This window comes from Labrus mixtus, chromosome 7 (genome assembly GCF_963584025.1).
Source record: "Labrus mixtus chromosome 7, fLabMix1.1, whole genome shotgun sequence".
NCBI lineage: Eukaryota > Metazoa > Chordata > Actinopteri > Labriformes > Labridae > Labrus > Labrus mixtus.
Window position 1 is genome coordinate 27,521,991 of NC_083618.1, and position 55,642 is coordinate 27,577,632.

At 40.9% G+C, this 55,642-nt stretch overlaps 2 protein-coding genes across 3 annotated transcripts in view; both read right to left on the bottom strand.

The window, feature by feature from the left end:
* Positions 1 to 717, bottom strand: part of fbxo2 (F-box protein 2) — a 3,734-nt gene extending 3,017 nt beyond the window's left edge. Inside the window, exon 1 of one of the 2 annotated variants that reach the window (XM_061041460.1) lies at positions 579 to 717. The gene's annotated coding sequence lies outside the window, so the exon portion shown is untranslated. Of the gene's footprint in view, positions 54 to 578 lie in introns of those variants that run through there. The other variant, XM_061041459.1, reaches the window with a different exon arrangement.
* A 2,374-nt stretch (positions 718 to 3,091) lies between these two features.
* LOC132977078 (integrin alpha-5-like) lies at positions 3,092 to 47,414 on the bottom strand. The gene is made up of 30 exons (XM_061041461.1): positions 46,785 to 47,414; positions 41,176 to 41,300; positions 38,673 to 38,773; positions 37,351 to 37,474; positions 36,866 to 36,927; positions 36,645 to 36,690; positions 36,313 to 36,438; positions 34,630 to 34,674; positions 34,335 to 34,378; positions 34,089 to 34,145; positions 32,116 to 32,168; positions 30,985 to 31,193; positions 30,047 to 30,238; positions 29,906 to 29,951; positions 29,711 to 29,824; positions 27,578 to 27,633; positions 26,869 to 27,026; positions 24,959 to 25,096; positions 19,143 to 19,210; positions 11,430 to 11,580; positions 10,343 to 10,435; positions 9,774 to 9,853; positions 9,562 to 9,642; positions 9,334 to 9,439; positions 8,319 to 8,477; positions 8,053 to 8,163; positions 6,669 to 6,782; positions 5,325 to 5,426; positions 5,081 to 5,203; positions 3,092 to 3,853 (listed from the first exon to the last, which is right to left on the bottom strand). The coding sequence occupies exons 1-30, from the start codon at positions 46,982 to 46,984 to the stop codon at positions 3,770 to 3,772; spliced, it is 3,168 nt and encodes a 1,055-aa protein (XP_060897444.1). The 5' UTR covers positions 46,985 to 47,414; the 3' UTR covers positions 3,092 to 3,769.
* Positions 47,415 to 55,642: the final 8,228 nt, after the last annotated feature.

Genomic DNA, 55,642 nt, shown 5'->3' on the forward strand with positions numbered 1-55,642 from the left:
AAAATAAAGTGCCCAATACGAGGCTGGACCCGGTGTCCCAAAGCAGGCCAGGTCCTCCACAGATTCCAAACCCCCAAACAGTAATACCCTCTGTGCTGACTCACTGCACAACAGACGGGGCAAAGCCATCCCTCTTAACATGCTGAATAGAAGGTATCACAGAGGATCAGTCGGTCATCAAACCTACATCAGTCAGCAGGAAAACAACCTGCGCTAGAATGTTTGAGGTTGGATCATATAGGAATAGCTACTGAAGTGTTTTTTTTTATCTTTACAACACAAACGATAACTGTTAGAAAGTGAAAAGAAAAGTGTCATTTCATGCTCTGTTGGAGCGCAGTGCATTGAAGTGTCTCTTATCTGAGGCGCAGAGAACAGACAAGGCTTTGTGTTCACCGAATTCCACTTGTGTGTGTTTTTGTCCTGCATTTTCTCTGCCTACTGGAGCTTTAAACAGCTGAGTCATCTGCCTCTGCAGAGGAACTAAAGATGCAGTGCGAGCACATTTAGGTCAGGCTGTACTGTAAATTACATGCTGCACTCTGTCTTATTATAACGCATAAAAATATGTTACTCACAGCCAGAGGAAGGCAGGTGGGAACTTCTCTTTCGTCTGTGTGCTTCTCTGAGTAACACTTGAGCTCCACTGCAGGATAGCGCCCTCATGACAGAGTGGGTTTTATAACCAGGACACACACACACACGCACACGCAGGGAGAGGGGAGGGAGGAGGAAGAGGAGGAGAGAAACCAAACACCCTGTCTGCAGGAAGGAGCATCAAACACAGCAGAAACACTCGCGCACACACTCAGCACAAACGTCAGTCAGCGCTCAAACATGAAAACCAACAGTGTAATAAAAAAGTTGTTTATTTTCTGTAAAGGTCAGATGTTAATTTGCACAAGAAACATGTTAATGTTTGATAAATGTGTGCATTTTTCCAACCTCAGTGTTAGTCACTCACTGGCACAGTTATTATATCACCTCATACACTTGAATTTTGCATAATCAGCATTTAAAAATGAACATTTAAGCCGATGCAGGACAATTATTTAAATGTTCACTAATTGTCATGATTTGGTTTTGTATTTTGTAGATTTTGTGAGTTTCTGGTATTTTCCTCGTGTTGCTTGTTTCCCTTGTGTGTTAATGTTTCCTTGTGTTGATGGGTTCCTAGGTTTGTCTTCAGTGTTTCCTGTTTTATTTTTGTAGTTTCTTTGTTCTAGTGGTTATGTTACTTTCTTGAGTTCTCTGTGTATCTTTGTGTTTCCTGATTTATGCTGTAGTTTTAGTCCTGAGTGTTTCTTGTCTTGTTTATTCCTGCCTCTGTGTGTTTAGTCTCATTAGTCTCACCTGTGTCTGATTACCCCCGGTGTCTATTTAGTCTCTGTGTTTCTTCCCCCTCTGTGTCAGTTCATTGTTGTATGTGAGTCTATGTTGGATGTTGGATGTTGGATGTCTTCTGCTCTAATGTTTTGACTTCTAGTTTTTTGTTTGAAGTAAGTTTTTTTTTGCCTTCTGCCTTTTTGTTAAATTAAATCTTTTTGGGTGTTCTGCACTTGGGTCCACCTCCCATGTTTTTCCAGAACTGTGACACTAACAAGGTCCTGATATGAATCCTTACTACAAGCTTGAAGCATCTATATAAATTGGAACAAAATGGGTGATGATTTTTGATGAAGAAGAACATCAAATTAAGAATATTGTGAAACTCACAGTTTAGTGTATTTTGGTGTAATCTGAAAAAAAAGGAAAAAAGAAATGTTATTTTAATTCTTAAATCATTTTTTAACACTTCAGATTGGCCAGGTGATAACTTGACTTAATGGTGTTTGTGTCTTTTACTCCACAAAGTCAAACTTGTTCTGTCACTTGATCGATCTAAAAGGAAATTTGTCATTTTACGACATCAAACATGTAGAGAGCATTTAGCATGTGAGCTTTAGAGGCACAATGTAAGATAAGATAACACTTCATTGTCCCTTTGCACAGACAATTCGTCTCGCATTGCAAGCTCTGAAATCCTCGCATCCCAAACAAATCCCATCACACAGAACGTAAAGACAGCACAGGTTACATTTTAAATCACAGATCAGGAGTGACATGAATATATAGATCATGTATTTATGTCACTCCTGATCTGTGACTCAACTGCCTATGCTAAAATAAGCTTATCTATATTAGAAAGGTATTAGCCCTATCTATTTACTCAACATGTATACATATGCATCAGGGAGAACAGTTACTATAACATTTAAACAATACACTATAATGTAAAAAAAATCATATTCACTGTATTCGTTTACATGTTTAGCAGTGATTGATTTGGTTGTCCATAAGTGCCCTAACTTGACCATTGGGTTATACTCCTTAAATTGGTTGACACCTTAAACTACCAACATTTGTGATGATGCTTTGAAGGTCTCATAAGACAGGTTTAATGTAGTCGTAGTTTTATATATCACCAGCAGGGGGCAGCACTGACCCACAAACAAATCTAACTGATTGAGGTCTATGTTTTCATGAAGGTCATTACACTTTAATTCTCCATCTATTTTATTTATTTTTGGTCTTTTTGTGCCTTTAATGGAGAGATGGGACAGTAGATAGAGTTGGAAATCAGGGAGAGAGAGTGGGGAATGACATGCGGTGAAGGAGCCACAGGCTGGATTTGAACCTGGGCCACCTGCTCAGAGGACTGTAGTCTCCATACATGGGGCCCGCGCACTAACCACTGCGCCACCAGCTCCCCTAATTTTCCATCTTCATGACCATATTGTGACTCGTGTGCCTATGCATAGGTCCAGTTGACCTTTAACATGGATGTTTTGCATAGCTTATATTGTATATTGATCCTGATGTTGTATCACATGACCTGTCAGGTGACCTCGGGGGGGTTGTATATATGTGGAGGGGGGTTTTTCCAGTAAATTCAATTTAATTGGAGCAGCTTCTGGTGTGCGGACTCAGTATACTTTTTCTATCCTTGGATGTTTTTTTTTGTCCAGCACCCAGTACTTAAACCTTCTCGGATTTACGTGCCTTTTTTTTCGGTGTACTCATAAATAGCACATAAAAAAACCATTCTGGGTGGATATACAAAATGAGGCTTTATTCTGGACACCAACGGGTCATAACACAATAATACATTACATACATTACAACATACACAGAACACCTCCCAATATGGGAGAGGAATAATTCAAGTTAAACATTGCAGTTTGATCAGGATTGTCCTGCAGACAGTACGGTATAACATTCAACAATGGAGAGCAAAAACACTGTGCCATAAATAAAAAGTGGTGTATAAATCATACAAAAGCAGGAATCTCAAAAATATCAAATGATGGGATTGCAAACTGTTGAATTACACCTTTAGGGAATGTAGAAATACTGTTGTATTAGTGCCTTTTGTTGGAGGTTGTGTTCTTGTTCCTGCGTTGGCTGCGATGCTTCAGTTCTTCCAGTTCAGATCATGTGTGAGTTGAAAAGTTTTCCACGGCGACGAGCTTCTAAGGAGCAAATCTGCCTCATGTCTGTTGCTCTATTTGAACAACTTCATGTTCAAAAAGCAGTGCATATTCAACTTGTAGTCCCTCCTGCTTTGGCGTTTTAGTGCAGCACCAGACATTATGTATTCCAGTGATGCAGCACCCGTTACTGTGTCCATTCATAAATGGGTAGCCTGCTCATCATTAGCCAGTTTCCTTATTTGTTTGGGGATAATTCCAGTTCTTTGGAACAGCTGCAGGGAGGCTCAGTCCCGGGTCTACGCCTCAGAGGACGCTTGGGGTTTGAGCTGGGCCTTCTCCATGGTCGTACCGTACGGATCTGATCGTTTAAAAAAGCCCATCTGGAGGGAGACAAGGAGAGGGAGAATGATTGGAAACAACTCAGACAGACATTTATCAAGACTGTGGGGAGGGATATGAATACAAATATGTGTTTCCTATGACCTTTGTTGCTTTTACACTCAAACATAGGAGCGAGACATGCACATAGAAAGACACACAAAGCAAAAAAAACTTAAATAACAAAACATGGCCAGACGGTTATTTTCAGCTGTTTTGTGTCTCTTTTTAGTGCATTTGTGTATCTCTGTAGTTGTTTTGTGTCTCTTTGTTCAGATTCAGATTCAGATTTTTTATTGTCCCACAAGGGGAAATTTGCGTTGCAGCAGGAGCACACAGATGACAAGAAACACAAGGACAACATCACCATAAAAACATGGACCAAAACAATTTTTTTTTAAAAATCAGACAACACAGCAAAATATAAAACCAAATAAAAACAGCGCAATAAAATCAGTCGAGAGCCCGTACCAGAATGGAAATTCAAGTTATTAAAGTGCAAAGTGGAGGTGTGCAAATGTGCAATTCAAGTGCAAAAAGAGCAACGAATAGCTAATTGTTGTTTAACTTATTAATTGCACTTGGTAAAAATGAGACCTGGAGTCTTTTTTGTTGGTGTTGTTTGTCTCTTTGAAGTTGTAAATGATAAATGGACTTGAGTTTGTAGAGTTTACACACCTTCCTATGTTGAGAGACCATCAGAAGTAACTAATCCCATTCATACAGGGTTAAGTGTCTTGCCCAAGGACACATCGGAAATGTTGCTGCTGGAGCAGGGGATCAAACCCCCGACCTTCCGGTTGAGAGACAGCAACTCTACCAACCGAGCCACAGACTCCCCTTTGAGTGTCTCTGTGTAGTTGTGTTGCTTCTCATTGCAGGTGATGTGTCTCTATAGTTGTTTTGTGTCTTTGCATTCCAGTCTCCTTTCATTAGATTTACATTGTTGTGGTGTTAAGTGTCTTTTAGCTTTCAAGCATCTTTCTACTTTGGACGAGACATTTCCCACGCAGGCTTATTGCCAGGAAGGCTCCTGCAGTAATCCATCAAAGCCTTTAAGATGAACTCTCTATATGATCATTGGCAGGATGTAGCTGTCCCATAGCAGCTACAGAGATGTAAAAAAACAAAAGTGATCTGGTCTCTGATATAACATATTTAAAGTCTTTGTAAGCTGTGTAAACGCTCGCACTGTTATAGTTATGTGGTAATGGTGTTAGCAGTGTTACCTTGTATAGTAGATATATAAGCAAGGAGAGTAATAACAACCCAGCGAGAACAGCCAGGATGATGATCCACACTGGAACATAAAACAAACTGTCCGGCTTGTTCCACATTACAGCAGTCACCACCTGAAGAACAGGAAACCACAGCGTTCAATATTCACCTCCATCATTGACACACACATGTACAATAATAATACTGGGGTTCATGAGGTCAGGATGGTGTAAAAATGGATCAGATTAAATTGACCTTTTTGGACCCAGATGGCTTGAACTTGGGTGGAATAGAATAAGGCATCCTGTCGACGTTGTACTGAACAGAACACTCCAGAACGTACTGCTTATAGGCCCTCTGTGGACGAGAAGAAGAGAGTAAGATTAGGAAACATTTTATTTAATAGCTGCAAAATGTACTTGATATTTTGGGGCACTTTTCAGGTTCTTAAAAGAAATCCTATTATGTCCAGATGTTTACCAAATCACCTCTAATTGTGACGCAGCATCTGGACTTTGTGACATTACTGGACTGTGCTGAAAACAAACAAACGTAAAATCTCAAATTTTGAATGAAAAGGAGCAGAAAGAAGACGTATCTTATAATATCTGCCCCTTTTTCACAAAGCATTAATTAAAACAAAACAAAACACTTCATTCAGAATTTGAACCCGGGCCGCCCGTTTAGAGGACCACAGCTTCTGAAAATGGAGCGCCTTCACCAACCACTAGGCCACCTGCGCCCCCTCAAACTCTTAATTAATCAAAAAGGCATTTGAGAAGAAGTTTGTTTTAAGATGAGTCTTTAAAACTGTCTGGATGTGAGGTAGAGCATTCCAAAGTTTTGGACCTTCATTAGAGAAAGCTGTATCACCATAACACCTTTTGTCCCTGATCTTGACGAGGACAGAAAAGCCTTTGCTCAGACGATCTTAGCTCTATGACCGGCTGATATTGGGACAGGAGCTCTGAACGGTTAAACACCTTGTACACAAACATCTCTTAAATGTTAAAATGAAAAACATGGAAGCAGATTCTATAGGATGTCGATGCTTTTAGCTTGACGGCTTAAACTACTGACTCACAGATTTTGGACTCTTTGTCCCCCGTTGTGTCTCTGTCTGTAACGTTGTGTTTGTGCTGATGACTGTTTTGGCCATGTCTCCCTTGGAAAAGAGGTCAAAGAGGTCTTAGATCTCAAAGGGACTAACCCTGTTAAATAAAGATGTGACGTGATCTCTTCTTTTTGACCGTGTTAAAACTCTGGCTGCTGCACTCACCAAAATAAAGTGAGTTACAGTAATTGAATCAAGTGGATATAAAAACATGGATAATTAAATGACTTTTTTTCTTGTATTATAACTGGCAAGACGTATTTGAAAATGAGTGTGCAGCGTAGTGCATAGTGTCTCTGTGTGTGTGAGAAGCGTAAAGTGTGTGTTGGTTTGGTGAGTTGCCCAGCAGAGGGCAGTATATCAACACAGATTGTTTGACGTTCGCTTCCTCTGGCGTGTTCTCCTCTTCGATTTGAGTTTCCTGTAACTGACGGATAAGAAACATCCCAAACATGCGCCGTTGCAGTGTTTTCATGCAGTCTCACCTCGATGAAGGTTTCAGCCCACAGTCTGGAGCGTACGGTCAGAATAACACTGGCTCCTCTCTCCAGCAGCCCGACGTCACACTGCAGCTGCCAGCACTCCACCGAGGAGCACGTCTACAGAGGGACAGAGCCTCAGTCAAACACACAAAAACACACAGAAACACACAAAACACAGCCTCATGTCGCATTCAGTAAGAATGTGTTCATCTACTGACGGTGTCTTATTGAATTATTAAAACAAAACGACTTACAGCGGCTCATATACGACTTTTTCTCTTCTATATTTTAAACAATTATAACGTTAGTTAGTACACACTCTCTACATGGAAGCCCTACACTGGTTGGCTGTCTTATATAGTTACATGTATCTTATTTAAACAAACGCTGGCGCGGGATTTGTTCTGAAAAATGGTGAAGTCCATTGTTAGAAAGTGAAGTAGTTATGTAACCCATGGAGTGAAATAGTCAATGAAAAGATCTGGAATCAGGTCCAGATTTCTCTCTATTAACAATCAAAACAGTTTCAGAGAAATGAAAAACTAAGTAACATGTTTTGCGTTTTAATTTTGCATAAATTCAATTGGGACTTTAAATCAAAGTCTGACAGAGTTTGGCTCCAAGCAGATTGCAAAAAAAATTGATGTTTGTTTCTTTTTTGATATTTAGCAAAAGTCAGCAAAAAACAGTAAGAAATAACATTTTCGTTTTAATCAGCTAATCAAATCAACTCGTGTTTTCTGCTCTAATTGAAGCTGCTTAGAATAACTTTGTACTGCAAGCATCGTCGGCTCTTTGGAGACATATTCAACATGTGGTTGTTTCTTCAGTTACAGTCAGTGACGCCTCAGCCACAGCCCAGTGAACCACAATCACAATCCAATTATTTTTCTGACACAATTACAGCAAGCGGCAGGAGACGATGAACAGAGCTCATTATGTCATTTCCATTTCCTCTGTTGTAATCTCACTTCATGTTTTTAATCTTTTCAAGTTCAGCGCTAACCCCTCCTACAATCTCATTGGCCACATGAGCCTGATGAAGACGAGGAAATCAATACACGAGAGTCATTGACTTCATTTGAGAGCCTCTGTCGTGGCGGGTTTAGAGGGAAGAGCTCTCGAGAGATGCGTCATCACGATTCCCCTCCGTTTGCCGTGTCAAGCAGCACACAGAGGGAGAAACACAAACACCTCCTGTGGTTTATTCTGGGACACACGGAGTCAGCTGATCTATTCTGATAAGGAGCAAAAATGATCTCACTAAGTAAAAAAGAAAAAAATTAAAATTGACAGTGTCCAATAATAGACATGGAGCATTATTAAAACTGCTGAGCTGAAACCACATAATCTTTTATTCATTTCCTTCTGTCCGTGTGTTTCTCACCAGGTTTCCTTGTTCAGTCAGGACGTCACTGTACACCTCCCTCCTCCGGATGTGATGATCACTGTTGGATTTCAGTAACCTTGGACCTTCTGCTGCTGCTGGAGCCTGGAGCTGCAAAAGACATTGACAGAGTCATTTACAAACACAATCAGATTTTCAAAGCCAGAAATAGACCAAGGTAATGAGCTCGCCATGCCAACAAAGCTGTGTGTGTGTGTGTTTGTGTGTGTGTGTGTGTGTGTGTGTGTGTGTGTGTGTGTCCTCACCTTGAGTCTCAGTGCATTTAAGGTGTGTTTGGAGGAGCAGCTCAGCGGGCCCTCGGTGACCACCTCCACCGGGTAGAGCAGCTCGTGGCCAGGAGCCCTCAGAGGACAGCTCACCTTTAACGTGGAGTGGCTGACCAAACTAGGACCGTTATTCACCAACTGAAACAGGAGAGAGAAACTTTGAAGTTAGATCATGTTTCTGCAAACACCTGCTGAAGACGATCTTTATGGAGGAAAGCCACAGCACAGCAGTTTATACGCAAGTATATGAAAATATATCAAATGTACTTCTTTACATCATATATAACTGAAATGAAAGAGGAGTGTGGAAAATACACTTTCTTTGTCCCTTAAAAAGGAAGACACTTTACTGGAACCGACTTTTTGACTTTCAAACTAAAATATTTATTCTAAAATATCTAAAAAAAAAAAAAAAAAATTTAAGTATGACTCATGCAAAATCACATGAATTAAACAATGTATTAGATTATCTGAGATACCCAACTGATTATGTTGAGAAATGTTATTTTCTCATTATTTGAAATAGAAAGGGGGATGTACATGTGTTCATTTATATTTCTTTCATACTCGCCTTGTACCCAGTCACAATTACATTTTTTAAAGTCACTTTTCATGACGGTGGCCATCAGACTAGCCTGGGAGATAAAGTGCGAGACATGGCTGACTGTCACAGGACCTTTCCAACCCCACTGACGACCCTTATCTTCACACAGTCCATTAATACAGCAACGCTCGGGATCAGAAAGGGGGCGTTTGGCCTGCTAATTTGGGAGCACCGGCATGCTGAAACTCTGGTGGCATGCCATCGGCCACAGCAGGTATCACATTGTACGATGCCATGCACACCATGCTCGCCGTCACATTTATAAGCAAAAAGAAACACACCTCATTTTTTTCATTTCAATCATCACTAAAAACAAACAGCGATTTCAGATCAGACTGTACAGAGGCATCTGATACTGTCGGAGAGGGTCTGTAAGAAAACCTTGCACACCTCGTAGACATGCAGAATCTCGGGGCCGACGTCCTGCTCCTCCCTCAGACTCTGACTCACAGTCCAGTTTGGAGGAGGGAAGAGGACTTTGTCTGGCCGTGAAACACTGCAACAGAAGAAAAAAACACAGCGTTTGGCATTTTACCTTGGCAGGCACTAACATGATAAGATTCATTATCTCAAAGTGATGCGATGACGTAGTGGAAGAGTCGGCCAATGAACCCTCACCCCTGCAGAATGACATCAGCCATAGCAGCCACCTCCAGCTCCAACAGAACCACCTCGCTCTCCGAGTTATTCGCATTTTTACTACAAGAGACACAGCAGAGAGACGAAACATCAACTCAATTTATCAGAGAGAAATAAGACTAATACCTACAAATATTAAACTGGATTTGAAGATACAAAATGAAACAGAACAAAAGGTTGAAGAGAGCTACCTTCTTATCTGGAACTCAAACTGCACAGTGTTCTGGGTGTCCTTCAGTCTTGGCACAGTGAACCGAAGGCCGGCCCATAACTAGAAGATGACCCAGAGGAAATATGAAAAAAAAAACAGGAGGAACATCGAAACTAATAGGATGACAAATGAAAAGAGGTGTCTTGTATTCGATAGAGAATTACTTAATTCTACATTTTCACAATGCATTCAATACTTTTCTAATTTCCCATAAACATATTTTTGTCCAAATGAGTGGACAGTTTTAGCTGCCTCCACCCGAAAGAAACTTAAAAAAGATGAAATAATCCTTAACATAGCCTTGATCTCTTCGTCTGGTCTTACATATTCCCCATGCTTTGGAAGCAGGGTGATTGGATTTCTACATGAAAGTTTGATCTATGTGTTTTTTTTTTTTTAATGTTTTATGAGTTTAATGAAAAAAAACGTTTTTTTTAAGTTTGTGAGTGAAAAACACTTTGCAAAGCTTTGTCTCGGCTTTGTTACTGCTCCGAGACAAAATAATGAAAAAAGGGCTGAAGTCATTTTGTAGGCTTTGTTGGCTCTTACACTGGTCCCAGACTTCATGGGGTTTCCCAGATCACACAGGAGATAGCGGGTCTGGTTCTCTGCCTCATAGCTGCACGTCAGCTGAGTCAAGCTCTGGAGAGGACATGAAAGCGCAAAAACATTCGACACTGTCAACTCTCAATTAGACGAAAACATTACGAGACACAAAAACAGCAACTTAAACACTTTGCATGGTTTTATAGGAGACTTCATTATACAGAATGGTGGGCAGAAAGCTTTCATGACTATTTTGATGATGTGCTTTCTGCCCAAAAAAATGTTCTCTTTTCTTGTGTTTTTTTTTGACTTAGTGCTTCTGTCAGATAATTAAATGCCAACTCAGCAGCCGAGACATAAGGCCTGCCTGTCGGCGGCGGTGAGGATGAGGAGCCGCGGGCGGCTGGAGCTGGGGCGGACTGGTAGTGTCGGTGCTCTCACTGTTTGCCTATGGACAAGATACCAATTCCTTCTGGAAGAAATCTCGGAATCTGTTGTGTAAACGGCCTTATGTGTTGAAGTAAATATGTCCGTAAACCTGACCTTAGTGGGAGTGGCCCACGGTGCTGTGCATTCTGGGATTTGGTGTCTTTCATCCACATGAGCCAAAAAGTCACTTTCTGCCTTTTCTCGGCCAAGAAGGCAACAACTTCAAAATGTATTTCACATTTCTACTACATATATGACCCAATGTCAATACAGATTCATGTTTCAACGGGTGAAGTATCCCTTTAATTTTTCGATACACATGAGCAGAAACGTGGTCAAACTAGAGTAAATATTAGAGATGCTTTTAAAAAATGGAGATGCAAAGCTGGCTAAACACTGGAGCTCCTGTGTCCACTGTATTGACAGGTTGCGTGCACCTCGACTCTAGGGAGGTGGGGGGAGGGGGTGACAGCCCTCTCCAATGTTTTGAATTTAGACTGCAGTACCCATTTTAAACACTAGGGTGTCAGAGTTACATATTGCTCCTTTAAAGTTGAAAAACAGTAATAATAAAGATTTCAGTTATAAAGCAACATTAATAAAAACCTGTATTCATGCACACATCAGAAAGGGAGAGAGGTGTAGTTTCAGTTTGTCTCACCACATTGTTGCGTGCTATCCCGCTGTAGTCGGCCTGCGGGGGGAGCACCACATAGAGCTCGGCCTCATACGCCCCTCCCTCGCCCTCGTTCCTGGCGTTGAAGGTGAGGCTCAAAGAGTTTTCATCCCCCAGGTAAACCTCATGTCTGTCACTGTGAGGGGAGAACCACAACAACAACAACAGTGTTTACAACGTGTCAGAATACATTTCTGTTACCTTTTTAAATATGATGTGGATAACGACAGAACCCATAACGGAGTCTGTGAAGATTATTTCATTGAAAAATGAACAGATAACGGTGCAGCATTTTCGTTGAATTTACAACTTGGTTAGCCACTGAAAATATATTTTAAAGATGAATAAAATGAATCTTGAGACCTTTCCTACATAGCACCTTCTTCATATTCCAACCATTTAAAGTGTGTTACACTGCATGCTATCAATGCTATTTCTACAATTTGGATACACATTTGCACTTAAAGGCTTTATATGCGATTTTTCACACTTAAATATAATAGAAATCAAGTATATCCTCTGAAAATAACTCTGTGAGTCATGACTGTCTACAATGGGTGTAACACCCGAGTCCCACTGTCTGTGATGTTTTCAGAGTTTTCAGAGTCCTATCTTCAGTTTGTTTACATCGCCTGGACGGCCGGCCATCGCATCCCCTTGTGTATAAAAGTTGTTTAATTGAGGGACTAGAGAAAAGAAGAATAACATACTGTACTCACTGCTTAACTGTGTTTCTAGATCACGCTCATTTCAGGTAAATTTACATGCAGTGTGACGATACGAGCATAATAAAGGTCGCTAGCATTAGCATGCTAACACAACAATGCACCGCGAGTTGTTTTGGTTTCATGCTGGTGCTCAAGGGCGACATCTGCTGGATCAAAAAATCAAATATAAAGCCTTTAAAGCTCAGCTCCTGGAAGCAATCTGGGGTTCAGTATGTTGTTTAAGAACACCTTGACATGTTGACTGTAGGACATAGGGAATGAAACTAATGATGCAGATGCTTTGGTTCATTATCGGTTTCAGCCGATGTCGGCCCTGTTGATAAACTTCGGCACGTCAGCAAAAAGTGTGGAATGAATCAGTCCTAATTAATAATCAGCAGTGTTGTAGTCAAGACCACACTAACCGAGACCAAGACATACTCAGAGACCAGAGTGCTCCGAGACCGAGACAAGACCGAGACATTTAGGGATCCAGACTGAGTCCAGACCAAGACCGAGGCAGGGGGCGACGGAGACAAGACCATAAACATCACTGAAAAATCATCATTTTGAGTGCAGCGGTCGTGTCACTCACTTTTTTTTTTTATTATTGGGCGGAGGAAGTCACCTGTTGAACAAACCTTGATCTGTTTTCATAGTCAAACATGAGAGAACATTTTGGCCTTGCGGGAGTCTAACACCAGAAGAAGTCATAAAAAAACCATCAGTATCAGAATCTGAAATCGGCTACAGTTTTATTTTTAACATCAAATCAAATACAAATCAACTTTATTTATATAGATTTGATTTGAACATCGGTATCAGCCCTCATTTCCCCCTAAATGTGTTACTCCTAAAGTTGACTACCTGTGCTATATCTTGCTGTTGGATGATCCAAATAAGCCCTCATTCAGTTACCTACTGCAAGTCATCAGTTGTTGATATAGTATTGTTATATTGAATAGTGCAGCTTTAAAGCTATTTGCAGGGAAAGCTTTCAGACATTGAAACATGTGTGAAGGCCGAGTGAGTTTCTGCTTTAGTTTGATATTTTTATTTATGTGGTATTGCTTCCTGTTTTATTTTGTCTTTTCCTCTCTTGTGTTTGTTGTTACTGTTATATCCCCGAGATCTCTGTTGGTCTTTGGTGTTTCCTGTTTTATTTTGTAGTTCTTTCCCCCAGTGTTTCACATCTTGTTGCCCTTATGTGTTTCCCCCCACCCCCCCACTCAGTTTCACCCGTCTTGTTTGTCACACCTGGTTTTGATTACCCCGTGTCTACTTAGGCTCTGGGTTCACTCCCCTCTGTGTCAGTTCGTCATGTGTCCTCTTAACCTCCCGGTGTTTCCTCTGGACTTTTTTTATTTTTAGAATTTCTAACAAAACCTGCAAGATCTTAGTTCTCTCTTTTCCAGGCTGTGTGGAGACATCTCTAAAGAAAACCGCCAAAGTGAGAGACTTGGAAGGACGCAGCAAGGTTACCCTAAATTTAAAATCAATGAAACATTTAATAAATGCAACTTCAGGTTACACACCCGCAAATCTCCCTGTAACAGCAGGGCTATAGAGAAACTTTTCAGTCAAGCAAATATTCCATCATTGCCTCATACCTTTAAAAAATGAAACTTTCACTATTAGAACCCATAACAAAGGAGGAAGTAGCTGAAGTCACATCTGCTTTGGAGTCAGGAAAGTCCCTTAGGTCGGAAGGCTTTCCGTCTAAATTCTACAAAATTTAGACGGAAATTCTCCACAGCGCTCAGTTGGTAGAGTCGTCGCCTCTCAACCAGAAGGTCGAGGGCTCGATCCCCAGCTGGGCAACATGTCCGATACGTCCTTGGGCAAGACACCCAACCCTGCATTGCTCCCTCTGCTTCGGTGGTGGTGTATGAATGGGATTAGTTACTTCTGATGGATGATACTACATAGCGATCACTACCATCAGTGTGTGAATGTGTAGGTGTGACATGCAGTGTAAAAGCGCTTTGAGTAGTCGGAAGACTAGAAAAGCACTATATAAGCTCAAGTCCATTTACCATTTACCACAACACGCTCGCCACCTGACTTAAGTTCTGTCTGAGTCTCTGAGAACTGCATTTGAATTCTCTTCTGACTACTCCAAACTACTCCTTCTTGGAAAAGTTGCAGCTCTAAGTTTAGAAAACACTTAATTTATGTTGTCGGCTTTGCTGCAGAGGAGGTTTTTAACAAACTTTTTTTTTTGTTTATTGCTTTAGAGAAATATGCTGGAAAAAATCTGGGTAAAATAAAAACTGTTTTCATTTATTGAACATGTGCTTGAAGTGGATACAGAACATTTTAAGATTGAGACAGAGAATACTGACATATTATTTACTCTTGCTCTGATTAACACTGAAATATCCCGATCCCTGCACCGTTCATTTAACACCACCATCAGGTCAGGTCAAAAAGCTGTCCGCTACAGTGAGAGTAATCCTCCTCAGCTGTGATCTGTCTTTATTTAACAATGCTAACATGCCAAACTAAGAAGGGTAACATGATAAATAACCCTGCTAAACATCAGTATGTTAGCACTGTCACTTTACCTCACCAAGCTGCTAACATATCGTGACTCTTCTATAATTCTAATATTAATTTAACAGACACTTTTTATCCAAAGTGACGTACATCAGAGAGAAAGTACAACACAAGCAAGGATCTAGGTCAAGTCGTTTGAGCTTTCTCCAACGAAGATGTCCTAACCCGCTCTGTGTGACAGTGAAAAACTGGGCAACACTTTCCCTTGAAGCTGTGTCTGTAAAGTTTTGTATCAGCTGCAGTGTATATTCAAAAAGGTGGGAAATCACAGGGGACACCAAAAACAATCTCATCTCCTCTGTAGCATCAGCGTTCCTCTTGCTTCCACTTAGGAATCAGAGTTTCACCGAGTCTGAAATCATTCACTGTTCTTCTTCTCCCTTCATGCTATCTAGAGAGATTTGATGCTGTGACTCTACAGAGCGTCTCGTCGGCAAAATCACATCACCACACTGCTCAACTGTTAGCTCTGCGCTGCGCTAACCATCACACTCCTTATCCAATATATAGTGTAAATAGCTCTTACTTTACATTACAACATGCTAAACTCCCGTATTGCTTTTTCATGTGTTATATCCCTGAAGTAGTTTTTACACAGCCATTCTTTGTGTCTGTTGTAAAAAAACTGACAGAAAGCAGTAGTCCCCTAAAACCTGTTTGCTGGCACACTTTAGTTACCTCTGCTGCAGCGTTCATTTAAAGTGACTCTGTGCAGTGCATGACTAAAAAGCCATTGTAAAAAGTAATGAAAAGCAGGTACGGAAATACTTTTCAGACAATGCACCTCTGTTTAGGCAGTCCCCGATGGCCGTTTCCTACGCCATATCTGTCCTTGACTGACATGGGAAATGACCCAAATCTGATCACTGTGATTTGTTTCAGGAAACTCACCCCCCCCCCCCACCTTATCCAGCATGTTCACAGAGACGCCCCTTGTGTGCAACCCCCTTCATCGCGTTGATAAATCTTCCGACTCCCGACACCCTACAACCCGGGGCCCTCCCCCAGCAGCTCCACTAGTGGTGATAAATTCATGTTTCTATTGAGCAGGAAAGTAGAGAAAGGAGTCTGGTTGAGGGTCAAAATCAGGGGTTTCTTCTTTCATTCTCCGTTTCCTCCTCCCCTCCCCCGTCTTTAAGGGGGGGGGGGGGGGGTCTGGACGCAGTGACCCCACGCTAGGTAAAGGCGACCAACAGATGATTTTAATTAAGCTTCAAGCAACACTGAGCAGATGCTGAGGACGGACAGAAGTCTGCAGCGGGTAGATGAGATGTTAACTACCCTGTGTTTCTTTTTTTTGTGAGGAAATGTGACAGTGGATCATGAAGCTCACAAAAGAATAATGGAAGCGTGAGGCTACAACTCAAACACGAGCGGCGCCTTGACAGGCCTCTGGGTTGAGAATTTAAAACATCCCAGTGTTTGCAAATTCCTGGTTTGCGAGAGAAAAAGTGCAGCGTCTTGCACCATGTCAGTGAAAGGGACTTTCTGTTAAGAGAGGAAAAAGCTGAATCATTAAGGTGTAGTCCCATGATGACTACAAATGCAGATTCTTTTCGAGTTTTCACGGGAGACTTTTTTTGCTCTGGTTGTGACTCCGCAGCAGCTAAGAGAAATCACATGGTCACGTAATGAAAAACAGTCGTGAAAACACTGCTGGCTGGAAGAGTCTGAGAAAGAGAGAGTTGCCTTTGTGAATGGGCTGAGACGGAGCCAATATCATGGCTGGAGCCCAGTCGCAAACATGGATACATGACTCATTAACAATATGTGACAGCGCCAAGAGTCGTGGATGGTTTGCTGTATCTCTGTACTCCCAATGTAGTCGTGTTATGAGCCGTAAATCCTCTTCCCCCGAGCTTCTTCTCTTTGACTGTCTTCATCAAACTCACTGTCATCCATCACTGGTATGCTTAATAAATCTGCAGATATGCACAACAACAACACTGGTGCTTCATTCATTATGACTTTTGATCTCATTTGACTGAAAAAATAAAGAATTTGAAAAGTACTCTGCTTAATTGTATTGTTGGCAAAGACAGGGAAGTTTACAGTCAGTGTCCTGAAGCCTTAAAAATATACTTTTGAGTGCTTTTCCTCCCCACATCAAATATTTGAAAAAGCTGACTTTCTTCTGTTTTCAAACCAGCGTTTATTTGTTGTAGAAGCCTTAATGATCACTGGAATAACAAGAAACCAGCCAGAGATATCTTCATCTCTTCAGCCAAGAGCTAATGTGATGGCATGCACTTCATGATACTAGAGATGGGACCGCTCCGATCTTATATCAGTATCGGGTCCGATATTGACATCATTTATGGATCGGATATCGGACCGATGGTGTTGATCCACGTCACTGATTGAGAAAGATCTTTGGGCACTTTAAACATTGCAAACTCGCACAGACTCGCTTTTGAAGACGTTCAGACTGAACTGTAAGGAGTGTCCACAAATCGTCCCCGCGACGACGTTCAGACGAGATGGAACAGCTCCTTCTATGTGATAAAAAGCCAAATTCTTACACGTTGGTTTTTAAAACTTTAATTTGAAAACCTGACAGCTGTTGCTGCTTCCTGTTTGTACGTGAAGCCAGCTCAATGCAATGTCATGTCAGGTTTACTACAGCTTTGTGTAGCCTCACACATAATACCAACAACAACAATAACACTACTCGTTATGATAATAAAAACATATGAATCAGTATCGCTATCAGTACATGTGTATCGCAATCGGAAGAAAAGTGTATCGTGCATCTGATACGTGTGAACTTAATATAACAAACCAGTGACCAGCGAAAAAACAAACCATCAATCCACGGCACTTGATGATGATCTTAATCTTCAAGGGCATCTTTGACTGACTACAGACTAACAGCCTTTCAGCATTCACAGTCATTCTTCTATTATTCTTTAAAGTAATAATGGTGTAAGAGCGTTTAACCACGCAGAGATGTGTGGATACAGAATTTAATCTGAAAAGAAGGCAGCACAATGTGTCACAGATTTGTGTTTCTCTAAGTGAGCGAATGTATTGTTTCCCTAAGAGGATAAAGAAACACGTAGATTCACAAATCATGGAGCTCCCGTTAAAGGATTTCTTTAGCCTCTTTTTGTCTGTTCACTTTGGATCCAGTACCCACTTATAGATGTTTTTATCTTTTTGATTTTCTATTCTTGTTTACATATAAGTAGGCCTACTTCAAAGGTGGAGTGACCTGGTTGTCTAACGACTGAGGTATTTATAATAACATGAGGGTAAAATCCACCTATTTGATGATGGAAAGGACATTTATTGTGGTAAAAAAAAATATATAAACAACTTTAAAACATTTATGAATTTAAGTATTGTTAATCTTTATGTCATTATAATCACAATAAACCTTGTTTGTTTCGGTTTACTGCAGTGCTGTTCTGCACTTACCAATATGACAAACATAACGACACTTATATTATTATCATATTTAGCACATTTAAATATTGATTTGGATTGTAAGAGGCTAAATAAACCACAAAGAAGTATCACACATCACTACAGTTCCATTCAGCACTATGGACTGTTTTTAGCTGACTGAGTGCGTTTACATGGACCTGAGCGTCCCAGTTATGCGCCTATACTCCCAGTTTTGGTCATATTCAGGATATGGCCTTAGCATGCACACAGAGAAACCTTTTTTTTTCTTCATATCCCTGTCTAAATGATAAATATATCATGATATATAATATCCCTGTTTCTGCCAGCTTGCAGAATCTGGGGTAAGACATGCATGCAGGTAAAACAGTATCTTTTTTTTTCTCCGGGTAGAAAAATCTCACAGCCGTGGTAAGGGCTTATCCCAGTTTCTGAAATCTGGACAAAATGATGTTTGCATGCACAAACACAAAAACAGGGATACTCAAGTCGCATTGTTTGAATTGTTTGGGGTTGAGTGTCTTCAGATTTCATGTGTTGGTTCATTTGGAATTTCCCAGCAGGCTTCTGTTTTCATCCCCCTGTACATTAGCATTACTTGTAGTTATCTTTAACGTTGAACATCCATTAACTGGAGGGCTACAGACAACCTGAAAATGGACGCTAATGTTGGACCTTGTCTGCAGACGTTACGCTAGCACGTTAGCCGTACTAACTCAATGCTAATGTATTGTTCGAACTGCAAAGAGTGCTTGTGTTAGCGATGCTATAGCAGCGTGTTCTTGAGTTCATTACACACATAACCACTAACACACAATGCATCACTTCACATGCAGCTGAGGAAAGACCCACCAGACACACTGTGGATTTCATATGGCAAATATTAGAAGGTAGGTTAAATCTCTGTTGTGTTTCATCCGCCACAGAGGGAGAAAACTGCGGCAGATTAAGCTCTGCATGACTGCAGGGCTGAGGTTGTGTTTGTAGAATCAGGTATAGTAATTGAAAGGTGATTTCCTCTCACCCGTAAACAGCCAGCTTGAGGTCAGGGACGCAGATGTTGTCCTCCCCGCAATCGAGCTGAATCTGGGCCTGAGAAAAAGAGAGCGCATGGATAGAGATGAACAAGGGGGGGGGGGGGGGAGCGAGGGGATGGCTCGGATGAGTGGAAGACAGAGAAGCATCAAGTGAAACAAAAGGTCTGAGGTATGGAGGGAGAAAATAACCTCTGGAGGAAGTGGATGTTTACTCAGCAAGCCTGCTAGAGTCAGGATTTAATGAAAGGGATAAGAGGGGATACCGGACTATACGTTTATCCTTCCATGCACAAAACTGTAACAAAATGTGCAACAACCAGATGGTAAGGAGTTATATGGAAGCCCTTTTCTTTCATGTTTGCAGGATCAAAGTCGAGTGTGCTTTTAAATGTGGTCAAGAAGAAACGGAGGAAAAGATGGTGGAGGTTCAGGGGAATAAAAGGATGATGAATTCCGCCTAAACAAGTAAAACGTTTTTTTTGCGGGAAAGCCTCAATCAAACACAGTGACGACCTCAATAGTCTCAAGGACTTAATGTGCTCTTTAGTCTCTTTCTGACTGATGACTTTACAGAAACCGCAGTAAAAGATGGATGTGACTTCCATGGTATTGTCTTCTCCAGCGTGTCCCCTGAGCTTTTTCACTGCAGTCTCTCTCGTCTCCTTTTCTGTCTCTACCCTCTCTCTCTCTCATGTAGCTCCATATTGTCGTTTTTTTTTTTTTTGTTGCCATACCCTCATCTCTCCAACACATGGGAAACATTATGTTTCCAAAAGAATGCATACGGAGGGCTACACAGAGTGAAAGAGTCAGCCTGGCAATGGTTAACACTGTCTCAGTGGAGACCCTGGTTTTACATTCACACAGGACTCACGAGGTTATCAAGTCATTTAACACCAAACCGGCTGGAGCACACGTTCACGGTTACAGACTGAGATCAAGCGATAAGTCCCAACTCCCTTTCATCATGTTTTTCACATTCGTCTTTTCATCTTCCCCATGAGATAGAGAAAATCTGCTCTGTAAAAAAAAAAAAAAAAGATGATGCATGGGGCAGCGCTGGTAGCCTATAGTGGTTAGTGTGTGCACCCCATGTGACGGAGGCTGTGGTCGTCCAAGCAGGCGACCCGGGTTTGAAAACGACCTGCAGCTCCTTTCCCGCATGTCATTCACCACTCTCTCTCTCTCCCTGATTTCTGACTCTATCCACTGTCCTGTCTCTACAGTAAAGGCACAAACAACAACAACAACAAAAATGACGATGCATTAAAAGCCATTTTAAGAAAATGTATAAGAACAAAGTTATCAGACTGTATGAAATTGGCAGTTAGTGTGTTTTGTGTGTGTTTTCCTTCTTATTTCTGAGGAAGTGAAGACTCATTTGTTTTATGTTGGCATGGTATTCATTCATTGATTGTAATTGGACAGACCCAGATATTTATTGTTTTCTTTTTGAGTAAGGGGGCAGGCAAAACAAGATTTATTCTTCTCCCTGCTCCTTTCCGTACATGGGATCTGTTGTGTGTTTTGACATGTACGGAACAAATAAAAAAAATTAAAAATTAAATGAAATGTCAATGGTTTAAAATTCGGAACAATTCCTCCGTCTCAGCAGTGGGCTTGGTCTCTCTATACCCCTCCTGAACATGTAAATTCAAGAAGACTTCAAGACAATTATTAAAGTGATGAAACACTATATTTTCAATTTTTTATTTTATTTTATACACTCTTTTTAAAAATCTAGTTTCCCTTTAAATATTGATTGATCCAGTTGGAATCATCAGCACTGACGGTTCTGCACCAATGGAAAGATATCGGTCCCACATCTTGAGAAACAGTGTTGCCGAGTACGGAAGCCCGTAAGCGGACATGCATTTCATTAACTCATTTTTCTAAAATGATAAAAATAAAATTCCATCTGTTTTCTCAAGATCTCAACTGATTTTTCCTGTGTCTTCAGAGTTGTAAAAGCACAAACCAAAAAACAGAGAAATAGGCTTAATTTATAGAGTTGCCAATGACAGCATGGTGTGTCTTAGTCTGGCCTTTGACATCAGTGACCTTACCCTTACATTACCTTGTTTTATAGACCTGCAGAATTTAATCCCGTTCTCATGAGAAAACAAGTTTTGTTAAATGGAGAGATGATCAGATGTAATAATCAGTTATAATAGGAAAGCCAGATTTGTTATCTCAAGGTGATGTGAAAAATAAGTCAAAATCTGGAGAAAAACGACTGAAATTAAGACCGCATCACAGGAAACCAGCGTCGTTTTCTCTAGAATCTCTAGAAAACAACCAGAAAATGTATGTAAAATGTATTGATGTACGTCAACTTACGGCTTCCCCTAGCAAAGCCAAATGGGCCAAAAAGTAATTTTCCGCTGAATTGTCCGTCTGAAAAATGTCATTTTCTGATAAAAAATTATCTCTCAAATATTAACTTAAATGACTATGGAGCGAAGAACATAATCTTTACCCACATTTACTTTTTACAGTGACAGTAACGTCAAAAAGGATCAGGAGCTTCTTTTGTTATTCTTCACCTCGGAGAGTGTTAATCTACAGTAAGAATTATTGTCAAAGCTGCTGAGTAAAGCAGAATATCATCAGTCTACATTCAATAGAAATCAGGAGAACAATGGTGGAAACCGGCGTTAGATTCCCAGAAAGTCATAAATATGTTGCTGTTTGAATCTCAGCCAGCCACCTCCGTCTCAGCCAGAGAAACTCAAACTGTCATTTAGAAAGGCTATAACCGAGTGTTAGTACGTAATATGGCAATCAGTGAAAAACCATTAATGGTCTGAATAACGGGCTTTGACTGTAGAAAAAGCTTCAGAGGTCTTATTTTAACTGTGAGTGGTCAGAACTGTGGCGTGCTGCACTGCGACCACACCCTAAATATTGCACAACCGTTAAATGTTTCATCATGCCACAGATCTGCAAAATTTAATAGATGGACTTCAGCAAAACTTTGATTTTCAGCCTTTTTTAATGCATCCCGTGTTTTGTTATATGAGAAAAAAATAACTTGATTGACCACAAAAAAAGGTAAAACCACTACCTTTGAATGCAAACATTGGATGACCAATCTATGGTCCCAAATAAATACAGTAGATGTTAAAGAGGACATATTATCCTCCTTCTCCACCTTTTCAAACAGTCCCCCTGTGGTCTAAATGAAACATCTGTGCTGTGCTTTGGTCAAAATATAACATGAATCAAGCACCAGAGGAGGTTTGTGACCCTGTATAAACCAGCTCTCTCAGAACGCTCAGTTTTGGTGTGTGTGTCTCTTTAAATGCAATAAGCCCCACCCCCTGAGTTTTCCTGGTAGACATCACTCCTCTGTAGAGAGAATAAAAATGGTGGAGCTGCACAAAAGTTTTTCTCTAGGCTGGGGGTGGAGTCCATGGGTGGAGATACCAGGGGAGGGGAGGGGATTTTTTTTTTTTACCAGAATCCCACTGTGACATCACAAGGAGAGCAAATTTGAAACTGAGCATTTTTCTCTGTGTTGTAAGACTTAATAAACAGATCACAAACAAAGGACTGGATGGGTTTATTTCACATTTTGTGGGTCAGTAGACACTCAGGTTACCCAAATATATGTTCAAAAACACTGTAGAAGTGTATTTTTCATAATATGTCCTCTTTAAATCATCGACATGAAGACCCATATCACTCTACGCTAAGTAGTATCAGGATCCACATTCTGTAGTTTACCAATCAATGGACAAAAAACCTCAGCTTGGTTCCTCAGACATAAGACGGAAGAACTAGGCAAGAAAGTTCAAAACAACCAAGTGAATGATGAACACCCCTCCACACACTCACTTCACCTTATGTCACTCACATAAACATGAGCACGTTTCAGACTCTGCCCGGTGCCTGGTGGAGGAGAGCACTGGCAACATACATAAACAAACCACAGCCAGATGTCTGAGAGCCGAGTGTCGCCCCACCCTAACTGAGCTGTCAGGCGTCCCTCTGTGCTTTTGCAGAGCCATGACTCGCCAGTCCTCCATAAACCTTCCAACTCTTCGTACAGGAACGTAAAAACTCTGCCAGTGGAGACCAGAGTGCAGTCATCAGCTCTTGTTCTATCAGAGCTGATCTTCAACATCTAACCATATGGGGTTTGGGACTCCAGACAGGTTGTTTAATGTCAATTTAAAAAAAACTGGAGGCCTGAGTTGTCCATTTTTGTCATTCAAAAATATCCAAATTCTAAATATAATCAATGGTAGATGATCAGTGCTTTGGAGAGTTAAATTGGTAAAGTACACAGAACCTCTGTGTCAGTCAGTTGTTCATGATTTAGATTGTTTGGTGAAGTTATGTGAAAGTGTTTAAAAAGCCATCCATTAAACTCTCTCTCTCCACTCGGTGTTTGTTGTAGTGACTGAGTGTTTAGTTCATGAAGTGCAGGGCGTGTGGCCGTGTAAGTGCTGTGGTCTGGAGGTTTAGTCTGGTGGTTTAATATAAGGATGCGTTTTACAGCTCTATACAGAGAAAACCTACACTACTTATACTTCTGGAAGCTGAACGTCCATGAAACCAAAACAAAACGGTGCTTCAGGGGTTTCCAAGAAAGAGATTAATACTAAACACTATTACAATGAAATTAAGAGTTGGAAGGTTACATGCCGGGGCGGCTGTGGCTCAGTTAGTAGAGTCGGTCGACAAGACACTTAACGCCAAGTTGCATCTGCTGATCCGTCAGTAGTGTATAAATGTGTAAGAATTGGATTAGTTACTTCTGATGGTCACTTTACACAGCAGCCTCTACCATCAGTGTGTGAATGTGTAGGTGTGACCTGCGGTATAAAAACGCTTTTGAGAAGTCAGAAGACTAGAAAATAACTAAACAAGCTCAAGTCCATTTACTGTTTACCATTTAAAAAAGAAAAAAACATCAATATACTGAAATTGAATCCCTGCATGGTTTGTGTTTGTTTTAATCTACAGGTGTTATTTACCTGGGAAACCATAAAGTTTGCACTGGACATTAGCTGGAAATCACAACACTGCACCAAATGGTTAATTTTAGCTATTAATCTGGATTTAATTTTATTGGTTTGTCTATTTAAAGTTTTTAAAAAAATGCTAAGAAACCCCTAATTTATATATTCAATAGGGCTGGGAATCTTTGGGTGTCTCACGATTCAATTTCAATTCTTGGGGTCACGATTCGATTCAGAATCTGTTGTCCATTCAAAAAGATTCTGAATTCACAATTAAAAGTCTGTTTTTGAATTAGTACAAACTTCAGGATCTACTGCAGTCACCTGTGAGTGAAAGAGCTTTTTGGAAGTTATGAATCTATTTTAAATCTCTGAAGATCTCGATTTTTTTCCCCACCTCTAATATTCAATTAACATGTTCGGTCTGACCATGAACAAAAACCCATTCACATTCAGCTAAAACCCTTGAAACACAGAGAAATACAGCAAATCTTCACATTCGAGAAGCTGAAATCAGTTCTTTCTTTGCTTGGAATGTGCATTTAGTTATCAAAAGAAACCCAAAAATGATGAGGGAACTGAACATCTACAGTAGTTAGTACTCTGGGTTACTTAAAAGACAAGTGAAGGTTGTCTCGAGGTTGCCCTGTCACTATAGCAGTGTACTTCACTACAAGCTGAGTTAGAGGCTGAGCAACATGTGCAAAACATTAATGTAAAAGTTAAAAAAATGCAAAATAATGTCGGTGAAAGGACACCAACATGACATGAACATGCAGAATGACCCTGTGGCTGGGGATGAGTCATTCTGTATTGTGAGTTAGTGTACATACCTTCTGCTCTATGGGCTGTTCTGTCTGATAATTCAGGACTGGTCTGAGGCCATGCTGGTCCACGGGGGCATGAGGATCCAGACTGAAGTTCAGACTGATGTAAACAGGGGAGAGTTTATCCCTAAACTCCTCCTCGCCCTGCAACAAGACAAGAAGCAGCGATGTTTGAGTATTTAGTTAAATGACACACAACCACATGATGTGTACTCCGACCACTGAGCCCAGATATTCTTTAAAAAGCTCGCACTTCAGATTAGGGGTAAAGGCTGGTTACACATTTGTCGCTAATGTGGAGACTTCCAGTATTTCAGTGCTGGAAACTTCCCAAAATCAGAAGCAGATGTAGAAGAAGGACTGGGCCCGACTGCAGCATTCAGTGTGTTTGAAGTTTCTCTGAGACGTGACATGAATTCAGTTCTCTGAGCTGAGAGGATGTTTCCCCCTTTCAGAAAGAGTCACAGCTAGACATAGTGAGTAAACAGGTGTTGACTGACAGGTGAGTGAAGGGTTGACAGATTGCACTCAAACTGTCTCCTAATCCTTCCAGAGAGCATCTACACATATGACACAAGTGTTTTTGGCAGGCACTCACTTTGATCGGGTCACCACTGAGTGATGGGAAGATTGGTACTGTAGTAGTTTCACCCCCCGAATAGAACTTCAAACAGCGACTTCAAACCCTGCCTATTAGGAAATGACGTTAACCTCTGTCCTGGCAACAAGATAATTACGTTCACCTGGAACTGCAGGTGCAAAACAGTCGCTGATTAAATGTCTCAAATAAAAACAAGCAGGGCACCGGCCCCCAGGTGGGCTGGGGGGGGTAAAAGGGGGAAAACATTTGAAAGATATTAACGTAAAGGATTCAGATGGTTGGCCAAAGAAATAAAGTTATTGGAGAATATTTTTTAACTTTTTAAAGAAAATATAGAAAATACAGTTCATTTGTTGATGGAACTGGTATGTGCACTGTTTTTGTAGTGGCTGTTCAAAATCATCCAATGCTTGGGTGCCTTGTGGTTATTTTGCACGCCACGCGTACAGAAACTGTGGTTCTGGAAGCAGACACCGCGGGTTTGAATCCCACCTACCCTCTCTCTCTCTCTCTTTTAGCAATTTCCAACTATATCCACTGTCCTGTATCTTTAGTAAAGGCATAAAAAGCTCCCATGAGAATCTGAAAAAATACAAAATACATCACCCACCGCTTACCTGTGGGCGACATACTTTGTTCCTGTGTAGAATTCTGAACTAGTTCTTTTTGCTCAAGCTTATTATCATTAGTTAGCGTGTTAAACTTGCTTACCCGAAATGGTAACAAAGATCCAAAAGTGAGCATGATAGCATTGTCAGTGTAATCATTACAGCATGCTAATGTTAGCATTTAGCACAAAGCTCAAATGTGACTTTAAGTATAGACAGAGGCCTCATGCCCATACAAACTGGGGAGGCTGGACCCCCCTTAAGATTTTTTAAAATCAGACAGGATTTTTCTCACATCTTAGTATTACTTTTTATTTTATTTTATACATTATATGTAGAAATTATACATATTATTTAAAGTATGACAGAGATCTGATAAAAGAGCTATTAGGTATTTTGCATGATTTAACTGAGGTTAACTCAGATTTTCAGACTGATCGAGAAATAATCCCCATTCTGCCTTTGATTATAAATGTTTCAAAATGCAGAAAATGGCATCATTCTGACCATTTTTTTTATAATACGGACCCCTTGACCCGACTCTATCCCCCACCTGCCCAGAATTTTGGTCTGCATGACGCCCCTGAGTATAGGCACACAAAGCCACTACTGTCCTGTGTAATTATTGTCTATCTACCTGATGGACGAATAAAGTATGCCACGGTCTGCCTGGCATGGAGGTAAAAAAAAAAAAGTATGGGACTGACCCGCAGGTAGACCTTGGCCTCATGGCAGGAGTGTTCTCCAATAGCAAGGCTGAAGGTCTTCAGCAGGCTGCTCTGCTGGCTGTCCAGGAACAGAGTCCTTCTGATGGACTCTTTCTGATTCTGCTTCCCACTGTCCAACTGAACCTCCACCACAAAGTCTGGAAGACATACACACACACAGGACAGGATATCAGTGAGTACATGCACGCCATCTGTACATCCATGTTTACGGTATGTTTAAATTAACCATAGGGGTTTAAGTTAAAATGCATGTACAGGCACAGAAACACTGACATATTACATGCATGCCTAACCACATGCAAATATACACAAACAGTGGTTAACATGACGATGGGGAAGAGCCTTCATGTGTTACTGCACAGTATGTAAAAACACACCGAGGGCATTTCTGTGGCCCACATGACAGCAACTATGCAGGGAGCACAGACAACACACACCCACGCACTTTAAATAAACACACACACACTTTTCTAAACTGCTGGAGTCCACTAAGTTACCCTGTATTTACATGATTGTTCTTTTATCTTGATCTTAACTGCCAAATTGACCACAGTGAGGGTCCGGCATACTTGCGGCAACACAGAGAAAGCAAGGTAATAGGGACCATGTGTGTGTGTGTGTGTGTGTGTGTGTGTGTGTTCACGTGTGTGTAAGAGAGAGAGAGAAAGAGTGTGTGTGTTTGCCTCACCTAGATGAGAGGGGACGTGCTTCCCATTAGCCAGCAGGCAGAAACTGACGCTGACACTGGAGAATAAATACAGAGAAAAATATAAAGAAAAAAAATCTGTGTGCTGATCTGATACAGATGTGTTTACACTGATCTGAGGCGTGCTGCTCTATCTATATGTGCTTCAATCTTTACAGTCTTTTCTTCAAAACAAACCCCATGATGATGACATTTATTGTCTACTTTTACTGCGATAGCCGTTGAACGTATCGGCGTTCAGTAATGATCTCTGTTTGTTTTTTAGTGGAAGTGGCAGGGTTGGCCATTCCTGCACTGGGTGACTGACTGTCGACCTATTAGGGGTGTGATTTCCTCTTTCACAAGACGATCCGATTCAGATCTCGGCCCATGGGCTTCAAGGCAGATTCGCTAAAATATAGAACAATGTGGTCTGATTCCATTTGCGTCGATTCAACACTGTTTGTTCGATGCAAATGAACTATCCCAAGTAACTTTTATACCTTATGGAGCTGCGAAGAATCGAGGGAAAACAAAATACATTTTAAAATTACATGCCATGGGGGTTTATTGATTATTCACTTATTACTTATTCTGTCTGCTCTGATAGAAGAACAAAGATGTAGTGCTAAAATAATTATGAGAACAGCAAAAACAACAACAGCATTTTTTCCTCCTTTCAAAATTTCTCGGTAATTGTAAATACAAAGTCAACATGACGTTCAGGCATCGTTATTGCTACTCTTCTACATCTACCAGTTCTTCTTTGACTTGTTTGTTTCTAAACTGATTTCTAACTCGGTGAAATGCTGCCTGTTTGGTATCACGAAACTTCAATCAAATGTATTAACTAAGTCACAGAATCAATCTCTCTTAACAACATGGTCACTCTGTACAAATCAGAAATAAAACAGGCTTTAGATGCTGTTGAAACGAAAGTATTCGCCGAGTTGTGACTGAGAAAGTGTTTTATTCTGGGGTCTTCTTCTGCTGCTGTTTGCTTTTTTTATTTAGCATTTTAGCAAAACGTTAGCCCTGCCGTCTCGATGGTGAGATCTGTCTTGCTTTGTGGCATGGTGAGGAGTAAGATTGAGGATAAACGGGGAAACTCACTTTTCTGTGCCCGAACAGATTTTGAAAAACTTTGTGCACCATGTGCATCCAGTGAGCTGAATGTGGTTCAAATAAATACTGACAGACTTCTTTAATAAGTGACTGTGAGTTCATTTGGCTGCACATTAAAACAGGCACACCAGTGACTCTGCTATTCTGAGAAAGCAGCTGTTCATGAAATGTTTCCTCGCTAACCGCTGGTTGTTGCCAAGTCGTCCAGGTCTGAAATCCTAAGAATAACATCTTAAAAGGTTCAAATGCTTGAATTATCAGTGGACGTATCAAAGTAACATGTTTATGTGGTGGCGTAGACGCAGACGTAAAGGAAGGACACACCTCGGACTGTGTGGAGTGCTGCCGATGCCAAACTACATCTTGTTCATGTTGGGAAACTTACAACTGTTTTCCAACCTTTTCGATATGAATAACTGCACTCGTCTTTCCATATAACCACTCCATCTTTCTTCCACCTCCTCTTCCCTGTTCAGTTTGTCGTTTTTCTTGTTTCCACAGCAGCGAAAAAACACCAATAACCACAAAGACAAGACTTACTCCAATCAACCTACAGGGCAGAAACTAAAGCACCAGCCGGTTTGGCAACTCTGGCTCATCACTCTGAAAATGTTCCACATCTAAAACGTTGTTTCAAGTGAACATGTGGAAAGAGCTACACTGAAATTGAAAGCAAGATGAATATCCCCTTTCTTTTTTTCTCTGGATCCGTGAATACTGTGTGCGTAGTTGAGAGCAGCTTGGACAGGAAACTGGTAAACATGAAGTCATTTGACATTCTCGTGAGGCACAAGTTTGGAAAGCTCAAATTGAACGAAGATGTGCCTTACATAACATGCGCACGACTTTCCATGTTCCCGTCAATTTCAGAGAGCGCTTTAACCACTTTAATGCTCTACAAGATGTTTCCCCCTGCAGTGACAAATACTGTATGTCACATCATCAAATGGTGTATCATTGTTCCGTTAACACCAAATTAACTCTTTTTCAGAATCAAACAGATGGCCTCACCAGGACACAGCGACGGTTTCACTCCCTGTGAACAGCTCACAAGTCCTCTCCTCCTGGTTGAACATGGTGGGCTGCACTGTAAGAGATGCACTGGCGCTCACTATTGGCCGAGCCCTGATTAGAGATACAGACCATGAAGAGGAGTAATAGATGGAACACTCTACATTGTTGTTATAACAAAGTGCATTAACATACCTGTATAACACGGCTTTATCAACCCCAAAGGCACCAACAATCAGATCTGCAAAAACACAAGGTGAATAAGTGAAGATATCAAAGAAGAACAGGGGTTATTTCTTTAGTCAAAGCGAGGTGATTGAATACTTTCTGCAGTACCTGGGTAGCCATTTTGATCCAGGTCTCTGTTGCCGCGCAGAGCATATCCAAAACTGGCAGGGAAAGAGCTGGAAGCCCATTGGCCGGAGAGAGTTTGAGTGGGCGTGTCCATAAGACCTCCAGCATGACCGTTGTAAATGAGAACCAATCCGTGTTGGTCGTCTCCTCCGTAGGGACAGCCGATGGCCATGTCTGAATGAAGTCAGCAACGACACACCATTGGTGATTTCACACATACACAAAACCCCTGGAAATGTTCCTGACATTTTTGAGGGTGAGCTGCATGCGTGAAAGGCAAACTTCCGATTTTTTCCGGCACCAACGTAACCAGGATTTTTCTTGCCAGCCCCCTGCTAAAGTTTCCATTTGAAGTCAGGATGTTGTCGATGTGTGAACACATAGAACCGTCACTTCCTTTTTTTTTGTCACGGTATGACAGGGAAAGTCTAAGACCTAACCGAGGAAAAATGTAGGTGCAGTCTGTCCCGACATTTTCTAGAAATTTTCAGGAGTGCATGTGCGAAAAATGCTTACGTCAAGAATCAGATGTCTTCTCAAATGTGTATTTAAGAGCCATACATGTATGGCAGCGGTAATAAAGAACAAACACAAAACTCGCCATGTTTAAATATCCCATGGATTTAGAGAGATCATTTCAAATCTCTTTTTGTTTTACTTTGAGAAGCACTGCCCCACAGATGACCTCAGAGCTGCAGACCCCTGCTGGACGTCCTCCTTTGTTGCCCTTTGTTGCAATCTACTTCTTTATTGAATTTATTGGCGGGCTACACTGTGTCACGCTGCTATGATGTCATGCGTCTTACACTCTGTTAGTAAGGGTACGTTGGCTGTGGAAACACAAGAAAGATCAGGGTGTACCGTACCACGCTGTACTGAACCAAACCTTGGTGGAAACAGGGCTTAAGTAGCATTCCTACCATTGAATCCATCCTGGTTGAGATCGCCGAGAGGGGCCAGCGAAGAGCCGAAGCGACTGAAGGCGTGTTGACCCAGGAGGTGGGACTGGCTTGGCTCCAGCAGAAGAGGGCCTCTCTGAAGGTACACGTACACCTTACCCAGCTCCTCCAAACGCCCATTGGACCCTCGACGCATAAACATCGGAGCTCCCACCACCAGGTCATCCAAACTGGGGGGAGGCAAGCAACGGCAGGAGACAAGATAATGGGGATAAATATGAAAAAAAAAATGGATTTGTCCACTCTGAGCTACTGTAGACACACGAAAGACTCCACAGATAAGACAAAGCCGCCTCTGTAGATATAAACAGCTCATTCAAAGCAAAAACTAGAACTTAACTAAAAATCTGAACCATTCATTTTCTTTCAGTTCTTCCTCTAAAGACGTTTTAAGGTTTGAAAAATGATCTTATCCCGCACTGTTTGATATGTTGATTTGGTGTATTCTGCATAAGTTTGTTCCAGCTCTTCATTGAAGCTATTTGACGTTCACACAGAGTAGACTTTGTCAACCCAAGACTCGTTGAAAGGAAATACATTTGAGTATTATTTTGAAACAGTATTCCCATTAAGTCGGGAGGACCTACCAAATATATGTGAAAGCACAGAATCTCCACTTGTATTTACTGTGTAATTATGTTCTGTTGGTTTGAAAAAATATCATGCTGCACCACATTAATCAGTAATAACCACTGGCATGGCAATGGGATCCCAGAGGTTAACATTTAATGTGACATCATGGTTGGGGTAAAAAGTCATGGGAAGTTGAGAAATGTGAAAAGTGACTATTGTCTGTTGAAAGACACTGATTCTCACAGACCGCCTTCAGCCAAAGGAGAACTGTACACTGAGAGGAACTGTAGTCAGAATGACAGTACCCAGTGTTTCAGAATTTTTCATGACACATTAGAGAGTGACAGGGTGAAGTCCGATCAAGCACGGGAAATTTTCAGTCACGCTGTTGTCTTTGTTTCAATGACGACATCTCTCATGTTCAGTCTTCTGTTTGAGCGTACACTTCGCTATCTTATTTGTAAGTCGCCCATTTTCGCTTCCTCAACCGTCCGCCTCATTGTTTCTCCACTCACTCACCCGTCGCTGTTGATGTCGGTGGATGCCACTGCGTAGCCGAAGTAGGACCCCATCTGGAACACATTATAATAACAAGCCCCCAGTTAGCCTGTAATCACACTACGCTGCAGACATCCCTTTCTTTTCTTTCATTTTCGTTCTCCATGTCTCTTTTTTTCTCTTTTGTAGCCTCCACCACCACACCAAGAAGCTTTCCTCCTCAATCTCTCAATCCCACAATCCCCCCGGGGTTCTCCTCGGCTCCCTTTTTCATGGAGCTCAGTGTTTGAGCTTCTGTAAGCTGGAGCAGAGGTAGGGGGTCTGGGGGACTTGGGACTCGAACTCCTTCAACACTCGCTCTGAGAAAATACTCATGGGTCTTAGGTTTTTCCGGTTTCATTTCATACCACGTATGATAAATTAGGTTCATGTTACACATCCTGGTTTAGACTCTCACTTCAAAGTGATTTGTAGTGTAGCAACACAGAAATGAGGTTCAGGATGTGAAAAACAACACTGAATATTGGGGTTGACTTCCTGTGTCACGCATGCTAAACGGCTCACATCAACGTAAATCAAAGTTAAAGAATCACTGATACCCTATAAAAGACCTGCTTTGCCAAATATATTCACACTCTTAGAAATGTGAACAGCACATGAAGGTAGCAGTAGTGTATCGCACCCTATTGTACTTATCGTATAGTGAGACACCTAATATCAGGAATACGAGGTCATAGTTCATCCATTAAGTGGCCAAAGGGATATGTAAGGGATTTTTTGAATTGAACTGATAATTTAACTTAAAATTGGAACCAAAGTTAAATAAGTTTGATGATAAATGTCATGTTTGGAACCACAGTAATGCAGGTCATTCATTTAAAAAATAGTGCAAATCTCAAAAGCTCCAAAGCTTAACCCACGTTTGTGTCTTATGTAACATCATATCATCCCCACCATCCTTTGTGACATTTGGATCCAATGACTGTTAAGACTTTAAAACATGGCTCAGCAGAGAGATTTTGTTTATCTGCATAACAAATGACTTCTTGCACAAAGACCCTCTGGTGTGTTTTTGCAGCTGACTTGGCTGTACAGTCAACGCCCCCCCCCCCCCCACACACACACACACACACACACACACACACACACATTAGCTCACAGAGAGCACCGAATCAATTAGCCCCGAGTTTACCTCAGATCACTCTCACTGTGACTTAACAGTTTGCCTAGCACCCTCCGGCCTGAGGCTGACACCTCTGAGCTGTCACTGGTGACCTCCCACACAGAAAACACACACACACACACAGACACACACACACACACACACGCCGAACAGACGCACAAACACACACTTTCCGTTGTTTAGGTAGATTTACACAATCAAGCCCAACTATTTCTCCAAGCCATTCACAAATTAATTGTCTTATTTTTTGTATTCATTTGAAAGAAAGAAATGTTTTTCTTTATTTATTCAATATTCTACATTTAGGAAGTGAGTATGCAGGAAGTTAAATTGGTTTTCAGTGACATTTCACACCTCACACGCCTTAAGGTTCACAGGAGATGAGTAATGTTTTACTCAGAGGAACATTTCCTAAAAGTAGACCTGGCTGCTAAATCGAGCAAGTGACGTTTTGTTTTAAAAATAATGACCTTGTGGGTGACTTTTTTTTTCTCAGCAATATGACTCAAACATGACCCTTCTAATCCTCGGTACTTTCCATTTGGAAAAGTACAAGCAGAATCTGTCCCGCAACAACCAAACACTACCCTGCTCTGCTCTTTCTGGGTTTGATTTACAGAATCAAGGACCCTTGAGCTAGTGCATACTGTAAGCTTGACCTCTGACACCGGTATAGGCCTCATCTCCATGGGGCAAATTCCTTCATCTTCCACCCTGCTTTACACATGACACGTTTAATATGCACCCACATATATGAAAAAAAAAAGGAGCTAGGCTCGTACAGGAAATCTCCAGCCAGATGTGCACATACCTGCTCTCCTGTCAAGTTGAGCAGAGACGTCAGATCCCTTCCGTTTAATATGGACACCTATGTTGACACCGACAAAAATCATGAAGGTTACAAGTTGTGGTTCACAAATGTATAACGTATAACCACAGTTTACTCTGTTGTTAATCATTAGCTGTGGAGGCCTTGAGTTAAGTGCATGTTTATACAGCTACTTATTTTTCTTTGCAGATATTTATTGTGCAGAATGAAAATGTGGGGACTCCTTACGACACCATACAGCATGAGTCCTTTTGGAACTCCTGTGATGAAATCTAAAACAAGGAAAACAATGGGTAAGAGGTTAGGGGAGGCGATTTCAAAACAAGACTTATAACAAAGAACTGAGATTTTTTTCAGCCGACCTACAAAAAAAAAAAAAAAATCACACACTTGTGAGAATTATTGTTTTATTCTTTGGGTCTTTACCTCCTGCAGTGAGCAGTTAAATATTAGACAGAGCTTAAGGTTGGCCTGTACCGAACCATGAATTTTTGTCTCTCTGTACTGTAAATATGACCCTCACCTTCCTCACCATCCCCACTGAACTCCCCAGTAGCCACAGAGTAACCTACAGGAGGAATGAAGACTACAGATTAGATACAAAGCCATAGACATGATGAAGGGTCTAATGATACCTGACAGAACGGTTAATATTGTAAAAAGTTACCTGAATACTTCTTAATTCAGATAAGCTTAATTTATAATTAGCACAGTAATAACAACCTTAAGAATTGTAATAAACTGAGCTTCTACCTATCAGCATTGCTTTGAAAGTAATGGCAGTAAAGTTATATCCACAGTGGCCGGATCTAAAGCAATGCAACTCAACAAGAGATACCATTTTGATGCATTCTTTTTCTTCTTTCAAAAAACAGCTGACTATGCTAGTAGCAGCTAATGAGACTCTGAGCTGCTACAGAGATAAGGAGCAGAGAGGTCATCTAAGGTCACATAATTGTAGCTCCTCACCATGGGATGGTTTTTGTCATTTCAAACTGGTACAGTACCAAAAGACCTCATGTCGTCCAAACTGCATGAAGTATGAAAACAGCACAGTAAGGAAATGTTAGCTGTGCTAGGTTAGCCTACGCTAGCAGCATCTAGCATTAACACACAGCGATCTCTGACCAGACCTTCCGCCTGGCAAATACAGATAATACTTTATATCTTTATCTTGTGCTTTGTTCCTGCATTGAGCAGACGACTCCTTCTGAGTGCATCAACACTTAATCATTATATTAGATTACTCTTTTAAAGCGTAAGATAACAAAGACTGGACACGGTGGGGTGTAACGTGCTGCAACACCGTTAATCTAGAAGATGCCTAAAAGGGAATGTGGTCCCACAGGATGAACACCTAGAGAGTTTAAATTATTTTTACTTAGGTAGGAGTTTGTCCTGAGAAAAAAAGCACGACAGAAACGTTTGTTAAATACTTGTAAAAAAAAAAGTTTATATTCACTTGGAAGAACTTTGTGCGTATTCTGTTAAAGGGCATATGAGTATGACGGACGTCATGTTGTGAGTCATCATAATGCTGAGATTGTTACCCTGGTGAATCTGCTACAGGCCTATAACTAGTACAGTATAAGTCTTCAGTTTCCTGTGTATAAAATGGACAAAGGTCAATGGAGAGCACTAGTACATTAATCCAGAAACTCTGACTTTGTTGAGACAATTTTAGGAAAAAGTCGTCCTAGTTATTTATATATTTTTAACATTTAGAGAAATTTTGATCATGGGGTACGGTAAAGCGCTCACAATACATGTTCTAATCATCTCCCCTTGGACTTATCAAAGTCCTGCTCAAAACCTGCTGGACCTGCATGGTGGGTTTACTCCGAGGATATTTTCCTCTGGGGACCATGACTATACAAACTGCTGTTGATTTGACCAACCAACTAAAATGAATCAGTCCTGCTGCTGTCAGGTTTAATAATACAAAGCAGCAAGAACTGCCTACTGCACTGCCCACTGCAGCTTACGTAAGTAACCATGACAACGCTAGAATTATACTTGTATTGCAGCGTCTGCTCGTTGGTTGGGTGGTTTCTGTCTCACTGTGGTGAGATTTGTCTGGCTAGTGTTTTATGAAGTTTTGGTGCGATTCATAGCCGACCAATCACAGTTGTTGTTGGCTATAGGGCAAACCCACTGTGTAGATTCAAGTCCGAAGTACACATTCTGGCTTAGTTTACATCCTCACCCAGGTAACTGTCATCATAGTTCCCCTGCACCTGTCGAGTGTGAATCTGCCCGGTGACAGACAGCAGAAAGTAAGACGGGTAGTAGGCTTTTACAATCTCCTCTGTGTTGGCTGAGATCAGCTGGCCTGCAGGACAAATTGATTTTTTTTTTTAAAAAAGGGTTAAAGATCAGAGGTTAAAATGACAAATGCAACTCTTTAAATCTCCCTCCTGAGTAGTTCCACTTTAGTTTGTTCACTCTTATTGATGATGAATTGATTTTCTGAGTCTTTCAAAGGAAATAAAATCTCTCTCAAAGAGTCCACGAGGTTCCACATTCCTGTGAGCTCACCTTGCCAGTAAAAACTGCCTGGTCCTCCAAGCACAACTCTCCCATCCTGTAACACAGTAGCCAGAGCTGAGGCGTCTGTGTGTCATCATGACTTTCAAACAAACTCTGCAAATCTGATGCACACAGCGAAAATCCCCCCACTGCTTACATCAGCCAAAACACAGAGACAGAGACGACGTGATTTATGTAAAAAAAGAAACCCAAAGAAATATTTCTCTTACCTTTGTGAAGTCTGCACTAAATCCCCCCTGACAATAGCCCTGTCCAGCAGGTCCATGTCGTTCTGCGAAGAACAACGCCACACATGGGGGAATAACAATGAATGAATGTTTTTTCGATTAAAACTAGAAAGACAGAAAAAAAAGAACGCTCTGTTCTTTCACATTTTATTTGTTCATCAACCAGAAACCAAATTCCAGCTTGGAAACTCTGAAAACAACTGAATCCAAAACAAAAGCATCAGGGGAGGCAGATGTGCTTAACTGCAACGGCTATTTTTTACTTTGCTGTTAACTTCAATAACATTACGTTACCCACTCCTCGTACCAATTTATTTATTCAAATGCGAAGCTTTGGCTTTACCTGGCAAATCTAAAAGGCAACTTTCTTCTACCCGGTGAAAAACACAACACAAAAAGTACAACAATAAAGCCCCCTAACCCCCTTTAGCCCCCCCGTGCCCCTTGAAGGTTTGCCTGTAACTCACCTGTTCGGCAGGGTGCGTACTCCACAAACGTTTGGAGGCTGTCCACAGAGAGGTAGCAGGTTCCTGTGACGTCAGCAAAGGGTGTGTCATGTTCGGTCCTCCAGTAATAACTGGGCGCACAAGCCTGGGAAAACAGAGACAGCTTAGTGTCATAATATTGACCACAGAACTATTTCAATGACCAAACTCCCCAAGCAATGATTGTTTAATCATAGCTTAAGCTCTGGTAGACAACTTTGGTTAACAAAAGGGATGGATTAAGGATTAAGTATTTGACCTGAAAAATCCCAAAGGCAGTCCACTTTACCTGAGCGAGCACTGCTTCATGTACTGCGCTGGTAAGTCCATGAGTTGGACAACTGGGAGGCTAAGTGCATCATTGTTGTAGCTAGCAGTATGCAAAACACCATTCTCTTGCAACTAGCTGTTAGCTTGTTGGAAAATGAGCGCATCGCATAACTAAGCAAGTAGGTTAACCATCCACAGACTTGTGACCTGCTACCATTTTGGTTTTTTTGATCCTTTAACCACTTGTTTCTATTTCTTTTACTGCTCTTACCTTCTTATTGCTGTTATCTTTTTATTTGCTTTTATGTCTTTTAGTTTCTTACATCTTTTTAAATCTTTGCTCCTCTTGGTCTCAGCTCGTGTTGTTGGGTTCTTGTGTTGCCTGGGTTCTTATCATGGTTCTTGCGATGGTCGGGTTATATATGTCTATTGGGTATCGTGCACTTTGGGTTCTTTTCTGTTGAATTGTATTTAATTATTTTTAGTATTTTGCATTTGTTATGTTCTTGCTGTTGTTTATGTTCTTCTGTGTTTGGTTTAGTTTGTTCTTGTTTTTGCTGTTTGTCAAAGCACTTTGTAAACCTGTGTTTTTAAAAGGTGCTATATAAATAGTTATTAAGTTATTATTATCATTATTATTATTATTATAACAGACACCACATTTCCCCCTTTTTTGATCAGAAAATGTGATTCATTGATTATTGTTGGGATGAAAAGTTAATTTTACCAATTAAAACAAATGCTTTTATATTTAATAGCCAAAAGCTAGAACTACTTTAATCAGAATCCATCTTGTCTTAAAAACCTGGTCCCCAAAGAAACCCAATCAGTCCCAAAATCTCATAATGAAAAAACTCCAGCGTACACAACAATACAGCAATAACAAAAGTGCCAGGATGTTGTTGTTTCTGATGATAATGTGCACCATTACGTATCTGTCGACAGCAGATTTCTAAAAAAAATTTGCATCACATGTAGGCAAAAAGCATCATGTAGGTTTACAGACCCGAGCAACCGCTGAGCCATTTACGTACCAGGACGCTGTTGCCATGGGAACGCACGGTAGCTCCAAACCACTGATGAGACTTGAACTCGACCTGAGTGTTCACATTATTTATATAGAAATATCGATCACCTGGAAGAACAACGAGAAGATAAAACATATTAAACAGGTTTTTCATGAATGTTTTTTTTTTTCCCCGCTCATCAATGCTGGAATAACTCAAAGTTGAGTTCCTCTGAAACAACCTCATTTGAAGAATCATGATTAATGTTGCCCCGTGTGTTTGATATTTGTGTTGAATGGCTTCATTCGAGAGCCCTCTGCACATGTTCTTGACGTTTTACATGGATATTTTACGGCCTTGCTCCCCGGGGTCTGCGGTCCTAATCCATCCTCCATGCCATGGCAGACATCAAACAGCTCAAAGGGACTTGGAGCATGTTGTGACTGTAACCCATACGGCTGTAGCTCATTGTACCTCGAGATCTATTTTACCAGAGGCCCTGCCAGTACCAAATAAAAGCATGTAACAGTGATGAGGGGGCTTGAAGAATGCTTAAGGTGTGTTTGTGTGAATGTGTGTGTGTGTGTGGTTAACTGCCAAACATTTCAGTTTTGCCACCTCAGCAACATTACACGTCCATGATTTAACCTCAATATAACAAGCTGTTATAGTAATTTGGGAAAGGATGCGTCATAATTCAACTTCAATTGCTTGAAGTATTAATCCAAAAAACGTAAGTGTCACACAATATCCTCAAGTTCACCTTTCATGTTGTCAGTCTGTGAAACCTGTAGAGTCGCCTTGCAGCTAAAAAAAAATGATTTATTTATCTTGTTCTGACACCTAAAATCTCTGCTTGTAACATTTCTCTAAAGCTGCTGTCTCTTTAATCCTCCCCTCCCTATGTGCCCACTTTCTTCTGATTGGCCAGCTCTGTGAAAGCCTTCCAAGCGGGGGAACAACGCTGCAGGGCTGCCAGGCGAGGGCACGCTCGTGTGCTTGTAAACCAGCAAAAAAGAAAACGGCTTCACCTCCACCTCGCCTACATAGAGGCCTGACGCCATCTCGTGATAGTATCGCTTTTGATCTCGGGGGAACTCTGCAGACTTGTCCTGGGATTACTCCCAACACACGTTTGCCTCACGATCTGATACTTTGCCCATGTGCGAGTTTGCATTTATGGAAAACTTTGACCTGGAACACATCCTTATCCAGGCACTAAAGGGAACGGAAATACGATTTGCTGTGATATCCTTATTTCATTTGGAAGCAACATTTTTGTCACACTTTCAAATATGTGCCATTCAGCGTCCCTAAAATGTAAACTCGTGAGACCTTTTTTCAACAACTTGTCGAAAGCAAAACAACTCCTGCAAGGTTCCATTTTAAGCACACACACACACACACACACACACAAAAAAAAGACGAAGTGGGCACTTTAATGTGCCTGTAACTTTGTGAGCTTTACTGTGGTATATTTCCTGATATATGTGCCGGCTGTCTGCAGCAGAGTGGTGACATTAAACTCTCCTGGCTGCCTGTTGGGTTAATGGAGTCTGGGCTGTGTCCTCAAACACACCATGAATCCTGAGGCCTGTAATGGGAATTGCAAGACGACTGAGTGTAAAAGCATTAGCATGTGTGTGTAGATGTGTGTTTGTGTATGTGTGTGTGTTAGTGTACAAAAGTGTGGTTCTTTTTCTATGATTCATGCATCACATTTCATAGTCTGACTGCGGGACAGTTTGTAAACAGTTTGTAAATGTGTATTTATGTGCGCAGAGTTTGCATAGTCACAGCTCTAAGTCGGTGTAAACCAACATTTGATATCAGCATGTGAGGCTGCACGATAAGTTCGCCCCTGTGATCCTGAAACAGCGGCTCCTTATCGCTTCCTGCATCTCAGATAAGAGACTCTGGCAGAAGTAGGGGCAGCCCGATCCTCTGGGGTCCTCGTTTCTCGTAATGACTCGGCCCTAATTAAAGAGCGCTCACAACACTGGGCCAGAGTCCAGCAGGAAATCAAAGCTCCTGTGAAAACACTGCAAACACGACACACGTCCCAAAATGGAGACCTTAAGCGAGGGGAGGGTTGGAGGCAAGCCTCGGCCACCATTAAAACACAGGAGAGACATCAAAGGCTGGTTTCAATACAAACAGAGAGCCACTGGTTAAGGAGCAATAAGATGGCAGGGAGCTGCACTTCTGACCTCAGAGTCGAGCACAGCGGTGCTTAACTTGGGATGCTACCTAGAGCCTCTCATGAGTTTTTTTTTATGGCTGGTTAAAGACTGCTGAGAATTTACCACAAAAGTCCTGTCCCAGCTGTTTTAACAGTCCCGTTGGGGAAAGTGACATTTTAATGTCCTGGAATAATGTGAGTTACTCACTACTGCTGAGGTTATGATGCAGGTTAAATGTTCTCCCTTGGATTTTGAATACTGAGACAGATTTTTTTTTCCCCATTTTTATCTGTGTGTGAGTACAAAGAGGCGGATCGTCAATTTGGGATTTTAACGAGACACCCTACCTTGCTTGTCAAAGTTGATTATGCTGCAGTTAGCTTGGCTCCAGGGACACAGGTACACGGCTCCTCCTTCGGTGACGTCTGGTTGGCTTGTGTTGGCTTTTGGAGCACCGATCAATATGCTGGTGCTAAACAGCGGCGAGAAAAAAACCAAAATATTACATTCTGGTTAAGAAAAAAATCCAACAAAACCAATTCCTCTGATCTGACGTCAAATACATTTAACATAACAACCTGCAGCAACATTAGCATTCACATGAACTGATGGCCACCTAGCTAGTGCAAGTTCAACATCCACTCCGATATTAACTCACTGTTTGGTAGTGTTTTATCTTCTGGGTGAAATATCAACGCTTTCTCACTTCGGATGTGTACATTGCACATATTCGATGGACACTTGGGTACAATGGCCATGCTTACACACTATTTTGACGCAGACAGATGAAGCTAACACAGCTACAAGCTACCCTACGATTCAGTAGTGCCAATTTTGTGGTGGAAAAAACTGTTTTTCAGGGGGGGACATGTTGCAAACACAGGTAGGTATAAAAGTAAAGAACAGAAGATAGACATAGAAACTGAGTTATAGCTCATATGCACTCTTCATATTTTGTTTTTTTTATTGCATTTTATATCGTTATCCCAATATTGAACAAAGTTTTTGCACATGGCAAGCTAGCTAAGTGGCCTAAGCATTTAATTTGGTGTTGGTGTTGGTGTTTCATTTGGCATTTCAGGTGAGTGTTTCTTACAAATGAACTGTAAGGGTTCCAGACAGCCCCGTTAATAAGGCCTATTGTCTGGAGTAAATGGGACAACTTAGGACACTGGTGACTGATGACATTAGCAGAGATCAGACTCCGTAACTCCTATCCCCCCTTACCTCCCCGCCATTCCACCAAAATGTCTGGAAGGCACAGGAGGAATATTTACATGTCTGGATGAGCTTTTCTTATAAACCATTCAGTCCACAGCAAACTCAACAGGACATTTACTTCCACCCTCTGTGTTATCTGCACGTTTGGATTGTCGGATGGACCTGCGTGTGTGAGCACACTTAATGAAAACACACCACTAACCAATAGCCTTATTACCAATCTGATTAGTATGTGTTCCCTGTTGAGACATGAAATCAGGATTCCTTTCTTTTAACTCACATTCAACATGAACATCTGCAAACAAAAAAATGGCTTCGAGGCAAGCCCAGTTTTGGATGCAATGTCTTTCTTACATAGAATTTATGAGCTCCAGTAAGTGTCTGAATTACATAACCACACTATGATGAAACAAGTCCTATCCTAAAAGTACGTCTCAACAAGTTAAAGTGTTGATGTATGCGTCATCACTAAACCAAACTTTTCTTCTGAACAATATGATGTGTCGGAACATCATTTGTTTCTATCTCTTATAACAAATGGTCTCAAAAACACTGAATATTTTGACCTCTCAGTACTCTGAATTAACACAATGTGTTTTTAAAGTAAAGAAAGGGCACTGACTTTTCTGAACTGTCTAAGTCTAGGGTCTAACAAGCCAAAAAATGACACTGACACAATGATGTGGTCATCCTTGCTAACTAACTGTCCCCCACTAACCCCGTCCAGGTCTCCCAAGACTGTATCTGGGTTCTTACAATAAACAGGATATGACTGTTACATGAGCCAAATCCCCAACCCAAATATCTGCTTTGTTTGGCTAACATGTAAATACGCTCATTAACTAAAAATGTGGGTGGCCCGCAATATTTTGGCGCAACAATGAATTTACGTGATCTCTTTCCTGTTGCGTCAAACGTGACATATTTTCTGAACCTCAAAGAGTAGGGCAAGAACAACAACAACAGCAAAAGATGAAATCTGTTCAAGGCTGCTTATTGTCTGGTTTGCCTACAATAAAGCCACACAAAGACGGCTGCAGGAGTCAGTCTCAAATGTTCTTGAACATAAAGGCTACATTTGTTCAGTTGTCCAAATGAAAGTCTGATATGATGAATGTACACCCTTCTGCTCACAAATGGATAAATGACAAGTTAATTCCTCAAAGCACAGACTGTGATTAGCTGCACAGTTAAATTGTACACCAGTTCGACATTTGCCAGTTGGTAAACAGGTGATTAAAATAAGAAGAAAACTATTGTTTGGTCACAACATTTTAAAGGCCATGTCCCATTTCCATTCTACAGACCCAATGTGATGTAATGTGATGTAAAATGAGAAAGTAATTAAGTGCAGTCAAACAACTTTATAATATAGCCATGCACTGTAAAGCTCAGGGAAACAAACAGCAAATGATGCTAGCATGTTGATGTTTAGCAGGTAGGACATTTAGCCATTTAGTTTAGCATTTTAGCATGCTAACATTGACTAATTTACATGTATTAAATGGTTAAATGTTAAATGTATTAAATGGTACCGTCAATGGCGGTCACCATTATTGAAAATGTCTCACTCTCAACCTAACTTTCAGTCAACCTAACACCAGGCAAAGTGTTGGAGGCGAGGCAGGTCTTAAGCTTCCTGACAAACAGCTACACGCCGTCAGTCAGGTCATACACGCGCCTTATTGTGAAAAGCTTGTATCCTTTACAAAAAACAAAACAAATGCGTTATTTTTAAAAATCCACACCCTGTACAGTGTGTGCCGATAAAGACATGAGCTATGCAGACTATTTTTTTTATTTTTGAACCAGTCTGTAACCATGTTAATTTCTGCTGTTAGCAGGCTTCTTTAAATGGGTGTGTATGTGACTTCAGCACTTCTGCAGCCAGCCTCTAGTGGACACATAATGAACTGCAGGTTTCTGAACTTCCACATTGGCTTTCTTTTTCAACACTGCAGGTTGCTGGTGGGAGAAAAATGTAAAGGATCTTAACTATTAACTCTTTTTTTTCTCTGAAAACCATTAACGTCTGTATCACATTTCAAAGCAATCTCTCTAAAAAAAATGTCAACATCCATGGCACTTGATACTTAAATAACTTTTTAAGATTTAACCTCACATGCCGTGCATGTCTGTACCGCCTACAGGGATCCATCCAAAAAGTAACCAAGCATTTCCCTCTGTATTAAATAGTTCAACGTGCTGTTTGCACTACTAACTAAAAATTTGGATCATCTTAAAAAAGGTCAGAGTGAACCAAACCAAATCGAAACACTTGATACCTTGACACTAAACAAGACTCATACAAACTTAACCTGACCTTGTGTGTGAAGAAAGTGAAAACAGGGATGGGATGGTGAGAAACAGGAACAACAGTCAACAGTCAAGTAACTGTCATTCTCCATGACAACCAGCTGAAACAAACTGATCAGCGGAAAGAAAACATCTCTGACATTCGGGAATTAATCTTTTTCCTGCTGCATTGTTTACCCACCACGAAACAAAGAACTCTTATCAGATGCTGATGTTCATCAGAAAGTGTGAACTGTTAAAGCATGTGTATTTGCTCAACGACGTAAAGTTGTTCTTAGTCGGTGTGAGCAAAGATACTGCAGACAAAAAGAGGCTTAATCTGTACAAAGTGATCTAAGTCAATGTTTCTGTAATTACACAACAACATGCCCCCTCACTGTCTGGAGCTTAGCTAAGCAAACTGACAGAATCTTAACCAATTTCCTCACAGGAAAATGTCTACATCCATTAAAACAACACTGCTCTTACTACACGAGTCCTGGAGGATGTAAAGCGAGACACACAGAGCTGATAAGGTGTAGCCTGGATTTATATGGTGAAAATCCGAGCAGACGTTTACACAGGCGGCTGCGTGTGCTGAACATCGTCTGGCTGCTTACAGGCTGCTCAGCGGGTTATCGTGAGGCAGATAAAACAGCTGATTTTGCACTCGAGTGATGTCCTCGTCTTTAAAGGGAGTCCACGGTGATGAAACACTTCCTGCAGAATCCTCTGCTCGTGAGCCACAGCGGCTGTGAACAGCTGGCTGAGTAGACTGTATCTATCAGGAAACACACTTAAAGTGATCTTTTGTTTCTGTTTCAATCAGCTACCTGGACATGAGGTGTAATGTAGTATCTGGTCAACCTGTCAAATTAAAGTCTTGGAAAGACAGTCAGAGAAATACTATGGAACAAAAATCCTAACCCAAGTGTCAAAATCAAAAAAAACGAATTCATAAACTACTTTTCAAACTGCTCAACATTTCATGTGGGCTATACATTTAGGTTGTCATGGCAACCCTCTGTAACTACATCATTATACCAAACTAAGCAAGGTTGGGTATAACTTTTGAGAAACCATTTTTACAGGAAGAATGAATCATTTTATTGTGGAAATAGTGACTTTGTAAGACATTATAGAGCAGACATGCAGGCACATTTGGAAACTATACTCCACCGCAAGAGACGGGCAAACCTTAAAGCTACAATATTTAAAATCAAAGTCAGTAAAGTCTTTATCTTTGCTGAATGAGTTTGCACAATTAACCACTGGCGGCTGCCCTCGCTTTTTTGCTTCCTACTTAGGATTAAAAAAGTGGAAGTCAACAAACACGTCCCTCAAGAAAACTACAACTACAACAACTTAAAGACTCTTTGGCTCTTTCAATGATTACCAGGTTTTGTATTCTTCAGAAAAATCAAATCCCCATCTCTGCAGCTCTACAGGAATGGTAAAACATTAGAGGCACAAACTGTCAATGTGCAGCCAATTAACTGAGTAACATGAAGCCATCGACTTTGGTTAATATACGACACACACACCTCGTTCTTATCCGAGATACTTTGTGATTTTCATCGTGTGTGTTCCAGAGTTTAAGCAGAGAGCCAAATCAGGTGAAAGTACACACTGTGTCTCTAGACTTATGAGGAATAATGTTTGATCTTTGACTTTATCTCACACTGCAGTTTCTCATCTGTCAACAGAGCAAACCAGCAGGAAGCCTTTACTGTCCCTCCAGTCCATATTCAGGAGATTAGAAAAAGTTCTTACTCTGCTGTAGGTTAACCCCCTCCTCCCTGAATCACTCACACTCAGACTTGTATGTCTGTTTCCAATCATACGTGGGCTGGTATCCAGGGTGCATATATGTGTGTGTGTGTGTGTGTGTGTGTGTGTGTGTGTGTGTGTGTGTGTGTGTGTGTGTGTGTGTTGGTGTGTCTGTGTGTGAGAGGGTGAGAGAGAGAGGTAATGAGACAGTTTAAAAACCTATGGCGGAATTGGAAAACAAGAAAGCAATTGTAGTAGCTGTGCAAAAACATCCTACCAGCAGTTTAATTTAATTAAAGGGTAATGATCTCATTTTAATTGTACACATGAAAACAACATTTTTTAAAAGAAGAGTCTGCATCACAGAGCAGTATTGAAGTTGCAGAGTTTAAGTTTATGACAGGACTACAATTTAATACAGCAGGAATATTGGGGTTCATTATTATGAAAAAGATTAAAAGGGAGAAAATGTGAAGTTGTAGTACCCACAGAAAAAACTTCATTAAGGTCACTTCAACTAAACAGGTCAGTTAAACCTTTAATAAAGATAATAGCCTGTTATTTCAAGTATTCTTTTCCATCTGCAGAGATGACTTTAAACTGTCTTTGGTTGACTTTCAAACTTGAGGTAGATCATGCCAACTTCTTAATGATGCGTAAAGACTTTTACCTGGATGCGTTACCGAAGAACTCCACCGAGTACCCGAAATAACTTCCCTGTGGTCCGGTGAAAACCACGCGTGACTCCGTGTCCAAGTTAAAAGCAACACAAAGCTGGACCACGACCACCACTACAGGTACAGCCCACATGGAGCACCGACAGCATTTCCCCCACAGCCGGGTAGGTAGAAGTCCAACGACAGTTCCCATCTCTTCTTTGGCGCGTCTCTTCTGTCATTGAATAGCTGAGGAAGGGCTGCACGCATCATCCGTGCTGTTCCCGCTGTTGTGAACGACAGTTTTGGGTCGTGGTCATAAATGTAGGTGTCCTTAATAATCCATTCAGCTCCAACAGGTCCGGTGTAGTGATCCTGTAGTGACTGGTGAAATGTAAAGAAAGTCAGACAGAGGGGGGAGAGAGGGAGTGGAAGAGAGAGAGGGAGGGAGGGAGGGAGGAGGGAAGGGGGGATCATTGCAACCTCATTTTGGGTGGAGCTATAAATATTACCAGGCAGACTGGTCGTCACAGGAAAAAAAAAACTGAGGTAATGTTGACAAGACACAGATTCAGAAATATATCCATTCTTAGAATGATCAAAGAAAACAGAAAGTATACAAGTGAATGCAAACTAATCTTTAAGTATAACAAGCACATTGGGAATTCTGTTAAGACTGTCATGATAAATACAAAATCCAGCTTTTTTCCCTTTTATAACCTTTATTTGAGAGGGCAGTAGAGTGGGATATCAGGAGAGAGTGGGGAATGACGTGCTGGAATGGAGCCGAGGGTCAGACTTGAACCCAGGCCGTCCCCTTTGAGAATGGCCCCATTAGGACAATGGCCTTCGTACATGGGGCGGGACCCAGCCGCCCGCTAGGCCATCTGCGCCTCAGCTTTTTGTGTGTTTAGATTTCATCACAACCCAGAAAATGATCGTTCCGCTTTATTACATAATAAGAAGTTTCCACTGGCCCTGCTTTCATGGCAGACGCTGAAACAAATTCAAATAGGAGATGCACGGTGGTAATTTCATTAGCAGCGGCTGCCAGGTCCAGTGTGCTGGTGTTGTGCTTGACATGGCTCACTGGAACACATAACTGAGACAGAGAAAAGAGCAGAGACATCTTTTAAATGTTAGTATTCAGGCCACAAGGGTCAAAATGAGCTCTGTGAAAATGTTTACTTCATAAACACTACATGGAAAGAAAAAGTTGCTACTGCCACCCCCCTTTGTATATTAAAAATGTTAGACAGAATACATTACCCTCAATAAAAGAACATAGTGATAATGCAGGCTTCGGTTAGCAGTGCAATAGGAGCGAGTGTTATCAGATGGGGCCCCTTTAGGAAGGTTTTTGTAATTGTAAACTTTGACCAATTTGAGCCACTGCAGTGGTTTAACGTTTATTCAGCCCTCGGTGGCCCCCTACTGGCCTGGGGCCCCAAGCAGAATTAGCTACCTTACCTGTTGACTAGCAGCTCATCTGAGCACAGGGACGTCCAGTGTGATTGTTTTTGGTAACAGATATTATTCAAAGACTGTGACAGCAGCTACAGTATCAAGCTCGATGAGCGTGTGAAGTGCAGACCAGTAGGAACACAACAATTGTTATATTAGATTTTTTTACTCTTGGATGTGAAAGCTGTGAGGTGAACATCTGAAAAATATGCCTCAAAATGTCAAAATATTGTATTTGTGTTAAAACAAATGGGAAGCACACTTTTTATATACGATTTTTACTTTGAAAATGTAAAAATAGTTTCGCTTTTGATGCCTCAAAACACAGTGTGCAGTAGACCTGACATACAGCAGTGCATTCAAAGTTTAAAGGTCTTCTACATGTTTGTTCTGTTCAATGTAAAAACTATAAGAAGTGTCTCTCTTCAGAAACAGCGAAGTGATAAATGCATGCAATGATTCTCACCACATGTCATAACATCAGAAATCTTCTCAGGGTGCTGACTTTAAACAAAGCTCTGGTTTTGTTCGAACATACTCGACATGTCAAAACAGAATTCAGTCAGTGTGACTAAACCTGGAAAACCCACAGACATCCATCTTCAGCTCTGTCTCTCATCACCGCGTTGGAACTGAACCTGCTATCCTGGCAGAGTGACAGGCAGGCGAGCCTACAGTACGCGATTATTGATAGGTCTCCTCATGGTTAAATGTGTGTGTGTGTGTGTGTGTGTGTGTGTGTGTGTGTGTGTGTGTGTGTGTGTGTGTACAGCCTACAGTATAGGAAAAGAGGGCCCCACATTTGAGGAACTGTGAGTCAAGATGTGTTACCTGCCAAAGGCAACAGAAGTTAGACAAAGAGAGTTTTCTCTCAGTAAAAACACATTTTGACGTGGCACAGAGGCGGGAGCGATACTCTGTGTCTCAAGGCGACTATTAATACAACAGTAAGTTCCCCTCATGAATGAATGAATAACAGTTGGTGTAATAATAATGTGCTTGATTCAGGATGTAACAGATACAGTAGTTTGTTTCATAAAGAGGCCGACACAGCAATATTCACAATTTAACAAGATATTTCTTACATCTCACAAGTTATTGTACACTTTTAGGAGTTGTTGTGAAATGTGTTTTTACTTAACAACTTTAATGATCTTCTTCTTCTAAATCCACTCTGATCCTGTATTTGATCATGCCTATAAACCCCTCTATTTCAGCCCTGCTCAGAACAGGCTGTTTCTGTGTCTGTACCTTTAAATATGTAAATGAGCTGTGTCTGACCACACCCCCTCTCTGGAAGGGCTTGGTTGGCTCGGGCTTGCTCGCTCCATGTCCTATCGTTTACAGTGATAAGGCAGACTCAGAGGGCAGAACAAACACCTAGCTGTGGGAGTGTCACCCACCTGGGGGAGGGGCTACTGCCCTTTGTGATGTCATGAAGGGACAATCTCCAAACGGCCTGTTTGAGCACACATTTTCTGAAAAGTGGAGCAGGGAAAAGACACAGAGGATGGACTTTTCTCATAACTGGGAGGTTTGTAGACAGTTTAGGGATGCATAGTGTAAGAAAATCATGGTGAAGGGTGTTTTGCATATTATGTGATCGTTAAGAAAACTTGAGAATTAAGAGTGTCTGAGACAAAGACTACAGGAAATACAATACTGTATGCTGTATGAATTTCCCAGGAGTAGTTTGAGATTTAAATGGACATGCAAAAGAAATAAAACGAATCAAATTTGTGCAAGTTATTGAATAGCAAACCTAAGAGGAAAAGGAAAAAAACATATTTAAAATTGGTTGCCTTCAAACCACTCTGTGTAGTATGAAATGCTTGAACTCTGTGCATGTTGCACTCTTGAAAACAATAGTAATAAAAGGAAGTGCAATTCAAAGCAATATTATATTCATACTGGTTGTAATAATTATGAAAATAACTTATATTTACTAACTCCGAGAGAATTAAGCAGTTCTCCTCCTCTCTATGAATTGTCTTAGCATCTTTCAGCTCATTGTTTTGGATATATGGCCTCTATCTGAACTGCTTTGTTTCACTAAAGGAACAATATTTAACTCTGACACTGACACGCTTTTAAAATTGGTACTGCAGTGCAAATCCAAAAACAATGTAGAGAGCCGTCTCCCCCCGCCCCCTCCTCCCTACAGCGATGTGCACACAGGTTGCCATGACACTGAAGCTTCAGTGTTTAGCCAGCTCTGCATCGGTCTGTAAACCTTTCTGCATTCTAACCTCTCTCCATTTCTCAAAATCATCTCCAATATTGATCCTAGTTTGAGCACCTGGTCCAAACAAATCCAGATCATTCAGGAGCAGAATCTAAAGTTAGAAGGAGGACATACTGGCTGCTGCATTGTTGTCAGAGAAGCCAGCACTTCCACATAGCATGTTTCCTTAATGTCTGATCATATAGTAAGATCACTTTATCATTTAATTCAGTAGATATCTTACATATTGCTCTTTAAGGAGACCCGAACACAGATCAACATCAAAATAAATAACTTACGACTTATTATTAATAATAATATATTTGTGTTCTTTTCAATATGGGAACATAAACGTATCTCTAAAACTCCCAAAGTATCCACTTACAGCAATGTTTTTTGTACACTCCACAAACTCATCATACCAAGTGTGTTTGTCAAATTTCTATTTATAAATATATACTGATTAAAGTCTTATTTCAAGGAACATAACAAGTACATTTAGTTTTCTGCACTGGCAGCTCAACTCAAACCAAGCAATTCAAGCCTTGTTTTTTAGTTGTAATATCCTGAAATTAGATGTTCCCCTGGTCTCGTCATGTGAATGCGGATGGAATGTATTAAGTGTAAAGAGATATTTTTAACTAACTCTGTAAGATATGAGTTTATGGGGCGTATCTTCTTTGCTGTGGCTTTCACAATTATCTGAACTTTTGAACCATCTCTTCCTTCTGTGTGTTTCAACATCCTTTTTCATATGACTTCAAAACCCTGGCTGTGTTTGAGACAGATTGGAATACTTTCACTGGCCCGGATTAAGCATCAGATATTTTTTCTGGGTCTAATCTATGAAATCTAATCTAATCTTTTATTTTTTTATTTTTTTATTTTATTGTTATTATTATTATTATTATTATTATTTTTAAATTATTATTATTTTTTAAAATCTTTTTTTTAGTATCTTTTTTTGTACATTCTTAATTTTTCTTTTTTTATTTAAATTGTACTGTGTTCACTTTTTGTTTGCAATCTTTGCTCTTTGCTGCTGTAACACTGTAAATTTCCCCGTTGTGGGATAAATAAAGGATTATTTTATCTTATCTTATTTTATCTTAAATGGAGACTCATTACAGAGTTTCGGGTTTGACTTGTTTGAAGACAACTGTGACCTCATGCAGGGTCACACAGTTGAGTTGAGTCTGATGCATGGACTGACATTTTCTGTGCAGACTGCATTATTTATTTTTTACCTCATTTTCTAAGCAGGAGAAGAGAAAAATAAAAACTTCTCACGGGTTACCTTTACTGATTTGGCCCATGACTGTGGAAAAAGAGCACGAGGAGCTGAAACTGCAAACGCTCAAAGACCTGCTGAGCTAGCTACATCTGCAGGCTAATTGGAAAAGGCTGAGAAAAGGAGCACATTGAAACACCTATTTGAGCCGTACTGCAATTATTTTGCTCGTGTGGATGCTCGTAAAGTGTAAAAGGTTTCATTTTCCACTGGTCAACTCACCGGCCATGTGGGGGATTTTATTTATGTCTTTCCAGAGCCAAAATTACCAACCCCCCATTCTCTCTCTCTCTCTCTCTCCCCCCCCTCTCTCTCTCTCTCTCTCTCCCACACACACACACAAACACACACACAAGCACAGTCTGCATTATGTCAGAGCATAGGGGATAAGAGACATAACACATACCTACTTGTAACGTCTGCATGTTGGCTCGCGCAATGAAAGAAGGAGGAAAGAGCGCTCTTCCCTCCACACACACACACACACACATGCACAAGGCCACCTACACACACCTACACACACACAGGAAGCCACATGATTACCACAATTAAAGCAACAACATGTCTGCTAATGTGTGCCTTCAGAGGCTCAGACTCCTTAATCATGACTTCAGATTGTTAAGAATCATCAGTGGATTAATACTACTAAGGGTTGGAGCTCCCTTTTGGTATTTTTGGGAAGCTATAATAACTTATATTCAGTTTGTATAGTTCTAAACATGTTTTATGTTTGGTGTGATGAGTAGCTGTGTTTTCATTATGTAAGATATTTAGCTGTTTGCTCAGACACATGACAAACATCTTAACCAAGTAAACAAGTAAATATGATGGACTTAAAGGTACTTTAAATGACACAATAGTTTAGTTTATATTCACTGTTTCTTCTTTCACAGAAACACAAGAGATCAATCCTTCACACAGAAAATATTTTCCTCACTAAAACAACATTTCAAAGCAAATTAAAAGATGGATTTAAAAATACTGCTTACACGACACTAATTTCCATTTGTTTTTTCCCTCTTTGTACTCAAGCACTCCTGCATGTCTTGTCGTTTTAGCGCCACCTGTAGATCAGGGGTGAATACTGCATGGTCAGGAACTTTGAGTAACACACGACTGCACATCTTATCTCATGTTTATGCCAAACCAAACAAAGCCCTTCTCAAGAAGAATCATTAAAACCCTGGCTCAACTAGGTCAAAAAACTCAACATCGAGCCACTTTAATAAAATCAACTTTAAAGGTAATGTTTATGTAAACATGTATAAAGCAGAAGGAGACACTTGAAGCATATATATTCAATTAAAAGAATCATGTTTTGTTGTTTTGTATTTGCTCATAGACCCTTTTATTATTCCGCATTTCTCCCTCTACTTGATGAAGTAAAGTGATGTAACATTTTCCCACAAGTCAGACATCCATGTGGATGAAGGGAGATTAAGATCAGTGGAGGAGGGAACCTCTGCTGCAGACTGATTGGAAAGAAAAATGAAAATAGGATTGAAAGGATTGAAAAAGTTACCTCTGAGCTTTTCTCCCGTGGGTTATGATCGCTAGGTCGGATCAGAATCCTTTGTGATTTCCTCCAGAAGCTCCTTCTCCTCGCTCTCCCTGGCATCAGCAGCAGTCTGTTGGAGAGCAGTGTCTCTGCGTGTCTGCTCCATGGGGTTGTGGTAAGTTTTATTCTCTGTCTGTAAAGTTTGAATCAAGTTTACACTTAATCTTGATCTGCAGTCTCAAATCGGTGTTTGGTCTTTGGGTTCTTGAGTTTTGGTCCATTTGGTTTTGGTGTGAAAGGCCGGTGCTCTTCTGCAGCGAGCGGTTCAGAGTGTTGCCTGAATAATAGATCGAATCACTAACTTCGATGTAAGGGATGTCATTCATGTTATTTAAGGCGCCTTTCAGTAGTCATCTTCAAACTCGGAATTTACTTATGAAACATTTTAATCTGATTTTTTGGTTTTACTTCCCACAACTCAAACATTTTGAAAAGCTGGTAGAAGTTTTGTTTTATGGGGAAAACAAGCTTTAAAAATGTGGATGAACCAACTGTGCCTTTCCAACACTACATGACAGAAAGTTATCAACAAACTTTGCAACAAGAGTGAATATTTGACCTGCTTTTATTACACACCATATACTGAACAAAAGATGGACGTAGACTCAGTGACATCACCCATTGGTTTCTGAAGAGGCACTTTGAAGCCTAACGACAGTACAGTGTGTACCAATACTGAACTGAGCTAATAAGAATAAAGCTGTGTTTAATAACAGACTGTAAAGATGTTTCATTTGGCTGTAGAAATGGACATTTTAAAACGGGTGTTAATGAAACTTCCTGGGAATTTGGAGCCAAAACAGCGACAAAAACAGCTCCTTCTTACCTAAACTCTAAAATCCAGGTCTACACTCCCTCCTTCCCACTACACTCTGCCAATGAAAGACGTCTGATCCAACCTTCACAACAGGGCCCTAAGTCTCTAACTAGACTCTTCTCCTCTGTCGCCCCCCGGTGGTGGAATGAACTTCCAAACTCCATGTGATCTGCAGAGTCCCTCTGCACCTTTAAGAAAAAGCTAAAGACCCAGCTCTTTCATGAATACCTATGCACTTAATGATTTTGATGATGACAATATTTAGGATGGTTTTAATGCTGATTAGAACTCTCAAGAACAGCTGTCGATGTTGTTGTTGTTGTTAACTTGTGCCTTGCCTCTGGTCACTTCCTGTCAGCACCTGGAATCCGACCGGACTTCAAGCTGTTTATTTGCACTTACTGACGTTGCTTCCTCTTTTCTAGATCCTTGCTTGTGTTGTACTTACTCTCTGATGTTAATAAAATGTGAATAAAAGCGTCTGCTAAATGAATTGTAGAATTGTAGCCTCAAGTGGACACTCAAGGAATTGCACCTTTTTGCTCTTCCCCATTGGCTTCATTTTTCAAACCTGGAGGTCGCTGCTTGGAACGCATGGGCCCAAACGTAACTCTAAATAAATTCTCATGTTTTTCTGTTTAGTTTTAACGAAAGCAACTTCATGGTTTTTAAAGCAAGGTTTGGTTTAGAGCCTGTTGAACTGACTCAATGTGACAGAAAAATATTATTTAAAGGTTCACAAGTACTGTTTTTTATTGTGGCACTCAAAAAAAAACCGAAATATAAAAAATGTGCATTTAATCTAACACTATTTCTCTCTTTAAAAAACCTTAACTTCCAACACTGTTTTAAGTTTTCTTTTTTTCCACAGAAAAAGTAGAATGCATGCTTTGCCGTCAGAAAGTCGGTGCAGATTGGAGAACGTACCTGTGATCAATCTCCTATTGAGTCACAAACAGCTCCACGGATGTTTTTGTTTTGCTAAGCATGACCTCTGCTCCTTCCCTGACCTCTAATCTTCCTGAGTAATATAATCAAGAAGAGGAAAGGCAATATCATTACAGGAAGAAATAAAGATAAATGACTTCCCCTCCTCTTTCCAACAGAGTGCCCCCCCTTATTTGTTCATGGCTTAAACATGATTCATACTTGTGTCTCTGCGATCTTTTTTCCCCTCTTGATGCAGGTGTATGATGCATGTAGACGGTCAAATCTTTCTTTGTACATACACATCAGTCGAGCTGTTGAACAAGAGTCCTCAGGGCGAGGGGAACTGATTGAAACTCCACAGCTCTCCCAGAGACTTTATCTTAGTTTATCCATCATCCAGCTTGCCGACACAACACGACTTGTTAATGGACCTGAGCTAATACAGAAGTTATTGCTGTGTAACCTACACGCCCATTCCCTGAAGGCGCGAAGAGGAAAACTCAACACCGCAAACAAGCGGAGCAGCACGAGGCCGGCAGAGAAGAAACACGCCTCCGAGATGTTCACACTCAGATAAAGCCTTCTCTT

Coding starts and splice junctions, on each gene's coding strand:
- LOC132977078 (XM_061041461.1), bottom strand. CDS start 46,984: ATGGGAACTGTCGTTGGACTTCTACCTACCCGGCTGTGGGGGAAATGC. Junction 38,774..41,175: donor AATCAACTTTGACAAGCAAG/GTAGGGTGTCTC, acceptor TTGTTCTTCCAG/GTGATCGATATTTCTATATA. Junction 3,854..5,080: donor TTATATATCTACTATACAAG/GTAACACTGCTA, acceptor GTCTCCCTCCAG/ATGGGCTTTTTTAAACGATC.